This window comes from Hakea prostrata, chromosome 2 (assembly GCF_041222555.1).
Source record: "Hakea prostrata isolate BN-2017 chromosome 2, UWA_Hpros_2, whole genome shotgun sequence".
In the NCBI taxonomy this organism is placed as follows: Eukaryota; Viridiplantae; Streptophyta; class Magnoliopsida; order Proteales; family Proteaceae; genus Hakea; species Hakea prostrata.
In genome coordinates this window covers 12,632,034-12,701,186 of record NC_142601.1, presented here as the reverse complement: position 1 = coordinate 12,701,186, position 69,153 = coordinate 12,632,034, and the positions used below count along the sequence as shown (strand labels likewise).

At 37.4% G+C, this 69,153-nt stretch overlaps 2 protein-coding genes across 3 annotated transcripts; one reads left to right on the top strand and one right to left on the bottom strand.

The window, feature by feature from the left end:
* Window positions 1-3,764: 3,764 nt before the first annotated feature.
* LOC149023801 (putative CoA ligase CCL7) lies at window positions 3,765-7,665 on the bottom strand. The gene is made up of 6 exons (XM_089144290.1): window positions 6,473-7,665; window positions 5,995-6,184; window positions 5,743-5,888; window positions 5,573-5,640; window positions 5,348-5,450; window positions 3,765-4,157 (listed from the first exon to the last, which is right to left on the bottom strand). The coding sequence occupies exons 1-6, from the start codon at window positions 7,490-7,492 to the stop codon at window positions 4,044-4,046; spliced, it is 1,641 nt and encodes a 546-aa protein (XP_089000416.1). The 5' UTR covers window positions 7,493-7,665; the 3' UTR covers window positions 3,765-4,043.
* Window positions 7,666-36,431: 28,766 nt separating this feature from the next.
* On the top strand, window positions 36,432-62,526 carry LOC149023800 (disease resistance protein RPS2-like). 2 transcript variants are annotated; one of them, XM_089144288.1, is made up of 2 exons: window positions 36,432-37,148; window positions 59,560-62,526. In XM_089144288.1, exons 1-2 carry the CDS (start codon window positions 36,643-36,645, stop codon window positions 62,120-62,122), a joined length of 3,069 nt encoding a protein of 1,022 aa, XP_089000414.1. In that variant the 5' UTR covers window positions 36,432-36,642; the 3' UTR covers window positions 62,123-62,526. The 2 variants fall into 2 exon arrangements, with proteins under 2 accessions (XP_089000414.1, XP_089000415.1); XM_089144289.1 differs by having other exon boundaries at window positions 37,057-40,883.
* The last annotated feature ends 6,627 nt before the right edge of the window (window positions 62,527-69,153 follow it).

Here is a 69,153-nt window from a genome sequence, read left to right as displayed (position 1 = left end):
TTTATAATAAATTTTGGCTTTGGTGGGACCACACACTTTGTACAATGGTTAGCATATAGTAGGAGATTTTCAATTTTCAACTTTGAATTACATTTGATATTCCTAATATTTTAGTTTCTATTTTAAGTTTTATGTAATCACATATTTCCTTTATTCGGCGAATTCTTTTTAGAGAAGAAAAATCAAGTATTTTCTTTATTCGGTAGTTTCTTTTTAGAAAAGAAAAATTAATTTAAAGTTAATTTTTTTCCATAGTTAATTAATGATAGTATTATAACTTGCAAAAGAGTAAATAAGTAAAAAGATAATTGTAGGGTTATTTTTGGGTTTTTGAAAAAATAAATAGATGCCACATCATCAATAAACTAACTAAGCTTAACGGAAGGGGGCATTAGTAATTTTCGACAAAGTTAAAGGTTGGATTAGCAATTTTAAAAAGTAGAGGGGATAAAGTAGTAATAAAATCAAAGTATAAGGGGGCAACAGTAATTATCCCTATTATCTAAGTTATGATGGTTCGATCCCATAAGAGTTCATTTTTTAAAGAGTAAAGCCTAAGTTTTAATTTAAAGATCACTTTGTTGATTTGTAGATTGTGGAGTTACTGATGATGATGAAGTAGCAACAGTAGTTGTTATAGTTGAGCTTTGGCATTTGTGTTTGCAAAAGATGAAAGATATGGAGGAAAACCTTTAGCTACTCAACCATGACTCTTGAAAGTCTAAGTCCCACTGCTGTTTTTTGGAATATTTGAGAGTGTTTTCAGCATGGCAGTGGGATCTGAATAAGTAGAATTACTCCTCCAAACTTTTGATCTATCAATTATAAATAAGAAGAATTAGTTACTAAGTTCACCTTCTTTGAATACCTCCAGTTCCTTTTTTTGGCAGCATTTCACAGTGATTCAGAGCATTTCACAACATTTAAGTTCACTTTGATGGTTCCAACTTCCAACTCTGTTGGCAAAGTTCCATTCAAACATGAAAATTATTACAAATGAGAAGTACTCTTTGCTACTAAAGGAAAATTTGTAAAGAAGTAGTTAAACAAAGGTAATAGAACACTAGTGCAACATAAACCCCATAACTGATTCAGTTGGTGGACAACAACTTGAACTACAATCCAGTGAAAACAGATCCAAAGTAGCCAAATCAAAGCTGCAAGCTATGGTATTGGTTTGGTCTTCTTCCTCTTGCATTGTTGCTTCAAAGATTACATCAGTTTTGCATCATGTTCCATCATAGACAACTATATTCAAGGTCCTTTTTTGAATTGTGTACTACATATGCCCATTTAAAAATTTTAATTAGCACCAACTGTTCAGTTGGTTGTTATCATAATGCCTTACATACTTTTATTTTGATGAAAATATTGAATTTTCTTTTGTAAATAGGAAAATTTTGTTGGTCTGGACCATTTAGTTGATCTCACAGTGATGCCTCATCTTGTTGATCTCATTCTCTAGATAATTAATATGAATAAAATTATAAATGGCAGAAGCAAATTAAAGGAGGTAAAACTATAAAATTGGGCCATTTCCTTAGCTGTTAAAAGATTATAGTACTGTCTCAACTCCCAAACTCTTATGCTCTAACGTTTCTTTACCCCCCCTCCATTACTGCAATTCAAGCTCTTCCATACCCTTATTTTACCATATTTACATCTCTACCACCATCTAGAAATGGGATTTTGCCATTGCAATCCCTTGTGATCTTCACAACTCATGTTCGATGACCATTGTGATCTTAACAACTAGCCATTCCTCACTATCTCCTAGATCCTAGCTTAAACAAGATGAATGATGGCACCGTCATCAGAAATTGCAGCCATAGATAGTTTAGTTTTCATGTGCTGAAAAATTAGAACAAAATTTTTATCTACTCAGACCATCACTTGAGTCTAGCTGAACCAAACACCAGCCACAATCTTATCTAGTGTCTCAGTATCCACTTCAATTGACCGGCTACCCTAACAGTGTCTCCCAATTGTGAGGCTATGGTGCTGGCTATCTTGGTCCGAAGCGAACCTAAGTCAACAGGCTTGAAAGCAATGGCTTCATCAACGAAATTGAGTAGCTCATAAGACAATGGCGGAAGACCGTAGCGGAAGTGAAGCTGTTTCATGGAAATCTACAAATGCACGAGGCTCAAATTGGCTATTTGATAATGCTTTTGATCATAAAATCATTTCAACTATCTCGAGATTCAGTAATGTAGGACAAGCTGGTAATGTTTCTTCAGTCTCTCTTTCTCCCAAAATAGTTACAAGTGTAATGCATTACCCTATTATACTCAAATGCTTTCAACCACAGCAAAGACAATGGCTAATCAATCTTGCGAGCAACCATTCAAGGAATTTCAGTTTTGATTCACCCTACTCATTGGATGCCAAAAGCAGAGTATGTCAATCAAAAACAAAGGTGATCAGAGTTTAAATCTTCCCACATACTCCCTTATGTTTATTGGAGTTGGCTTTATTAACAGGCTTGTGTGCAATTGATATTAGCGAATTATTCTAATTGATCACAGAACCTAAGGAAACAGACATGAGCAGGGTATTTTTATCCAAATGTAATGACATGAGTAGGGTTCTCCAAGAAAATGAACAAATAAATAAAAAGAGAACAATAATTTACAAATCCTGGTGGAGTCAAACTAGCATACCCTGGTTTATCTCTAGGTGCTCTTCCATTTTGAGCTAAGGATTTAGTATCAACAATGGGGAAAAAAGAACTCCACAAAATACTATTGTCAATCTTTACATTTGACCCAAGTTGCTTATAAACATTTCATCAAACGCTTCATTAGCATGCAAGCTAGTATTCAAACAATTTTACAAGAATTTCCCCAAATGAAAGATCTTAGGCCATGTAGACACAATCAAATTGAATGCAATTGTAACTCAAAGCTCTTATATTCATTCATCCATGAATTAAAACAAGAGTATAGAAGAAGATGCATCTGTGGAGAGAGATTCTAGAGAAAACTACTTACCGATTTAGGAAATTAGTTTTCTCCATTGTGTCGTCATAATCATTCATTGTTGTCATCTTAGTCACAATCATTTGCCGAGTCTTCATTGACAATGGCGTGTGTGGGCTCAATTAGGACAATAGAGTATAGAAGAAGACACAAAGAACTTAGATAAGTTTGATCGATTCCTCCCTTGAAGATCTTAAGCGGTGTAGACGAATCCAACTCTATAATGCAAGCTCAAGTCTCAAACTAGGTTCGAGATAGAAGAAGATATCAATTTTCAGTTGAGATAAAAGATGATGTAGAGAAGTTTGATTGGATTTAGGTTTTCAATCGATATAGAAGACGATGTTGATTTAGGTTTTTAGAGTTTTTTTTTTTTAAGCCGGTACAAGATAACCTAGTTTGGTTTAACCATGTTGGTTCATTCAAACCGTATTCATCGTTAACGGTTTACAGAGAAATAAGCAAAGAAAGATTGAATGGCTATGATTTAAGGTAGTGACATGTGGGGCCATCCAAAAGCGGCCGTCGGATTTTGCCCCACAGAGGATTTCAATACAAATTATGTATTAACAAAGGACCTTGTTTCAGTCATGCAGTCTTGCGCCCATTGGGTCAGAATCTCGATGCCCCTCGTTGCTTTAAACCAAGAGATGCAACGAGTCAGCCACCAAGATTTTGATCTAACGGCGCACTGGACCACAGAAGCAATTTCAATCAACCAGGGCTACCAAACTACCAAGGGAAAGGGGGGGGGGAAGAAAGGGAAACACATAGGAATGTTTTGCTTTGTATGAGGTGCAAGTAAGTACATCTACTACATTATTAGCTTCTCTTAAAGGTATGCAGAACTCTGATGTATGGGATTTCTTGCATCCTGGATAATTCCTCCATGTGGGTTTGGATTCTACAAGATATATTATTCCCCCCATCATTTTAAATATTATTAATAAAATCATTGGTATGCTTACTTCAAATATTACATGATTAGTATTTCTACCCAAAAAAATAATAATTTGCTGATGGGTATGTATAGACACAAAAATTCTTCTAATTCTTAACACCTTATAGTTTAGATCTGGCTTTCTGGATAAGCTCTCTCCGAAGTATTTTTCCAGAGGCTGATTTTGGAACACTACTTGTGAATGTTACCCTACGCAATCTTTTGAAAGGAGCAACCTGCAAGAAAAGGCATTTGATTAAGACCATGTTTGTTTGATAGAAAAAAAGTAAGATGCTTCAAAAGTAGAGAACAGAGACAAGATATATGAGATTGCTAAGGCTACACTTTTGAATGAAAACTACTTTCTTTATAAATACTAACTAATTTGCATTAAGAGTAGACTTTACATAGGCAAAGCAAAATAATTGGAGATTTTTTATTTGTTAGTGTTAGATTATCTCTATTTATTTATTGGTAATTTTCACATACCCCTAAGGTTTGGTCCAAGTCATGTTTAGTAAAAAAAAATTGACATTTTACATTTACCTCCCGGTGGTAATTCAAAACAATAAAAAAGAAGAAGGATGTAGCGTCATTTTGAAGACCAAAATACCATTATACCTTTTCAATTCCCTTTCTTCAACTAGTAACTTAATGAGCCAGAAAATTAATCCAATATGAAACTACTGGTATCTCATATGTCTGTTTAAATCTGGTAAGTTGAAGAAAGGAAATTGAAAAGACATAAAAACATTTATGTCATGAAAATATAGTATATAACTTTTTTTTTATTAAATACTATAAGAGAGGCAAATACAAAATGTTATTTTTCTTTTTATTGAAAATGACTCAAATCAGTATTTATTTTATTCAATTATATTGATTATTATTATTTTGGTATAAGATAGAGATAAATGGTTAGATTCATGCGTTGAACGGATCTAGGCACACGGTAACCAAGGCAAGGTGGTATGACAATCCGAAGACATGTTAGCATGCGAGCTCCAAGGCATGGTTGCATGCAGTCCCAAGGCATGATAGCATGGTGGCCATTAAAACACACCATGAGAAGAGCCAAAAGATTAAGAAAGGGACGATACACTACAAAAAAATGATCCGTCAACATCTAAGTGGTGCCTTTTTTACCACCACAAAACCCCAATTAACTTTGCTTGGGTCCCGTCAAGCCAAACACCACGGGCTATTTCAGCTTGACATTTCGATCTCGACCGAAATTTTTTCGGATAGATTTTGGATTTGATGGTCCAAAATCTCGGCTTGACATTCATGATCCAAGCAATTTCGCAAAACCCACCTAGACATTTCAATGGTGGTAATTTTTTACTAATGCATTCTACGCTTTACCCCCAAAAAACACAATTTTTTTTACTACAGCGTGTATAACATGCATAAAATTTTCCTCTACCTGCTCTGCAACAAATCTCTGAACATCTTCTTCGCTTAATGAGCTCTTGGGTTTCTGGACCACGTAAGCAACTGGAACCTCACCAGCTTCAGCATCAGGAAGTCTGTAAAAGTGACAAAACATCCACTATCAATAATAACCAAACAACGTACCATAAAAAATAATAAGAACCATACAAAATTATCCTCAGATTTGTTTCCGAATTTATCAATGATTGCGACTCACGGGATAACAACAGCATCTAATATCTCTGGATGTGTAAGAAGAATTCCTTCAAGCTCAGCTGGTGCAACCTAACAGAATCAAAGATATAATCAAGAACAAAAACAAGTATGCATTAGTTTAGAAGTTCTATTGTAATGCCTTTCTAGAGGAAGTACTAGAATTGATCTCACCTGAAACCCTTTACACTTGATGAGTTCTTTTATCCTATCAACAACAAATAACCCGCCTTCTTCATCGAAGTATCCAAGATCTCCAGTATGTAACCAACCTTGATCATCTAATGTTGCCTTGGTGGCCTCAGGATTGTTGAAATAACCTGAAGGTTTTCGTTAAGTTAGCATTGAAAATGAGTGAATTTCTGAAGAAATGAAGCATTAAAATGTACAAGAAGTAAGGATACTCCGTGAGTGAGTTTCAGCTACCTTGCATTATATTTGGTCCTCGAATCCATATTTCCCCTAATTGACTGGGAGGAAGAGGCTTCAGTGTGTCCATGCTAACTATTTTCGCTTCGACTCCTGGAGCAAGATGCCCAGATGAACCAGTGTTGCGAGTTCCTATATTTGGATTCTCTAGTGTTCCAATTCCACACGATTCAGTCAACCCATAACCCTGTTCAAAGATCATTTCAGAAATTCATATCAAAACAGAAATTGGCTTCTAAAATTGGTGGCCGATCATGTTTGGTCTTCAGTTTTTAGGCATTGTTTCCTTCTTCTAGTTGATAAAATAACAGAAAATCAATAACAGATTACTTTGTGATTCAATTTTCTACGACCGCAACCAATTTCAAACCAATTCATATTGAGCAGGATCATATGTTTTTTATTAGAGCAAAACGCAGCAATCCTAAAGAATTTCAAGCTTCAAAAATTGAAGGGGAATTCGCAGATATACTACCTGAGCAACAGTGGCGTGGGGCAAGTTCATGGAACACTCCTCCATTATCTCCTTACTCAGAGGAGCCGCACCAGAACCAATGTTCTTGATAGAAGAGAGATCGTATTTCTTGACCAAATTTTGCTTGGCCAGAGCAATCATGACTGGTGGAACAACAAACATATTGGTCACTCTATACTTCTCCACTGCTCTCAAAACCAACTCCATATCGAATTTCCCGACGGAAACCACCATGTTGCCCCTCTGCAACTGGGCATAAACAATGATGGAGAGCCCAAATACATGAAACATCGGAAGAAAACAAAGACAGATATTATGCATGTCGCCGGCGAAATCCTGGTCTGCTGTCATAATGAGAGAGGTAGAAATGAAGTTCCGGTGAGTAAGAACGACGCCTTTACTCGTCCCAGTAGTGCCGGAAGAGTACAAGAGCGCCGCCGTATCGGTCTGCTTGATCGAAGCTTTGGGTAATTCCAGGTTGGGATTTTCCGCCATGTTGATCAGGTCATAGAAGGTTGAGATGCCAGCGCCGGAGAAAATCGGCGGCGAGGAATTGGGTGGACCCAGCATCACCGTCGGCAGAGCGAAACCTTTGACCTTGTTCCATAGCGGAGGAACAGTGATGACAAGCTTGGGATGAGAGTCTTTGACCTGCTTGGTGAGCTCTGCGGTGGTGTAGAGAGGATTTACAGTGGTGGCAATGGCTCCAATTGCAACAATGCCGAGGAAACAGAGAGGGAATTGGATTGAATTAGGAGCGAAGATGAGAACAACATCGCCTTTTTTGATGCCTAGATGGAGAAGACCATGAGCGACCTTGGCAACCATGGTTTTGAGCTGAGCAAAGGTGAGGGTTTCGCCGGTATCGGCGTCGGCAAGTGCGAGCTTGTCGGAATAAGAATCGGAGTTTCTGAAAAGGAATGGAACCATAGAGAGATTTGGGTCATCGGGAATGAACACCGGAGGACGAAGAGATCTGTATATTCCATCACTTCCATAGCCTGATTTCGATTTCTCCATTGGTCAATGAACGCAGAGAACGACAAAGAGAGAAAGAGCGAATTAGCTTCTCTGCAAATCTGTGTTAACAAGAACAGTTCTTGCATGGAGAAGATTATGATTTTTACCCATAAATAGTGATTTGGGAATCTACTCTCCAATCATGTTGTACCTTCCATTTCCTAGTTACTTTTCCTGTTTTGTCTAAATTTCAGATAAGAAGGATGGAAAAGATGTAATTTTGTTCGGTTCACGCGCGTTAACGTCAAGCGAGATGACTGTCAGATTCAAAATTTCGTTCGAAATTTATTTCGATCGTTGAATTTGAACGATTGCGACCGAAATTTCGATCCAACGTTCCAAAAAATAATGTGCATGCGAAGAAAATAGGACTGGATCAATTAACACGTGGTAAAAACTGGCGATTGGACTAAATCGCAAGTTTTCACGGGCCTTTATTTAGTGTGGGCCCCACATTTATAGTCAGAGACACGATCCAAGACTTGACATTTCTTTCTTAGATATCTTTCATGCATTGTCAGCCTCTCTGACCAGTTTTGGCCTTTCATAATTATTATAGTGTTCTCGTTTTCCTTGTGAAACTTTTTTCTAGAAACATTGTTAGATGACTTGGATCCATCATCGTTAGATCCGACCATGTATTCCGGAGTCTGGATCAGCTCTTCGGTTTCTGACCACACAAAGCAATGGGGCCCACGATAAAAACATTTTTTGGAAAAACAGAAAAAAAATTTTAAATTTTATCCGTGGGCCCCACGTTTTGTGTGGTCAGGAACCCGTCAGGGAGCACTCTGTGCTACCCCAACGGGGTGAGGATCCAGATTCTATATTCCGTTGGTTCCTATGAACTGGTCAATCTTCTGTGATATTAAATATAATTTTTGGTTTTGAGTAGAATTAAATCCCTTTCAAGCCTTGGAAAAATGAAGGAGAATGCTTTTAGATTACAGGGACTATTTGTATTAAAAATAGGTTAATCATCCCCAAAAAAAGAGAAAAAAAGGGTAGACAGGTACATAATACTTCTTATTATTAATATTATTTTTAAAGCTCTGTCTTGCCCAACTTAGGCACATTTTGACTACTTCTTCTTCTAGTTTAGTAAAAGAAGTATTCGAACTTTTGACCTCATATTATAAGGAGAATGCTTATAGATTACACTGACTAATTGTATTAAAAAGGTACATCATCTTAAAAAAAGAATATAAAAAAAAGGATAGATAGATACATAATACTTATTTCTTGTCTTTATTATTTTTGGGAGTATTGTCTTGCCCAACTTAGGCACGTCTTGACTATATTTTCTAGCTTAATAAAAGAGTATTCAGACTCTTAACCTCATATTATAAGGAGAATGCTTCTAGATTACAGTGACTAATTGTATTAAAAATAGGTATATCATCTCAAAATAAAAAGAGAAAAAAAGGATAGATTGATACATAATACTTGCTTATTATCTTTATTATTTTGGGAGTTTTGTCTTGCCCAACTTAGGCACGTCTTGACAATATTTTCTAGCTTAATAAATGGAGTATTCGGACTCTTAACCTCATATTATGAAGAGTTTAGTATTTTATATAAATATTTTAATAACTCATAAAAATTAACTAAAGATAACTCACAAATGTGAGACAAACAAATGGTGCTTTGTTTTGTAAATTCTATTTAAGATTGGGAATTTTTTTAATCCCTAGTTTATCAGATCTTGAATACCTCTCTATGTGTTCAAGTGAAATGAGCAATGAAAAGACTTATGGACCTTGTGAGATGGAGCTTGTTTATGTGGAACTAACATTTTATTTTGGATTTTTCACATGTTGATTAATCACATCGCGTAGTGTTGTCTTCTTTTTAATTCAATCATTCAACAAAGAGTTTGAATCCTCTACCTTACTCTCCTCACATCCATCGACTTCATATTTAGGAATGGACTTATCTTTGGTTCACCTTATCATTATTCAAAAGTAAACTGCCTCTTAAATGTGTGGTAGAAGAGTGTGAAGAGAGGAAAATCTACTGCCCAGCAAGAAATTGCAGCCTTGACCTCTTAATTTTGAAGTACTAAATTAATCATTTCTAAAGTTCAAAATTTTCCAAAAAAGGTCATGGGCCTTTATTTAGTGTGGGCCTGTGTAGGCAGAGAGACGATCCAAGACTTGACATTTCTTTGTTTCTATCTATCTTTCATGCAATGTCACTCTCACTACATTTCGGTATCTTATTATTAGTTTTTTTTCTTCTTTTTGAGAGTCTCGTCTTGGATAACTTATGTGCCTCTTGACTACATCTTCAGATTAATAAAGGAGGATTTGAACTTTTGACCTCATATTACGAATAATTAGTCTTTTATATAAATATTTTTTAATATCTCATAAAAATTGACTAAAGGTAAGTCATAAATGTGAGACATCCAAAGGGCGTTTTGTTTTGTAAATTCTACTTAAAGATTGGGGATATTTTTAATCCCTAGTTTACTAGATCTTGAATACCTCTCTTTGGTGTTCAAGTGGAATGATCAGTTGAAGACTTATGGACCCTATAGGACGGAGCTTGTTTAGGTGGAACCAACCTTTATTTTGGATTTTTCCACGCATTGATTAATCAAGTGGCCTAGTGTTGTCTTTTTTATAATTCAATCATTTAACAATGAGTTCAAAAACTCTATCTTGCTCTCCTCACATCCCTCCATTTCATATTTAATAAGGGATTTATCTTTGGTTCACTTAATCATTATTCAAAAGTCACCTCTTAAATGTGTGGCAAAAGAGTGTGAAGAGAGAAAAATCTTATCCCCTGCAAGAAAATTAAAGTCGTGACCTCTTAATTATAAAGTACTAAATTAATCATTTCTAAGGTTCAAAATTTACCAAAAATTGAACTTTTTTTGGGGTAACTGAAGAAATTTTGAACTTATGACCTTTGAAATGTTATAATGTCAATTTTGTCAAACATCTTGGATTGGATTTTGAACTTATGATCCTAGTTATTTTTTATGTTGAGTTCTATTCAGACCCTTGAGGGTAGGGGAATTAGTTAGTCCTAAATATAATATGTTGTAAATTTGTAGAGTTGGGTTACCAAAAAAAATTTTTAGAGTTGGTATGGTGTCTTAATCCCATCTTAATTTTGCTTGTTTATTCTTCCACTCAAACTTTTAACCTCTTATGAGATGTTAGTCTTTATTAATTATTTTATTCTTTAATATATTGAATTTGTTTGCATCTCATTGGATACAAGGACTTGAGATATCGACATGTCACTTGATGATCTAAAGTATCATCGAATATCTATTTTCGATTTGACCCAAAAAAAATGTCATCGAATATCTTATCAGGGCGGAGCCATGAGGGGCGGAGGGGCCATGGCCCCCGGTTAAATTTACCATATTCCCTAATTCCTTAATTTTTTTGGTTTTCTCCAGGAAAGTCCTTTGGCCCCCATTGGCATTTAAAGTAAATGATGGTAAAATGTCATTCCATAAAAAACTATCTATCATCCTATTTATTCTCCCCTCTTCTCTCCTTTTTTTCCTATTTATTCTCTCTCTATCGTGGTAGAATTTTGAAAAAAATCTTTTGGTTTTAAAATTCAAAATGTTATTTCTAATTAAAACTACTCTCATCCCTTTTTTCTCTCTCCCCTCTCCTCTTTTTTCCTTTTATTCTCTTCCCCTCATGCGTGGCTGAATTTGAAAATCTCTCCCTTGTTTTTTCCCTTCCATTTATTCTTGTTTCTTTTTTCTCTCTTTTCTTTGTTTTCTTTTATTTGTTTTTGTTCTTGTTTTTTTTTCTTTTTGTTTTTGTTTGTTTGTGATGTCTCTTGTGGTACCTCCTTGTTTCTCTCTTCCTTTTTTGGTGCTTCTTTTAGGGTTGGTCTGTGTATAATTTTTTATATTGTCTTTTTTACCTTTTTGTCGAAAATATCTTTTATAATTTTCTTTTTTTCATGTGTGGGCCCCCATTTGTGGTCTTCTTTTTTTTAATTGCGGTGGGCCGGGGTTCCTTCCGCCCCCTGCCCGGTCCCTCTATTATTTTGGTCAATATTATACATAATATTGGTCTCAAATCATGCGGATGATATATGTAATAACTCCCATATTTCTAATCCAGAATTCGTATTGTAGGTCCGAGTACCTGAAGTTCTAGTTGGAAGAAGCTGATGGGTTATCCGGATTGGAGCCCATGATCTAGACTTTGAGCCCATGAATATGGATACTGTCGGAAGAACTTGCCTTACTGAGAACCCGAAGAAGATCCAGTGAAAACCCAAATGGATTTCCAACATGGGGCAATTCGAGTTTGAAGATGTCTGAGATCGAGGTAAGAGCCCTTCACGTGTTAGTTTAATTTAAATTGGTGTTAGGGATCAACCAGGAAAACAAAACACCCAAGTATTGAAAAGTGCTGGAGGGCGGTGGCTTAAGACGATTGATTGACTAACCAACTGTCCCAAGTGATTGGTCGGTTGGGCTGCGGGATTTAAACCTTGTGTTTGCCCCTAGCTCCCTATAAATTGTCATTCAGGACCTAATTTCGCATTATTATATTCGTGGAGGCTGCTATGGACTGAGTAGAGGCTGTGTACATGTGGTTGATGGTGAAGAACCCTCGATTCACGAAGAAAACTTAGATCTTGCTTTGACTTTCAAATCTTTTAGAAGTTAATTAAGCACTCTCTTATTTTACTGGAATTCTATATTGTTAGAGCAGTTCCTCCCTCTAAAATTCTGAAATAATGAGTTGTAGTGATTAGATCATTTTCCATCAATGATCTCGATTGGATCATGCCAGGAGATGGATTTTCATATCCAAATCAAGGGCTGATCTTGTCGAAGAAGATGACGTGGATTCAAATCATTCTCCTTTTGTGATCTGATGTGTGGTCACCTCTCGGGAGTTTTAAGAACAAAGTTCGGACGTGAATCAATCCAAAATCAAATCGAGGATGGGTGATCAAAAGTCTGAATTTCAGAATTGGAAAACTGCTAGAAAAGTGGGTGGTTGCTTAAGGAAGTCGATTGGACCAACCGCCTTAAGCGACCAACCTACTTCCAAAGGCTGTTTTGGTGTTTCTTCTCTCTGATTGGATCTCAAACCTTAATGAAACTTTTTTATCCTAATCTAGGTGATCTCTGAGGTTTGTTGGAGTGATTATCTAAGAGATTTAATACGTTTTTCCATGACATTTCCTCTAAGACAGGTAAGGTTACAATTGCATGTATGATTGACAAAATGTTATGACGATTTGCCTAATTCATGTGAGAAAAGAGGATTGCCAGAATTCATGTGCTCTGACAGTTAATGTCCAATGTGCTTTACAAGATCACTCACAAACATGGAGGCATGGAGTCGAGGAATACAAAGAAAATTCAATAAAGCTAAAAGCATTCAAAGAACAAAATTTTAAAAAAAATAATACCAAATACATATTAATCAAGTCAACTTGTGTACAAATATACAAAAGCTACATGTAGCACTCAACTTGATGTTACATTGTTAATCTAAACGCCAATAAGAGAAGAAGAAGAAGAAAAAAATGACACAAAATTGGCACTTGGACAGGAGAATAATGTCATCAAATAGAGAAAATCTCTGGAGCTGGAGCAGCAGAGATCATCACAGCTGTCTCTTTTAGAATACGGATGTATTGCTTCATTGAATTCACAATCTAGAAAGTAGTGAATCCCTACCAACCATCCTCTTTACTCACTCATGCTTCGTCCTGTACCCTGTGAAACCATCTTATGCCTGGTAAAGTGAATAACAAACCCCCGTCTTTGACCAACTCTGTGGAGACCTCAGGGGCTTGGTTCCAATATCATGTGCCCCACAAAAAAAATGATAAGATCAACCTTAAGGATCTGCAAGAGTGTAACATTTGACTTAAACAGAAAAAAATTCCAACAAGAAGTATATAGTTTCAAAGAATTAGGGGTTCAAACAAGTATATAGTTTCACATTACAGGAATTTTTATCATACTAATCAGTTGCTGTGTCATATACAATGGGAGTTACCAGATTACAAATCCAAAGACAAGAGAATCAAAACCCTTACAATATGCTTCTCTTTCATTTGCAGAGACAGAAGAGTACCAAGAGAACCTTGCTGAGTACCATGTGGATATCCAACCAAGAAGCTCAAACCACCATTGGGTGGAGCAGGGACTTATAGTTAAATATGGTGACAGAGGTCTCAGGGGTAACCAACGTGGGACTATTCACCAAACAACTCAAACTTATGGTTGAGAAGGGTTTCTAAATCCATGCTACGAGAAAGAGCACACAAGCCAGCAGGCCAGTGGCAATTGCTATGAGGTGGTCTACTTTGGGCTTAACTGTCAAGTATTTGAGGATATGGGCTGTGAAGAGAGTTGGCCTGAACATAAATGATCATCTGAGAAATTTTATTGATTGAAGGTGAAGGAGTTGTTTGTTTGTGGGTCAATTATAGTGTAATATCATTTTGTTTTCTATTACAGGATCTATCAACTACCTAATTTCATCCACAATAAAATGGGAGTGTCAACCTGTGTGATTAGATACTCTTAATACTAAATAACAGTCAAGTCAGAAAAGATCAAGCCAAGAAGATGATTAAAAAGGGGCGTACCCAGTGCCGAAGGTCCCACACTGTGGGGTCTGGGGAAGGGACTTTCTAGGTAGCCTTACCCCTGCTTTTTGCAAAGAGGCTGATTTGAACCCGCAACCTCCAGCGCACAATGGAGAGACTCCACCATTGTCCATAAATTTTCAAATGTAAATGTGATCATCTCAGATATTTAGTAAAACTGACATCTACCGTACATTTTTGGAGAAAACAAAACCAGCTCAGACATACAACTTTCCAATTTTTGAATGTATTACTCAAGCATACCATCAGACTTGAATAAAGAGTATTTGCATGTCGAAGTTAAAACATAGAAATGCTTCATCCCCATTTCATTTGGACTAATTGTATTCAATCATTAAGAAGGATCTAATGGTTTTACACAACCAATTAAATGTATTTTGTTTTACAAGCCAAGATTCAGACCATCACATTCACTTCAAATTTCTAGCATAGCATGCTCTCATTTGGGACTACAATCAATCCAAGTTTGAGAGCCATCTGCTGGTCACCTTGTGTTACAGACCAAAGTTTCATACTGAATTAAGTTTCTATTTGGGTGACTGAAGCCATAGCTCTCAATCCAACCGCCGGAATAATATTTGAAACTTCAAACAGTTGCTCACTACAACACAGGCTTCACTTAAACCTAGACCGGCCATACTTCTGAGTATTGATTTGGTTCAGATCCTAGACTGATAATATCTGTCCTAAATTCTATATCATTGTTTTTGGGATTTTAGGAGCTAAGTCATCCTAGATCTTAACCTTACATTACAACCTTTATAGCCTTTTTCTTTAGCTGCTTCACTGTGGATATACAAGTTTGGGGTCTCTTCATTGAACAATATAACTGATGAGACTTCAAATAAGGAAACCGAGAAGAAGAAAGAACAAGAAAAAGCCTCAACCTGCCATAGCAATGGTATAACATGCAACTGCACAGGTCTGAATGACTGTTATTTCAAGGTTTTCTATTTTTTTATTTTTTTTATTTCAATGATATTATTTTGGGTAGATTCTGCTTTTCATGGATCTATTGTAAGCACAGTTTTTAGCCATGTATTTCCTTCCCATCCTTCAACAGATCTTCAATATTTCAGGATTATAAATCAACAACTAAACCTCATTCAGAGATTTTTTTTTTAACATTATCATGAAATTATCAATGCTTCTTGAATAATTCATTACAAGAGCAAAAGAAAATGGTAAAACCAAATCAAACCCCAAAAGAAAAAAATTAATCATTTAAAGAAATAATTGGCTCAACTTACCTGATGATTGGACCTCCATATCCAAAACTATGCCTGGCAACCAAACTGAGACCATAATTCTCAAAATCAGTGGAATTGTAAACTGAATCTTCCCCCAACATAAAAAATTCTAGATTCAATTATTTAGTAAAATTCAATGGACCAGACTAAAAGTTAGAAACAGAGAGAAGGGTCCATCCAGAGAACCAGTAAACGAAAGGATGGGTAATTTTCCATTGAACTATCAGATTCAATCAGAGGATTCACTTTCGTCCATGCAGCCAAGCAAAAGAAGACAGAAAAAGTAATCATAATCTGCTAATCTGCTAATCTGCAAATCTGAATCAAGGAGAGAAGATTTAAAAAGACTGGGCATGGCATTTCTTAGTTGGAGTTATTGAGGTACAGCAAGTACAGCAGGGCAAACAACTAAACCTCTCTAGCATAATTACTAAACCTCTTTGATTTCCCACAGAGGCAGGGAAGTGTGTGAGAGATAGGAGCTGCAATAAAGATCAAGTTTCCCACAGGGGCAGGGATATAATGATTGGTTTACTAAACCTCTCAAAAAGCATACATTAATATAATGAGTCCTCAAAATAAAAGGGTCTCAATCCCAAATTCATCAATATTTTCTGTATGCCTTCGCAAGACCAAAACAAAAGAATATAATGATTTACATTAATCCAAATATATATAATGATTTATACCCCTACTATTTTCCAATATAGGTTCTTCATATGCCTAATGAAGAATCTTGATGATTTCTGCTGCTGGCTTAGTCTGCAACATATTGTAACCTGTTCTGTTTGCTACCTTACATTGTTTAAAGAGAGATTTGCTAGAATTTGACTTGAAAGCAAACCTAAAGATCAGTTTTTACAAGTATACATGTCTTGTTGAACTAACAGCAGTAGGAGCTACTATCTGAAATGAGTTTCCACCATCTACAAGTTGCAGCTGTTCTGACTCCTTATACTCCTTATCCATTATACTTAAACCTAGTTAAGAGTTCTCATTTGATGTGAAATTGGCCTCCGTAGACACACTGTATCCAAGTTTGGTTACCTTGATTCATATAAAGCCATTGATATTACTGTTTTCAGGTCTTATCTTTAGTAATTGTAATTCTGGAAATGTAATTACTTATCAAGGAGATTACTGGTTTCAAAACATAACTCAAACCATGTTTTGTAACTTGTATCATGGCCATCTAAACAGATTTTTCATTTTCTTTATGAATAAACCTGCAGTTACCAAGCCAAATGCATAGAAATTTGAGGGGTTTTGTGAAATCGAAAGAAAAGGACTTATACCATTTGTTTGGCTGTAAACTTGAATTGAAGAGTTATGCGACGAATGCAGCAAATACGTAGCCAAAATAAGTCCTTAAATTTTTTATCAAAAAACATTAGAATGTTAAACCGATAATTGTTAGAACTAGAAGACCAGAGGCACAGTATAGACAGACCAATAATAGAATCAAGGAGAAACGAATATATCAAATATATCTTATGTCAGAATCACTTACCCGAATGTAGTAGAATGAGCGAAAGGAAAACCAGCACGAACTTTCACAGGGTGAGTTGAGGTGTATGAACCGTACTTTTCCTTAAGGTATTTGAACCCCATTTATGCTGCTGGGTTTGACCTTGACGTTCTTACCTCCAAGATACAACAACTCCTAAATCGGAAGGCAGCACTCTGCTGCTGGGTTTGACCTTGATGTTCTTACCTCCAAGATACAACAACTCCTAGATCCGAAGGCAGCACTCCAACATAGTCTACTTGCAAAGGAGATCCGAAGGTAATACACAGCACAAAATGAAGAAAACAAAAAATGGAATTTTCTAACACTAGATTTTCGAATTTCTGTTTTTCACCAAAAACGGAATAGATCATTTGTTCAGAGCTTAACCTCTATTTAGAGGCTCGTATGGACCCCTTTAGAGAGCTATCCCCAAGTCACCTTTAGAGAGCTATCCCCAAGTCCATAAATAATATTATAGTGCCCCATGGCTTGGTTAGACTAGGGTCTACGGATCACTACCGCAACCATGCCCGACTCGGTTCAGCTCGTTGCATGCGCGTGATCCACCCGTAGCTCTCTACCAGCATACACCCCACTTAGGAGCTATATGTGTATATATAATCATATAATCATTAGCTCCATCCGATGTGGGACTAAACACATATGGTAATCTAAATCACCTAATATACATCTAGAAGAGTCCTGTAGAGTAAGACTAAACAAGAGTCCTAAAACAAAACTAGGGAGATAGAGTTTTAATGATTTTGAAACTTATCTAAATAGTATATTATATTATATTATTATTTTCTTTTAAAAACAAAATCCAACAATAATACTAAATAGAGCTCACCTAGATGTTGCAGAAGTAGAAGCTCGACAACGGTAGACTCACCTAGATGTTGCAGAAGAAGAAGCTCGACACTGAACTTGCAATTCACCTTAACGATGGAGCTCAAGGATGAGGTTCGCGTGACAAATGTTGATTTTGAAGAAAAGCTTGCAAGTGAACTTGTGATACGGTAGTAGGAGCTCAACAATGGAGCTGAACCAAAACTTCCCCAAAACAGAGGCAACCAAAACTTCATTTTGTAGAAATGGGAAGAAAATAACACTAAATGGAAGCCAAATCGTAGCTCAAGAAGGCGATGGAGCTCAATGAGCCCAACAATGGAGCTCGGCGACGGAACGGAAGAGGAGTCTGCGAGACAAGCTGAACCATTGAGATAAAATTTCACGATAATGGTTGATTCCGTAGAATCACCCATATTTATATTGGGTTTGATTTGGGGAGTCTCTTTGGAAACCACCTATTGAGGTGGTTTTCAATGGATTCGGTTTTTTAGTGTAAAATGTGGATTCAGGTGATTCTAAGAATCACCTTGATTCCGACTCAACATGTGAACCAAATGGTTTGTTTTTATTGGAATCATGATTCCCTGGAATTTGATTCTAGGAAAATGCGGAACCAAATGCCACCTAAAGCACTGACACCCCACTTTATGTTTAAAAATAACAAAGACTCCAAAATTGGATTTTTATTGGTTATATTTATCAAATTTATCACTAAAAATCTTTCAGACACTGTTTTATCATAGGGATGTTTTTAAAAATAAACAGTGATTTTATTAACAACTTTTATGATTAATTTGACAAATATATCCAATAAAAATTCAATTTTGGGGTCTCTGTGCTTTTTAAACATAAAGTGGGGTGTTAGTGTTTTGAGGCTTCCATTTTGGGGGGTGATAATGCAATTTGCTCAAGAATTTATGAAAAATATTAAATGTAAATTTTATTTTATTATTTTTTATAAAATTTTATTTATTTTATATGATTTTGAAAAAACAGAAATACAAAGTTAGCATACCACTTTAACAAATAAGTTTCCTTAATTTAAATAAACTTGTTTTTCAAATTTTTCATTCCAATAAACCAAAGAAACTACACATTAAATTTTATAAAAAAAAATTTTTTTAAATTTTTTCATTTCTTGTTTCCTCACTTATCTTTATTTTAGCAAACAAACACTACCTTATTGATATGACACCTTTTATCTATTTTGATATAAAAAAAATAAAAAATAAAAAAAAATTTATGTGTAAGTCTCTTTGGTGGACCATAAACTAATGCTGAGTCTCATTAGTAATAATATATTATGTGTGAGTCTCAGCCAAACTAACACCGTTAGCTGTCATTAAGTATTTTTAAATATCACTTACCTCCCCCTCTTAGTTGGACAAATAGCACTTACACCCCCTCTTAGTTGGATAATATTACTTACCTCCCCTCTTACCTAACAAATATATCAAACACCTCCCCTCTGTTAAATTTCTTGGTTAAATTTATCTTTTACCGTTAAATATTTTTCTAAAACCCCAAACTATTATTGGCTAAAATTTTTTTTTAAACCTAAATTGCCATAATCACCCCCAATAGTTGAAATTATAAATTACCCTCAATTAAAATAATTGTTAAAAACCAAAACACCATAGTTAAAACCCAAATTACTTTAATTATTAAAATCCAATATACCCTCTCTTTTTTTACTTTTATAAAACAATTAAAAAAAACACGCACTACTATCAGGTAAAATTAAAAATGCAATTAAAAAAAGAAGGTATGTTGATAAAATTAAACACGTATTACTATTTTGGGTTTTTTTAATTGTTTGATAATTTATTTTTTTTAAAATTGGGCTTTTAATAATTAAAGTAATTTAGATTTTAACTATGGTGTTTTGGTTTTTAACATATTATTTTAATTGAGGGTAATTTAGTATTTTAACTTTTAAAGTGATTACGGTAATTTAGGGTTTAAAATAAAAAAATATTTTTAGCCAAATGTAGTTTGGGGTTTTAGAAAAATATTTAACGGTAAAAGTTAAATTTAACCGATAAAGTTAACAAAGGGGAGGTGTTTGATATATTTGATAGGTAAGAGGGGAGGTAAGTGATATTATCCAACTAAGATGAGGTATAACTGCTATTTGTCCACTTAAGAGGGGAAATAAGTGATATTTACCCTTTAATATATTATATTATTGTATATATATATTAACATAATATATTATGATGGCACTTTAGTTCCTTCACATTTAAAATTTGAATGTATTTTATGGCAACTAACAATGTTTATGGTCTACTAAAAGCACTTATACGTTCCCAAGAACCCAGGGACCCCAGCTTCTTCAAGGAAGAGGAGTAATCTGAACATTGCTGACCCATCTAGGGTGGTATCCAAGAGTAGAAGAGGCAGGCCAAAAAAGAAAAATGTGGAAATCAATGAAGCTTCATTACATCAACTGGAGGAATGTAAGCATTTTTTAGAGGTGGGACCCATGGAGACTGGGTTTATCAGTCCCACGGGCCCATATGAGAATTCTCAACTGGAATTGCCAGGGTTTGGGGAGCTCCAGGGCAATTCGCGCTCTCAAAAATCTCTCTAAAGCTGAGTTTCCGGATATCTTGTTTCTAGCTGAAACTAAGAGTCAAAACAACAGGATGTTGAGTATTAAGAGGAAGCTTGGTTTTGATGATTGTGTATGTGTTAATTCAATGGGCTCTACTGGTGGGCTCACTGTTTTGTGGAAATATGGTACTCAGGTGATGTTATTAGATGCTAATGAGCACATTATGGATATGGAAGTGATTGTTGAAGGTAAAAAAAAAAAAAAATCTTTCATGTGTCTATGGAAATCCAATCAAGCATATGAGACAAAAAGTGTGGGATCATATTATAAAGATTGGCAGCCAAAGATCAGGGGTGTGGGTTTGCCTGGGGGACTTCAACAACTACTTAAATTGGTATGAAAAATCAGGGGGTAATAGCAAAGGGGGTAGGGATACCAATCGGTTTCAAGATATGGTCTCCCATTGCGGATTAATGGATTTGGGTTCAAATGGGCCTTGTTTCACCTGAAATAATAGACGGAGAGGAAATGCTAACATTCGGATTAAGCTGGATCATGTATTGGCCAATGTGAGTTGGAATGCAATGTTTGAAGATGCGGCTGTAATCATCAAACCGGCCTTTTGCTTTGATCACAACCCGGTCTTATTGGACTTGGAAGGGGGTAAATCAAGGGGAATTCGCCCTTTTCGATTTGAGGCTATGTGGATGAGGCACTCAAGATGCAAGGATGTGGTTGAGAAGGGATGGAAACTCAATAGGGGCAGCAGCAATATGCATCCTCTATTCCAAAAATTTGAAAATTGCAAGAAGGAATTTAAGAGATGGAATAGAGAGGAATTCGGCATTGTTCAATAGAAAATTAAGGAATTGAAACTTCAGATTGAAATGATTCAAGAAAAGATGGATTATGTAGAGTTTATGGGTGAAGAAGAAAGGCTGAAGGACCTTCTTGATGAGGAATTAGCAAGGGAGGAGATGTTATGGCATCAAAAGTCTAGAACTGATTGGATTAAATTGGGTGACAAAAATTCTGGTTTCTTTCATGCTACAACTATCCAACGAAGAAAGAAGAATAGAATTACTAAACTCAAAAAGATTAATGGATCTTGGACTTCTAATGAGAACCAATTGGAAGAATTATTGTTGAACCACTTTAGAGATGCAGTTTCTTCTGAAGGCATTTCTCCAACAGCTCTTGATCAAGCTTTGAATGGAGTCCATCCCGTGGTGGATGAAGCCTTGAATGAATTGTTGTGTAAAATTCCGAGTGAAGAGGAAATTCATGCTTCTTTGAAATCTACGGGTCTTTTAAAGTCCCTTGGCCCAGATGGATTTCCCCCTATCTTTTATCAAAAATTTTTGTTTGTTAACAAAGAAGAAGTCTGTAGTTGCGTGAAGGAGTTCTTTACTTTGGGTATTATGCCAAAAGAGTTGAACAGAACTTTTGTGTGCCTCATTCCTAAATGTCCCAATCCGGAGGCTCCTGATCAGTTTAGACCAATCAGTCTCTGTGGTGTGGTGGTCAAACTCATCTCGAAGATATTTGCAGATAGGCTCAAGGGATCTCTTACATGTATTATATCCCCATCTCAATCGGCATTTATTCCTAATAGACTCATATCTAACAATATTTTTATGGCTCATGAAATTTTCCATTGTGTGAAACATCGAAAAAAAGGGAAAAATAAAATTTTGGCCATGAAGTTGGATATGAGGAAAACATATGACAGATTAGAATGGGCGTTCATCAGAGCTTCTCTTCTCAAATTGGGCTTTTCTCTATGAATATGGTTATGGAATGCACCACCTCAGTCTCTTATACCCTCTTGGTCAATGGAGTGGAGAAAGGATCTTTTTGCCCTTCTCGAGGTATCCGCCAAGGTGACCCCCTGTCCCCTTTTATTTTTATCCTGGGATTGCAGATTCTCAGCTCTATCATGAATATGGCGGAAAAATCAGGGTTTGATCAAGGGTATCAGTGTTAAGAATAGGGCTCCCAGTATCTCTCATCTCCTATTTGCTGACGATTGTTTAATGTTTTATCTAAGTGAACCTTTAGCAGGTTAATCATCTTAAAGCATGTATGGATCTCTTTTGCCAAGTGAGCGGCCAAGCAATCAATGAAAGCAAGTCATCTCTTACTTTCAACCCTAATACTCCAGCCGCTTTCGAAGATGGTTTTCTAGAGTCCTCAAGATCAAATATGGCGAAGGTCCTTCAAAATATTTGGGTCTACCATCTGACTTTGGGGTTAAGAAGTCATCTATCTTTAAAGATGTAGGGGAGAAAATCAGCAAAAGAACTCTTGGTTGGAAGGCAAAATTACTTTCTCGAGCAGGTCGGGAAACCCATTATTAAATCTATGGCCTCTACTATTTCATCATATGTAGGATCTCATTTTCTTCTGCCGGTGGAGCTCCATAATGACATCAGGAAATCTATTACAAACTTTTATTGGGGTCAAAAGGAAGAGGAACATAGAGTTCACTGGATGTCATGGTCTAGACTATGTAGATCTAAGGCTAAGGGCGGCCTAGGCTTTTGGGACCCGATATTGCACAATCGGGCTTTACTTTCAAAGGTGGCATGGAGATTGTAGGCCCATTCTGAATCTATGTGGGCAAAATTCATTAAAGCGGTGTATTATCCAAATTGTAGTTTCCTGGAGGCACGGAAAGGCGCAAGTCCCTCATGGGCCTGGCAAAGTATTATTAAAGGTAGGGAAGCCCTACAGTTGGGGCTCCTCAATTTGATTGGCAATGGGTGCAATACATCAATTTGGGATTCATGCTGGGTTCCAGGTCTACCTAGATTGAGAATTTCTTCAACCAAGCCTAGCGGGTGTTCATATCAATGGGTCTCCGATCTTATTGAACCCATTACAAGAACATGGAAAAGAAATTTATTATAGCAATTGTTCACAAATCAGGAAGTGAAAGAGATTGTGAAAATTCAGCTTGGCCGATTACCTTCTGAGGACTCTATATGCTGGGGAGGAGCTTCAAATGGTATTTTTACAATCAAGAGTGCCTACTACCTTTTGTGCAATCAGAGGGACACCCAAGCTTTGCTCTCTCCTTTGTCTTCTCATCCCCACTTATGGGAAGAAGTTTCACCTAAAGCTTGGAAGTCGATCTGGAAAGCTCACTGTTACCCAAAAATTCAGTCTTTTCTTTGGAAAGCTGTGAATCAAGCTACAGCTACAGGTGAAAATTTATTAAAGAGACAGATCAAAATTGATCCTACTTGTAGAAGATGTGGCTCAGAAGTGGAGTCAATTGATCATCTCCTTTTCAACTGCGCTTTGTCTTGGGTAGTCTGGTTTGGCGTAGGTCTCTCTGGAATGGTGGATTCTTCAGATAAAAAATCCTTAATTGATATAATCAATAATTGGAGTAAATTTCGGTTTCCTATGCAAAGGCAAGTCTGGAGGCATTCAGCCTGTTTGCTTTCACGTGCTGTCCTCTTGGTTGGCAAGAAACGAGTTATACTTCAAAGGATTGAAGTGGAGCCCTGATCAAATTGTAAATAGATCTTGGAAGGCTTACCAAGAATTTTGGAGCAAATCGAATTTGGTGGACGATCCTTCTAAAGATGCGGTTAGAGCTTGGGTTCCTCTACTTGCCGTGAAGATTAACTTAGATTTTGCCCAATCTGAAGATGGAGATCTCTCCGGAATAGGGTTTGTCGTGAGAGATTTCAGAGGTTCCTGCCGATTTGCTGTTTCTATCCCAGCTGATTCGTCTTCTATTCTCACGGGAGAGGCCCTGGCTCTCAGAGAAGCTTTACTTTGGGCGAAGCAGGAAGGCTTAGTTAATGTCTTATTTGAGTCTGATTCGAAGACCCTGGTTCACTACTTTGAAGATCCTTTTTGTTCTGTTCAACTGGATTCCCATCATGTGGTGGATGATATCCTTCAGTTGTTAGGCTTTGAACCGTCTTGGTCTGTTCATTTTGTTTCTAGATGGGCTAACTCTGTAGCCGACATTCTAGCTAGGAAGGCCCAGTCCATGGCAAGTAGGACTGTCTAACCTAATTCCATTCCTTGGCTTCTTGAAGCTTGTAATCGGGACGTCTTGGGTTTTTCTTGCCCTTCAGTTAATTAAATGTTTGTTTACCAAAAAAAAAAAATATTTATACGATAAAAATTCTCATTTTTTCCAACTAGTTTTAAATTTTCCTGTACTATTTTTTTATTTTTATGCTAAATAACCTTTATATTATATTATTATATTAGTTAAGCCAGCCATTACAAAGTTTTACTGTATCTATTACAACCTAGTTCTAATCATAGTCCAGAGTAGATTCATCTGCTATATTATATGATTAAACCATTGTTAGAGCATTGGGGAAGTGCAACCACTCACTCTATTTTAAAAATGTTTCCTCTTGCTTCTCCTTAGCTGTTTTCCATTCTTTGCCAAACATTTTTCGTCCTTTCTCACAGAATTCTTAGCTGTAAATGCAATGTATTATTAATACGATAGTTTTCTTGTCTTTTGATAAAGCCTCTTTAGTACAGCCTGTTTAAAAGTTACCACGAGGACACCTGCTCTTGCTTTTCCTTAGCTGCTTTCAATTCTTTTCTTTTTATTTTATTTTATTTTATTTTTTTATTATACATTTTCTGTTTGTTTTCGTTTAAGTCTTTCTTGACTTTGTTTTCAAAAGAAAACAAAATTAGAAGAAGAAGATAAACAAATACATTACACTATTCTAGGTAATTTATTATATTATAAAATTGTAGCTGGTCGATACACTGTATGAGAAAGCACAAGCAATGCCTAAAAAATAAAATAATATAACGTGTGCCAATGATGGGTTAGTAAAACAGTTAAACGCTTAATCTCCCTAGGAGAGATCGTGGGTTAGCGTCCATTTGACTGCATTGATTGTATAAAAGCTCCCTTGAAGATGTAATTGTGTGCGCCCAAACTGGCCCGGATGAACTTCATATCCAAAAAAATAATAATACAATGTGTATTATCAACCTTATGTAAAATCAGTAATAAATATTAATTTAAAATAAAATAACATTCTAATCTCCGGCTAAGAGTATCAGATGTCCTTTGAGATCCTCTTCCTCAGTTTTCAAGGCAGAACAAATGACTGGTTTGGATTAGTTTTCTTCTTCTCGGTCTTTGAGTTAATTCCAATATCACATATCAATCGAATTGGGTTTGATATTTCAACGGATTTTGTAATGCATCACTAAGCTACTACGGTTTGGAAATTGAATCTCGACCACCCATTTTGAATTGATTTTTTTTAATAATTACGTAAAAGCAAAATCTTGAATTTTTATTTATAACAGTGGTTGGCTGTTGTTGCCAATGGTTTAAATTTGGCTACATAGTTAAAATTAAGGGTAATTTTCATATGGACCCCCTGAGGTGGTCTATGTCATTTTTAGTCAAAAAAAATTGAGACTTTGCATACACCTCCTTTGTGTTATAGAAAAAGTCATTTTTAGTCCAAAAAATCAGAGACTTTGCATTTGCCTCTCCTGTACTATAGAAAATGTCAATTTAAAGACAAATTATAACTTTTATAATCAATTTGTCCTTATTATTTTTTTAATTTAATTTTTTACATATACATCTTATCTACCATGAAACTCGTGACTCTCTTTTTAGTTCAAAAATATGGCTTAAGCTAAGGGGTACTTGAGTGATTTTAATATATAAAGCTATTTTGGTCATATTTTAAAATTTATTTGAATTTTAATACTTTTCTATAATTTTTAGATTAAAAGGGGAGTCACGAGTTTCATAGCAGGTAAGATGTATATGTAAAAATTTTAAATTAAAAAAAAAAAAGAATAAGGGAAAATTGGTCATAATTAAAAGTGGTAATTTGTCTTTAAATTGACATTTTCTATAGTACAAGGGAGTCAAATATAAAGTCTCAGCTTTTTTGGACTAAAAATGACATAAACCAAGCCTTACGGGGTCCAAATGAAATTTGTCTTAAAAAAAAGAAGGGAAATTGGTCATAAAATTGATAATTTGTCTTAAAATTGACATTTTCTATAGTACAAAGGAGGCAAATGTAAAGCCTCAGTTTTTTTGGACTAAAAATGACATAGACCAAACCTCAGGGGGTCCAAATGAAATTTGTCTAAAAAAAAAATAAGGAGCAAATTGATCATAAAAACGATAATTTATCCTTAAATTGATTTTTTCGATAGCACAAAGGAGGTGTATGCAAAGTCTTAGTTTTTTTGGACTAAAAATTACATAGACCAAACCTCGAGGGTCCATATGAAAATTACCCTAAAATTATATCAAACGATTCAAAAAGAAAAAGTGGGGTATATATGTAAATACACAATTTATTTTTTTATCTATAAATTTAAAAGTTTTAGAATTTACAAAATTAAGTCCCTACTCTACTGACCCAATCCCCAAATTCCCAACACCTTTGTGCCCTTCCGCTCCATTCCACCACTACCAAAGAACATGGGATTCATGAGCATGTTCGGTGATGAATCTAGGCTTCTTCAACCTTTAGGTGGCGTTTGGTTCCGCAATTCCCTGGAATCCGCTTCTGTAGGGAATCATGAGTCTGTGGAGCGGAATCATATTCGTAAAAAAAAAACTGTTTGGTTACCCTGATTCTGGAAAGTGAATCTGTCTGAAAAACCATTTGGTTACCTTGATTCTGAAAGTGAATCTGTGTGAAAAACTGTTTGGTTACCCTGATTCTGAAAGTGAATATGTTTGAAAAACTGTTTGGTTACCCTGATTCTGTGAGTAGATTCAACCTGAATCACTTTGAACAACCATTTATTACTGGGTTGAGGGCTAATGATATGACAATTTTTTTCTTTAATTTGGATACATTTTTTTCCCTGTTAAGTATAATATATAATTTTATATAAGTGTAACTACATAATATAAAACATGGCAAGACCAAAACTTTATGAGAGTACCAACCACCACCACCAACAACCTTCAAGTCTGGATCCAATGTTGCATGATATTGCACTTCTAAAATGTTTATAGTTGGTGAGAATATAAATATGGCTAAGAAGATTCGTAAAAAATGTTTGTAGAGAAAAAGTGATTCAACCAAATTGAAGAATGTCCACGAAAGAAAGCCATCAATGGAGATCTCTTGGAAGATCCAATTAATAGTGATGGATGTAAATCTTTGGCAAATCTTGAGTTTTGATATATCACACCAGTTTTCTTTTATGGAGACCTCACAAATGCTTTGGAAAAAAAAAAAACCCTCTTGACGTTCTATAGATTTTGACTGAATTACATTCCAATACTTAACCTTTTAAGTGGGTAAATGAATATTTTCTTTACTCATCTTTTCTTCTTAGAAGTTAGACCTTGCTTGAAACTGCTCACCCACCACTGGAAACTTGCTCTGTTAGTGATTACCGCTCTTATCTTTCTCTCTCTTATCCTTCTCTCGCCATAAATCACCCACCCAAAACCCTTCAAAGTTATAAAAAATAAAAACGTGCATGCAATCTTTGATATTGCACTAAATAGATATTATTGATGTGATTATCATAGAGCGCTAAGTTGGTCTCATTTAGAGCTCAATATAATCTTATACAAAGACTTGTTATGGTAATCTCATCTTCTCTGAAATTTGAATGCCCTATACAATTTTTGTAGGGCATCGGAAACACCAATAGCAACATTTATCACAACAACAAGCAACAACAACAACCGGCAACCGAGAAATATTAATGTACCCTTACAATACATGTTGAAAAGACAAATGTTTTTACCTATTTGTTGCAAACAAAAATACATAACAAGAAAGTAAAAAACCCACACACATAAGAACAAGAATCCATGATACAACATTGTGATTCGATTTGACATAATTTCAATGTGCATGATATCGTAGGGGCTCGGCACGCAACACCCAAATTCTTCTTGTTGATGTCATACGATGCTGAGCTATAGAACCCTCATCCATTGTATGAATCTCAGACATATTATCTAGCCAAATAAAAGAATTTGGATGGTTACTACCACTTGGGTACCTATAAAATCTTCGACCTGGATTTTTCCTAGTTCTTGAAGTCATTAGGATCATCCTTCCTTGCCTACAATAGCACAATGGAGGCTGTTGTTCCATTCCGTTGAAGTTTGATCTTCACAATAGTAACCACCCATCACTTCACCTGTAAAACAAATTCAGTTGGTATATATCAAATAAAAAATATTTTAAATGGAGAATCTCTAGGTCGTAGCTGAAAATATATTAAATAAAGTTTTTGATGTTCTATTTTCTTAATAAACTAGGTGATCCCCGCCACTAGCATGACATAAAACACGGAGAAAGAAAATGTTTTTGGTCTCCGGTTTGGTTCTTCTGGTGGGGATGCCATATATAGAATCGAGGCCTTAATGGGGCTGGCTAGTTAAAATTTCAAAGCAAATTGATGGTTAGATTGGGAAAACCAAGCAAGGACAGAACGGAAACTATACACCCGAATTAGAAACTTGAGAGAAAAATAACTAGAATTCGCAGTCGCAAGTGGCTGGTTGGGTGAGCACCAGTCTTGAACTGAATCCAGATTGGAAGGAGTGCAACAACATACTAATAATTGTAGATTATTTGGCCATAGGTTAGAGATAAATGCATGTCTGCTCTGTGGGACACAATGGATGGAATACGAATCATATGCAAGTAATATAAAGCCTGTTGAATATCAGTGAGGAACAAAACAGAGATAGATATAATGGTGAGTAGAGATCAAAGTCGCCCAAACTAGATCTACGTTGGATGAGGAAGCTTGTTAGGAAACTTTTGGGGGGGTGACTACATGGTAAAGGAACAAAGAGAAAAGAAGAAGATGTGAAGATGGAAATCAATAATGTCCAAAGGTCCATCTATGGGTATAGCAAAAGCTTCACCAGTTAGGAGCAGCTGATTCACCACAGCAGTCCACACTCATGTATGGCATAGATTCTCAAATATCCAATTTGTGGACAAGTGAGCCCTTTCTCTTAATCTATTGTTAATATGTACATGGTACATCGTTCTTAGTAGCTTCACAATAAGGGGGAATGTCTGTTGTACTATGAGTTACTAGCTAAGTCTTAGAATTCCCTAATAATCTGTTTGCTCTCCTATAAATTGAACAAAGCGTCACCGCAATAGACAAGTTGAATCTTTTGTGGTTCAGAATATCTCCTTCTCCAGTGTTTTCTGTTCTCTTCTCTGTCTTCCACTCGCAAGTGATGGTGTCTCGATCCCGATTAATTACAGGGGTATCATAACCAATCCTTGATAGTCGTTTCCGAGAGTTGTCCAACGTTTCGGTTTTTAGTGTAAATCCTCCAACTATGTTTTGACTTCGCATTTCGAAACTCTATTTGATTGAACAAGAACAAATAGCTTGTCGAAGATTGATTTGTATGAAAATTATAACTGCTCTCTGCTGAAGTGAAAATAAAACATGTAAGCTTGGTCTTCATATCGTAAAGAATTCGAGTGGAGACTAAATCAAGGATCAATGAGGATCAATGAGGATATATCACCAATACCTAACCCCTCACACTGATAACAAACAGCATACCTTAGCTTTAACAACAACAGACACCATCTCTTTAAAGTAAAATACTTATGTGGCCCTTCCAACTTCGCATGTAACAAGAGAGGTTCACATGATGTTTGTAATTCTCATTCCCTTCAAGATAACTTCGCATTCAGGGATGTTCACATGATATTTGTAATTCTCATGCTCTTCCTCAAAAAGAATACATCCAGCGAGTTAAGGCATGAGAACTGAAATCTAGGAGCAACCAATCTATATGATCTTTTACGTAACACGTGGGTATGCAAGCTCATCGTAAAACCCTACTACGTAAACGGCTAAAAATAAGAACCGCCACAAGAAAATGTTTTATCCGGAAAACCAGGAACATGAGTTTAGATCTCGATAGATACCCTTAACCCCGGCAAATTCTTCCGTCTCATTAAAGAATGGGAAGAAATTACATGTTTAAATGACTAATTCACCCATTCACCCATTCACCAATACCTAACCCCACACCGATAACAAACAACATACCTTAGTACACACATAAATCACTCAACAACCATTACAATTTTCACATGAGGATATATCTTAAGCTCCACTTTGCAAAGAATGTATTCGTGAGGCAATAGATACCAACAAAGGAATAGAGTTTATGATTCTAACTTACCGACACCACCTTGTTGTTATGGCAAGACATGAAAAAACTAACAAGATAGCATAACCAAAGTCATAGCTATTTCTCTTTGACGAAAGATCTCAGACTTCATCAATATCAATTGGTCTTCATTTAAATAAACACCTAAATAAAACCCAACTACCACCGCCATGAAGGAAAAAGGTAACTCAGTTGTCATAACAAGTAATTAAATATCCACATAGTTTTGTACCCGAAATGAAAAAATATCCACATAGTTGAGCTGACCCAACTAAGTAAAATGTTAATACCCTAAATTAAAGCTTAAAGTCATGTTATCAAAACATCATGATTGTTGGGGTGATTCAATAGCACTAAACATCAGCCATATTTATCTAAGAAGTACTTGATGACGCTTGGCCTAGCCTCCTCTTTCTCTCGAAAGTAGTGCATTCCTAAATGTGATTTCCGAAGAGGTCTTTGCACCAGCCGAGTCTCAAGTCAAGATCTCTGCATTAATGGCATTTTGTAGAAGTTCATCCTTGTCTTCACCTTCTCAGCTTTCTCCCTCCTCTCTCTGGAAAGTTTCACCATGTCTATGAAAGCGCAGAGATATTCTCCAAGGAGCCATGCTTTATCAACAGTTTCTTCTTCTTCTTGTGGGAATCATGAGACCGCTCATCACCTCTTGGCCTACCTCGAGAACACTACTCTCATGTGGTGTAGATTGGGTACATGACATGTCAGTGTAGTAGTCCGAGGCTGAAACTAGAGTTGCCAATGTCATTGTCATCCAATTGGATGTTGAACTCATAGGCTTCATGTGAATTTAGGTGGGAGTCATTGAAGTAGTCCTAGCTGTTCCAGCCTTCGTGCCGCTTGCCATCTCATTACCTAGGGCTGCAGCAACCTCTAGTGAATGGGACGCACCGAATGGTCCTTCCAATTTTTGCTCCTTCTTCTACAAATACAAATTATACATTTTCAACTTTGAATCAACTATATTAAAACTTCACATTCACTCACTTTTTCTTCTAATGTCATAGCACGGAAAGTGTTTTAATCTATAAAAATTGATGTTTGTCAATTAGTTGTTACCTTAACTTCAGCCAATGTCCTTCAACCTCTTCTCACTTGGATTCCATCCAAGTCCACTTTTTTCAAGTCCGATAATCTCGCAACCTAGTTTTCAAATCCTATGGTTCCTTGCTCCCAATCATAATTCGAGCCATGCTTTTCAGATATTTGTCTACTAATTCCCAACCAATGCTCTTTTCCAGTCCATTGTCTCCCTACCACCTAATTTTAGGAAAAACTCTAGTAATGAAAGAGACACTCTATAGGCCAGAGGTTGTCTCTTCTTTGAATTTGATGTATTTTGAACCCACCGAAATCTTTGAGGGAAAAGTAAATACATATGATGCATTGCTAGTTATGATCATCAAATACATATGGTACAAACATAATTGCAGAATCATATGATGACACTAGTATTCATGATCGTTGCAATTTAACATTTGAAGCTAACATTTGAAGCAATAAACGGAGACATGAAATAATACCACAAAGTTTGAGACAAAGTAAAACAAAATAAGGTACAATCCAAAGTCAAACTCAAACGTTGGAGTCATACAAATTGAAGTACATTAAAAATTTAATCATTTCATTCGACTCGCTCGATCCCATGTCTTCATCATCCTTTGTTGTTGCTATGCATTCCACATCTGATTCCAAGTCATTCGAATGCTTCCATCATGACTCGCATGATTCTCTTCATCTTCTCGAATCACTACTTTCCTCATCTTCCTAACCGGCTTTGGCGCCTCTACTGACAAGCCATTCTTTTCTTTGGTTGTTTTGTGTTGTCCCGCTATCACAACTTACTTGTTCAGGAAACCCCGGTTTTTGCCTCTTCAACAAACTAAAAGCACCTTAACTTCCTTCTCCTCGTTAAACAACTCCTTTTCATTTTGGTCTTGTTTCCTCTTCATTCTTTCTTTCTCAAAAACCTCTTTGGTTGGACGTCAGATAGATTTACCATTTGGAACAACTAATCTTCCATCTCCTTCTATGGAGAGCATCATCCAATCGTCCTCCCTTCCAACTCGATTTTTTCTTCTCCTTTTGTGTAATAAGACCCTTCCTATCTCAAACCTCTATGTTCACTCCCAGTTGAGATCCAAATGCTCCAACACTTTGAAGAATGGGTGAGCCGTGGTTCCTATCTTGATGTGTACTGGGGTTTTAAAAGCAACGGGTGCGCTTTCATCATTGCATTTAACACTTTATTAAAGTGTCGACTCACTGCCTCCCCGAATGCCCAAAACGGCTCTTTAAAGTTGAATTTTTAATGTGGTGTCCAAGACAATGTAGAAACATCGTTACTTGTTCCTCAACTAACACCACTTTGTTGTCCTCTAAGTGCCCCGTCGACGCAATAAATTCACCAAGTGGTAAAAGGATCTTTGGCTCATTCTTGTTTCTGAACGACATGTATTCTCGGTGCCACCAATAAAACGTTGGGTTTCAAGAAACCCACGTCTGGCATCTACTCGATATGGTTGCCTCTCACCATATGTTATTCTAATATATTCAATGATTGTGAGAACTCTGTTGCCACCATAAGAAGTATCAAGTCATCGTCATTCATGTTGATCTAGGTGAGGGTGCCTTATCTAAATTTATGCCCTAAATAGATGACCCACCAACAAGATTGAATACCTTATTAATAGCAAAACATACAGATTAATAACCATTCAATCAAAATCAACCAATCCACCAATGATAAACTCATATAGTCCCCAAGATTGACAATAAAACCATCCATCCATTCCCCCCATCAATAAATAAGAACTAAACTGCATATCCCAATTAAAATAAAAGAACACAAGTCATTCGCTTGATTCCTGAATTTCAAATTAGATATAAAACTCAACTGCCAACACATAGCTCCGACAAGTCAAGTAACATGGCTAATGAATTGATACAAAACCACAAGTAAAACAAGCAAAACAGATGCATAGTGTTTTGTTGAAAGTATGAAAATATGTATACATGGTCTTCTAATTTCTTGGCTACGTACGTAAGACTCTAGAGCAAGCTACTGATCAGATAACAGAGACTGCTTAATTATACACAGATCTATACCTGCAAAACCCACTTTAATTTATATGCTCAATGATTTTATTATGTACGGTGCTGGTACGCGAGCATCCACTTACTTTGTTCTCCAACATCTGTATTAGAAAGCAGCAGCAGCTAGGAATATATATGTTATTAATAGAATTTATGTATGTTAATTAAGGTAAAGGACACATATTAATCATGGGTTTCTTTTCCGGATTACGTAAGATGACCCATGTGTGTTTTCAAATCTTATCCCAAAACCCACCTTGTAATTCAAGTTTCTAGTGATGTATGGTTTAAACCAATTGTCTATATATAGAGAGTCTCTCCTTGTTTGGAAAACTCATTAATTCATCTCTGCTTTGATAGCTAGCTAGCTACGGTTACAAGTTCCAATTACATATTTTAAGTGTGAGGAGCCAAAAAATATGGAGAGTACCCCAGCGAAAGGTTTCATGGGAGGTAAGCTTCTCATCAAGTCTTTGTTCAACAAAACAGATGCATAGCCAAGGGATATTATTGTTTAGAAATAAGTCAAAAACCCTTCATTAAGAAACAAAAGAGTGGCCATTCTTCATTTTCATGTATAAGAAGGAAGATTAGTTCCACATCTAATCAAGTCTCGTGAACCATAATGAGCCAACAGAGTCAACAGAACTCATTAAATTGGATTTCTTAAACTTATGCAAGTAGGGGAATAAATTATCAGAGCCAAAGTAAGTGTCCTAAAGACCATGTCGTAAATGATGCAGACATTAAAAGGAAGAAGCGAGGGTTCAAATCCGTGTACATCCTTTCAATGAACACAAACATTAAACACTTCTCTTTATGTATAATCTCTTATAAGTAAATAAATTTCCACTAAAGCAAATAGAGCCTCAGTGATCGAAAGCACGTTAACACCTATCATATTTGACAATGGTGACCAAACAAAAGCAATAACCCCTTTGTTAATATTTATACTTGATAAATCAAGTCTTATTACCATAGAACTCTAATAAGAACGTTAATGAATCTCTGTTGCTGTTGTGTATGTGATACTAAAAGAATTTATAGCGAATGCAGCATCCATATTGAGAAAAAATAGCTCGCCAATATACGCGAGATTGTCAACCCGTCCCGCACTAATCAAGTACACCATATAATCAAATACAGCCAAGATTGAATCAGATAACAAATCTTCTTGCAAACAGAGAATTAATGATCGACATCAATCACCTAATACCTAAGTGAGCTCATTATTCAAGGCTTACAGATAAATGATTCACCAAACCCATTGATCTCACATCACTTAAGCTTGTTCCATTCCCATTTTCGAGGGAAAGGAGGGGAAGATATGAAGCAAATATTTCAGTCGAGCAAATTTCCATCATAAATCATGTTATCACCTATCAATACAAAATGAAATAAGATGCAACCCAACCAAACCAACTGGATCGGATAACACTTGAGCTTACAGAATAAATCATAGATTGCTACCTATAAGTGTTACCTTTTTGTAGAAATGGGTGTGAATGAAGCTTAGAAGAAAAAACCAATGGAGCTCACGAAAGACCGTGCTCCCAAACGCCGGTGGGTGTTGAACAACCGAGCCCTCAGCCGAGATCACAGCTCCCGATGCATCCAGCCCTAGCGCAGGGTGTTGATCTTTGTTGTACAATGACTCAATAACATGAACCTCTTACCTATAAGACTCACAAACCTTACAACCATGCAGAGAAGCTGAATCTTCACTACAGAAATCACCAAAACACACAAAAGAAAAAAAACCCTAGAAACAACCTAAACCCTTCCGTTTTTTCCCCAACAAGAAAGCGAAATTTGATCCAAACAACGTACTTACTCTCTTCAATCATAACTTAAAAGAGCCCAATGATGATCCCGTTCTCCTGTCACCACCCTACGACCTACATCACCAGCCCTACGACCTCGTCCTACCACGGGTGTTGATCTTGACTCCGTCCCCCTGTGTGACCGCCCTAGCAGAGGTTTGGATCCTTCACGCAGTGATTCGTGGTCTTTATTTATACCCCAACATTCTTGGCCACCAGAGGTTTTTTCTTTTTAGGCAAAACTGATCCCTTCTCCTTAGAATCACTCATTTTTAAAATTTTTGTTGGACCAGTTCCCCGGAATTAGATTCCAGGACCCCCCCCCCCACCACCCCCCCACACACACCCAACACCCCCCCTCCCCCCCCCCCCCCCCTTTTTTTTTCCTTTTTCTTCCCCCCCCCATTAATTATTTATAAACAAATATGGGGGGGGAATTTTTCGGCAGAAAAAAATAAAAAAAATTGAGGGGGGGGAGAACACCCTGGGGTGGGGGGGTTGCAAAAAAAAATGGAATTTCCCATAAAATTCCCACAAGATTTTGGTTTTTGGGATTTTTTTTTTTGGGTGGGGGGTCTAGCAACCCGCGCTTTTTTCCCCCCCCAAGATTTTGAGGGCCCAGATCTCCTCTCCGTCAGGGAGCACAGAGTGCTTCTCCGGGCTTCTTGACCACAAAAATTAGTGGAGTCCATGGTGAAAAATACATTTTGAAAAAAATAAAATTTTTTTTCATTTGTGGGCCCCACTTGTTTTTGTGGTTAGGAAGCCATGGGAACGGGGAGATGATCTGAATTCAAAATTTAGTTGGCGAATTTCAGAGCCGCCACCACCACCACTTAGTAGAACAATCTATTTACGAAAAGCAGCCTTGAAAATCATCACTTGAGTGTGAGCAGAGATATTGGAAACCAATATGTTTCTGATCCGTGCTGATTCTACTAGACGAAGAAGTGAAGCGGAGGAGCACAACGGGTTTGGGAATTGAGGATGATTGAGTGGAGTGGCCCCAAATTGTGTAAATTCTAGAACTTTTAAGCCTCGTGATAAAAAATAAAATTATATATATGTACTCAACCGTTTTGATTGAATTTTAACTATCTGGCCAAATCTGAGCCATTGGCAGCCGCTGCCGCAAGTAAGAATCCCAAAACCCTATTTCAACGCCAATTCCCTTGAGAACTGCGTTCACTCACATTTCTGGGTAAGAAGCACTTCTGCAACTTCGCTCGAGTTCGATATGGCCGCTCATACTTCAATCCAGTCCTCTTCCACCTCTGCATGGAGTTATGATGTAATATTGAGCTACAACGAAGAAGAAGAAACAGAAAACAAATTTGCAGGTAACCTCAAAGCTTCCTTGGGGAAGGCCAACATCAAAACATTCGATGATGATAATGAGAATCCGAGAAGAGAAGGGGAAATGATCTCGGATGCGTTCATGAGAGGAATCAAGGAATCACGATCCGCCATTATCATGTTCTCGAGGAATTTTGCTTCTTCAAGACGATGCCTTGAAAAGCTTGCCTTGATAATGGATGGTAGGGAAAAGCATGGCCAGAAGGTATTACCTATTTTCCTCATGGGTGTAGAAGGATCCGACGTACGGCGTCAAAAGGGGAGCTTTTACGAGCCTTTTCGCTTGCACGAAGAGTGCTGCGACCACCAGACGGTGGCAAGGTGGAGGTCAGCTATGCGTGTTGCAGGTGAACTCTGTGGGTGGAATTTCAAAGATATTCCAAACGGGTAATCCCTTCATACTTTGTGCTCATATTTCGTCGCTTTTTTTTGGGTTTTTCTTAGCATCTCTCTCTCACGCATACACACTCACATACATAGAATCCAGAGTTGTTCGAGATGGGGATATCAATTAGCTTCCGTGATAATGCATGGAAGAGCTTAGTGGGAAATAGTTAAGTTGAAATCGCTAGAGAGTCAATATATACTGTTTATAAAGAATGACACCGGAGAGGGTAACGAATGAAAACAGAAAGCACTTTAAGAAAAAGTATTAACGATTCAGACCTGATGAACCTCGGAAGTTATTTACCTAAAAAGAAAACCCTTTAAGGTCCTTGTTTCCTTGAGAAAACATAATGGAATTTGCAAGCGTGCCAAGGCCTAAGAACGACCTAAGGACTCTGAGTCAGGCCACTACAGAGTTCTCTCTGTCTCGGCATATCAAAGACTTTGATATTTCTTGGGAGACAGCAACAAAAACTCGAGGAGTTTTTTAATGATGAACTTGTACCATTTTCTACACTATAGGTTATGACTAAGAAAGAAAAAGAAAGGATAAAAGTGTTGAGTTGTCATTGATTGTAGTTGTTCCAAGTAAAATCCACCAGGTATTCATAGAATAGAAGAGTAATTGCCTATCAAGAACTGCATATAGCTAATTTAGATAAACTCCAGACAATTTAGAAAAGAGAAATTGCAAAAAAGAATAAGACAACCCTCACTAAGCAAGCATGATAACATGGATTAGAACATGAATCAAACACTTGAATAAATAAGATTGTATTCCTCACTTGTTAATGATGTTAGCATTCCCCAAAGAGGCAATGACGTATTCAATTAGGAGGCCAAACAATCACCCAAATCTTAGCAATTACAAGTGAAACATTATAATAAGGGTTTGGAATCAAATCAGACGAGCAATGGAAAATTCACATTACAATACATGAGATGCGCCGGTCGACTACCCCTAGGTTGCAAAAATACCTAGGTCTCTTCTTTGCTCAATTTGAACTCCAAGCTTTGAGGGCCTTGGGGCTCATCTAGAACAACAAATACACCCCAACAACACCTCTAATAACCCCCTTGCAGTCTATCCCCAATTTCCCAATGTTATTAGAGATAGGGTTTCTCTGAGATAGTCTCCAATGGAATATATGGACCGAAATGGGAAGATTGGCACACTCTAATACACGGGTTGGGATTTATAGAGAAAAACATCAAGACACATTGTTGCATCCAACTGCCACAACTACCATCAATCAATTCATTAAACCCAACAATAAATGCAAAAAAGTTGTTGGAAAAGGAAGAAAGATGCTTGTCTTTTCTCAGTACACCTTTAACCAAGTGATTTGAGCTTTGACGCACCCAAATCTTCAAGAATCTCACCAACTCCAAGTCTCTCCACCCTTCTGGAGCTCTTAGCCTTCAAGAAACATAAACAATTCATTTGAGAGGCATGAGGAATAAAGTAAGGTTTCCCAAATCAAAATTCCATTTTTGTGCTTTTTTGGGTAGGTGGTAGTCTATCCAACAGACCAACTGCCCCTTGGAGACCGCCCTCTCAAAATGTACATCAAGATGGGGTTTCCGGTGAGGTTTGTCCAAGAGAGTTACCTAACCTTGCTTAGCTTGATGGTAACTTTTACTTGGTTTTGGGGACATTCCATCTTTGATTTTCATGCATGTTAAATCCACATCTTCAAAGTCCGGTTTGGATTTAGATCTCCTCCCAAAGTCACTTAAAGTGACTGGGACATCTCCTTCATCATCTGTGTCCATGGGCTTAACTCCTGATTCCATGGTCTCAACTTGGATGGCCCACAAACAACTACCTCCTACTGGCACTCCAGGTTCTTGGACCTACAAAATGGGCTTTTGGTCTAGGATTTAGGGGATTTCGCATGCATCCATGGGTATTTTCCTATTTGGAGTAGGACTCCCTTAAGGCTATGTGGTGTCCCCTAAGTTGCTTTCCTTCTTTGATCAAATTTTTAAATAGGAAGGTAGAGAAGAGGGGAAACTTGTGCATCCCTTGCTTCCTAAGTAATCTCCCATGACCAAAACTCTTTCATTTGTCCAAAATGTCCCTGCAAAATTCGTTTGGTAAGATTTCTCCACTAATTTCCCTTCCATAACCAACTTTGTTACAACTCTTTTGGATTTAAACTACTTTAGATTAGAATCACTGTTGTTAAAGGAGCCCAACTTCTACTTTAGGCATGGCTCTTCAGTTTTGCTTCTTGCGATTTGCTGTAGATGAGTCCATGTGGGACTTGTTTAGGCTCTCTAACAAGCACAAACAATTAATCCAAATTAAAATTGGCTAGGAAATATATAAAATTACCAAAATTATAGAAATTTAGAGAGAGAGGCATGAAAATGCATAGAAATCTAGTATTCCTTTGCATGCAATATCGGGGTAAAATGGCAATAAAACAATGGGGTGATGCATGAAAATGTAGCCGATAATTATTCCAAATAATAGTCATAAAATGAAGCTATCAGTATGTTGCTTTTGTGACACCTATATCTACTTCTGCTATTCCTATTTCTTATTCTAAATTACGTGGAATGCTTCTAATGCAAGAAAGAAGGTTGAAAGATGAATTTTCTTGTGTTGAAAACTTTCCCTGTGCTAACATGGCTAGTAGATCTGGAAGTAACTCTAGTCGCAACTTGGGACCTCCATTCCAGCCAATTTGGCAATGAAAGTAATAACTGTGCTCACCCTTTTGGCAATTGTAATATCAGTCAACTAATAATATGGCTTAAAAAAACTCTGGGTCTCAACCAAATTCTTTTGATATTTGTCAACTTTGCAATTGAAGAGGCCATAGGGCACCGGACAGTCATCGACGTCTTAATCGTGCTTTATACACTGGATCGCACCCCTCCTCAGTTGTGGAATATCCTAAGCTATGCCCCCCTTCCATTGCATATTCAGCTTGGTAATCTGATTCGGGTGCCATCCATCACATGACTTTAGATTTTGATTCTATGCAAGCAATACAACCATATAGCGGCACTGACCAAGTTCAAATCAGCAATGGATCTACTTTTCCAATAAGTCACATTAGTAATCCCTCTCTACACCCTACTAGTTCTTTGGTTCTGAAGAATGTTCTGCTTATGCCTATTATAACCAATAATCTTTTGTTCTCATCTCTCAATTCACAAGAGATAATAATGCTATGAATTTCATCCTAACATTAGCAAACGAGGAAATGTCTTCTATAGAGTAGAAATAATAATGGACTTTACTAGTTTAATCTCATCAACAAGTCTACACAACTGAGTCATACAACAACTTTGATTGGAGAAAGGAAAAGTCTTAACTGAATGGCATTCCAGGATGGGACACCCTGTCGATCAGGAAGTTCTTGATTAAGTTTCCAATTTTGATTTATGTATTTCAAAAGAAAATATTTTCCTAGTTCTAGTGCTTGCCAACAAGGGAAATAGCATAAACTTCACTTAGGACTTTCAAATTTGGTGGGTTGCACACATCCTTTAGATTTGATTTATTCTCATATTTGGGGACCTCACCTACTGTCACACCCCACCTGAAATGGTTAGAGTATTTACTGCTACGAATCACTATTTCCGTCAAGCGAATCTGATTGTAGACTTTCTCGCGAAATTTGCAGCAAAGGATCAGACTTCTACCCCAATAAGGTAGTGGGTTGACCATATCTAGAGGGAGTTGCAATAAGATGCCATGCAACTTCTAAGGTGCAGGTATAGTTAACGATGGATCATATTGATTCTTTTTCATGCTTTATCTCAGATAAAGGAATCAGTGAGGTTGGTTGTAATTGGGGCAATTGTTGTTGCAGGCTTGAGTGTGAGGTTTCTGAGTGTATAATTTTTCTTTCTAAATTATTAATAAAGTCTGATCTTTTTGTTGAACAAAATATCAAATCAATACAAACATGCAAAGAAACAATTTAATAAAACATAATCTAAGAACACATTCATGCACAAAAATCAAATTAGTAAACTTAAAGAAAATATCAACCACTAATAAATCATGTTAATAAGTGTGGGGTTGCACTTACAATTGTGAAGTCACAAAATGAACAATAATTCACCCTTAGATAGAGAGGCATGATCACTCTCTAACTTCATTGATCCCTTGCCTCTTCTTTTCTATTCCTTGCACTCTCTTGTCTCTCTTTCTCACTAATTGAAAACAAATCCCTTTATAAGCCCTTTATCTAAATCTTTTTACTTCCTTAGGGATGTGTGATTCCTTTCGTGTTTCAATTAGGAAATTATCTCCCTTCTTAGTACTAGTCCTTATTTTTCTTATTACCTTTTTGTATTGCTCTCTTCCTTAATTTTTTTTGGATCTCAATTTCTCCCCCTCTTAATTATTTTGTTTAGATATCAATTTCTCTCTCCTCATCACACGTGGATGCCTTCCCCTTTTATATGGATTGCTTTCCCCTTTTATTCCTTCATTTGAATTCCTTCTCTGTTACCTTAATTGCCTCTTCTAAGCATTTACCTCTCTATTTCCTAATTTGAATTCCTTTTGATTCCATCTTCACATCAGCTTCCTTACTCTCTGTTTCCCTTCTTGTCCTAGTCCTATCAATCTCCACCCACATCATCACGAACTTTCTTTCTTGTCTCCTCACATCTCACTATGTGTGGACTTGTCTCAGTTTGATTTCCTTCCATTTTTGTTGTTTGGTATGGATTCCAAATTAAGTGTGGGGTGTGGAGTCTTAAAATGGTATAAAAAACATGTATGTAATTTTATGCATCTACGGGGCATCAAACCTCAGTTCTCTTCCTTAATGAGGGTGAAGGTTAACCATCTAGTTACTCATCAACTTATAAATAAACTTAATAAACTTGACAAATTAATTCTAATAAATTTACTAATCCTATATTAATGTACACCTAGAGAATAATTGAGTCAATATCAATGTAAAAGGTCCAAAATTCCCTTACACTTTGATCATGGGTGTTATAAACTAGAATAACTTGGACTCAAATACTTCTAAACTTGTCAATATCAGAGACCATGTAAGTTAGTAACTTATGTCTCCATAATACTAAAACATATAAGGATCCTTCTATAAGAAGGGGTGCAACACACAAGATTCATGGTGAAAATCCCTAACTACAATACAATGTATTACTATTACGTGTGTCTATTTGTGTGCATGTTCATTGTATTCTAAGAGAATGATGTGACCCAAGTTCTTTCTGTGGAACCATTGATAGAAGAAGTGGGATGTAGATTAGACGACTTATTATTGACAAATATCTATGATAAAGTGAAATGAAATATTGAAGAAATTCAAGCTACATCAAATTGAAGAATCTTTTGAGATATTTAAAGACATATGACCCCATTTCATTTCTAGATTTGCAGTATAATGTTCAAAAATAGACTTAAATGAACAATTTGAAAGATACACGGTTTAATTGTGATTTAATTTTCCACAAATTTCCTTGAGTTGGTGATAGTTATCCATACTTAGGTGAAGATAAGGGTTTTCCAAGATAGATCATCCCATTAGAGAAATCCCAAATCCAATTATCATCATTACTATGACTTCAAAGTGTCAGTGTTTGAGATCTAAAAACATAATTGCTTAAAGCATTACACAAGGAGTATTTAGTTTGAATACCCAGACTGCTACTTCTAGCTAAAGTTTACGGCTAAGGGAATCTTCGATACGGAACATTACACAATTAGATTGTCATAACCATTCTATTGACCTTAATTAGAATATAAGTTGGGTATAACTCAATACCTCAACAATGTCCTCCTATGTTACACATATCCCTCCAGTAATGATCCAAGTCCAATGTTCAAACTAAATAAAGAAGTACTCATAACTTCTTGAAGATAATAGTATTCAATTCAATCCAAAGAAAAACCTCAAAAACAAAGCATGAGTTTTAGGACATATCTATACCTAAGCCTCCATTTTCACCATTGACTATAAGTTTGTCAAATACGAATTCCAAAAGAACATGAATCATTTGCATAATATATACAAGTATGTAGTTTTGCAAAAGAACTTAATACAATGCCCATGTTAGCTGAAAAACATTTGCATTATCATCAAGTTTCTATACAAAAACAAGATCTTAGTAATTTCTTTTACAAGGAACCATTCCATATTTCCATTTGCAGTATCATAGTTATCATATCATCATAATGTTTGGAAGAAACACCTATGAAGACATATCATCATATGTGGAATGATATAAAGCAACATTGTTGAAACATTGTTGAAACATATCAACAATCATACAATATTGTTCTAACATCAATGGGGAATGATTTCCCAAATTTCTATATTCCACGATCATACTAAATTATTTGAAATATGTAAATTGTGACGAATGGTAACTATGGCTAGATGAAACTTGAATAATTCAAAATAACATAAAGTTTGCTCAAGACCTATCTATGTCTTTAACCTCATTTCCATCATTGTTTTCAATTTTTTAAAATATTTTTTCAGTACCTTCGGTAAGGGAATTTTGTCATGTTCTCCTTTAATCCCACATCAACAGTTGTCATTCCTTGCTCTAAGATAATTTGACATGGCCTATCTTAGCCTAATTTGTCTCCGCTTACCTTTAAAGAGTGAGTTATTAACTATAGTTGTCGTTGTTTGATTATCACAGAATAAACTTAAATAGGTTATCTTTAGGTTAGCCAAAGGAATATCCCAGGTCAAATCTCTTATTCACTTCACCCAATCTCCTATTGAGGCTAGAGCATATATTTAAGTCTATAGAGCTCAGAGCAATGCTACTCTATCTATTGAATTTGCATATAATAGTTGTTCTAACTAGTATAAAAATGTAACCAATAAGAGATTTGTTGTTTCTTATATCTAAGCACTAAGATGCTTCAAAATATCCTTTTGAATTTGAGGATGTCCATTGTTGCAAAGGATATAGTTTGAGATACCCCTAAGGGTATCTCATTAGCCTTGTAAGGGCAACCAAGTGCTATTTACTTGGATTACTAGTGAATGGACTCAGCATGCTTATTACATAGGCTATCTGGCCTTATGCGACTCATGCATACATAAGACTGCCAATTAGTGTAGAACAGTCCAAGGGAGGAAGGAGGGCTTGGTCTAAGAAGGCTTAGGGATGTGAATCTTGTGTGTCTATCCAGGTTAGCTTGGAAAATCAAGCATGATGACTCCTTGATGGGTTCTATCTTAAGAGCTCGGTTGATGTCAAAGGATGGTTCGTTAAAGCAGGGTGATGTCCGATCGTTAGTATTGCCAAGACTTAGAAAGGTTTGGAGGATAATTCGAGCGCAAGAGCAGTGGGCAATTAGGAATGGAGCGTTTGTTAATTTCTGGAATGACTGCTGGTTGGGGTCTTTTATGTTGGCGGAGTGCACTTAGTTGGGGGGCAACAACGTTTTAGAACCTTCGCCATACAATGGCTGATTGTATACATGAGAGTGTATGGAATTTTCCTGTAGTCTGGTCGCCTTCTCTGGACTTTATTGTTGAGGCAGCAAAGGCAATTGTTTTGGTGGACTGTCACTCTTCAGATCAATGCCATTGGAAGCTTGAAATGGATGGTCAACTCACTATGAAATCAACATGGAATTATATTAGAAGAAAGCATGTGTGAGTGGAATGGGCTAAGGCAATCTGGGACATTCAGTTGAGAAAGCCGATTGTGGTAGAATGGCTTATTGATCAATGTGGTCTCAAAGCTCTCTATATATAAATAAGTGGAAAGTACACTATTATATAAATACCCTTACTTGGGAAACAACAAAAGAAATTTACATGAATAAAAACTCTAATAGAGTTGAACTCTTAGTAGAACTCAACCAACACTCCCCCTCAAGTTGAGGCATGGATATTAGTCATGCCCAACTTGCCTACAATAGGAAGGAAATCTCCTTCTTTCAAACCCTTAGTGAAAACATCTGCCACTTGGTCTCCAGACCTCACAAAAGGCATGTAGATAAGCCATTGTTCTAGCTTTTCTTTGACAAAAAACCTGTCAATTTCAATGTGCTTAGTTCGATCGTGTTGTACAGGATTATTAGCAATACTAATAGTAGCCTTGTTGTCACAATATAGCATCATAGGATTTGGAACTTGGACTTCAATATCTTGTGGCAAGCCTTTCAACCATAGTAGCTAACAAACTCCACGAACCATAGCTCTATTTTCAGCTTCGGTACTGGATAAAACTACACATTCTGTTTTTTACTTCTCCAAGTAACTAGATTACCTCCAACAATGGTACAGTAACCTGAAATTGACTTTCTGTCTGGAGATTCTGCCCAGTTTGCATTAGTGTATGCTTTTACGCTTTTAGATTATTAGTGGGTGACAAAAGTATTCCTTTTCTAGGAGTTCCCTTCAAATATTGTAGTATTCTGGTAACAACCTTCATATGAGTTAAATATGGATCATGCACTAATTGGCTGACTATCCCCACGGCTTAAAGATTAGAGTTCAACTTTCATTTTTCATATGTGTATTCCATTCTCAAGGCTCCATTCAAGTATTATAGGCTACCTACATGACTACATCAATGCCTTTGTAAGCTTCCCTACCAGCCTTTGGTATCTTCCTTTGTCCACTGGTTCTCCGTCTTTTTCTTTAAGTTTTGCTCCAGCTTCAATAGGGGTATCAATTGCTTTACACCTCAACATTCCCACTTCTGATAATAAGTCTAGGACATACTTGATTTGGGATAGGAATATACCCTTCTTTGATTGAGCCACCTTAATCCCTAAGAAGCACTGTAACTTCCCTAGATCTTTAATCTCAAACTCTCTTCCAAGAAAGTTCTTCAACTTTTGAATTTTTTCTCCATCATTTCCTATGATGACAATATCGTCCACATAAACAATGAGAAGTGTGATGTTAGTACCTAATTTTTTAACAAATAATGTATGATCAGCATTGCTTTGCTTGTACCCAATAGAAGTCATTGCCTTTGGGAAGGATCCAAACCAACATCTAATAGACTGTTTTAACCCAAAAATTGACCTCTTCAACCGCCAAACTTTCCCTGTAGTATTGTCATTGGAGTAACCATGTGGGATTTTCATATAGACTTCTTCCTCTAACTTCCCATGTAAGAAGGCATTCTTTACGTCTAGTTGGTGCAAATTTCAGTTTTTGTTTACAGCTACAGACAACAGAACTCGACAAGTGTTCAGTTTCAATAGGGGTAAAAGTCTCTTGATAATCAATTCCTTAGGTTTGGGTAAACCCCTTTGCAACTAGTTTAGCCTTCAACTTGTTGATTGATCCATCCATTTTTTGTTTAACCACAAACACCCATTTGCAGCCCACTGGTTTTTTTCTTAGAGGAAGTGTAATCAACTCCCAAGTATCATTTTTCTTCATTGCTTGCATTTCTCTACCATAGCTGTCTTCCATATCTTATTAGCATAGGCCTCCTGCCAACTTTTAGGAACAGATATAGATGATAGAGAGGATATAAAAGCACGGTAAGAGTCAGACAGAGTCATAAAAGACATATTTAGCTATGGGATGCAGAGTACAAGATCGGGCTCCTTTTCTAACAGCAATAGGAAGATCAAGAAGATACCTCAAGGGGAACAGTAGAATCTAATTCTGGAGCAGGAGACTGAAGTGGTAACGTGCCACCTTTCTCCACCTGCTTTAGCCGGTTGTAATTCTTCCTCTAATAAGTCTGCACTTCCTTATTCTGGTCAATCTTGTTTTGAAAGACCTCAATAGTGTGCCTTACAGAGTGGTCTCCCCCCGACCCGGGTTCTTCACATGGTTCAGAAAACGGAGGGGGAGAATTAGAGTCTTTAGGTGTACTGGTTGAAGCCTCCCCTTGGTCAGGAAACACTTTTTGAACTCCTAAGTTGTGTTGTAGTGTTGTGATAAAAAGGTCTAGAGTTGGAAATAGCACCTTTCCTCTAGGACTCTCTCCCTGGAGAGGTGTATAGTAAGGACAAGACTCATTAAAAATGGCATCCATGGATACAATGGTTTTCCTAAAAGGAGGATGATAACATTTGTACCTTTTTTGAGTAGCAGAATACCCCAGAAATATGCAGCATAGGCCGCAGGGAGCCAGATACTACTCTGGTGGGCTGTGATTTTGGCATAACACACATCCAAAAATCTTTGGTGGAATAATAAAAAAGGAGGCTCCCTGGAGAATCTCATTAGTACATTTAAAACCAAGTATCCTACTGGGCATCCTATTCATAAGGTAAGAAGCAGTGAGTATAGCATCACTCTAGTATTGGTCAGGTACATTCATAGCAATCATAATTGAACGGGATATCTCTAAAAGATGTCGATTCTTCCTTTTGGCAACCCCATTTTGGGCAGCCGTATCAACACAACTTGTCTGGTGTATTATGCCAAAGTCAGAGAGATATCTTTGAAATTCACCATCAATATATTTTGTGCCATTGTCACTGCGAAGATCTTCACAGTGGCATTGAACTGAGTTTTAATCATATTATGAAAATCATGAAAACATTGGAAAACCTCATTTTTTCGTTTTAAAAGATTAATCCATGTAGAACGGGAGTGACAATCAATAAAAATAACAAAGTACCTATGACCAATAATAGACACGTTAGCAGGGGCCCCACACATCAGTATGAATTAGTACAAAATGAATATATTTTCTATTATGAAGAGAAGGTAAATTAGTAGAACGAGTCTGCTTCACAAAAAAAATCATCATTGTTACAAGAAGAAACTAAATCAGGAAATATTTTCTTAAGAGTAACTAGAGGGGGTGACCTAGCCTACGGTGCCACTGACGAAGGTTTGATATTACCGAATGGACCTGATTAGAAGATGTAGTCAGAGCAAAAGTAGATCCTCCAATTGGCTCTAGCAAATAAAGTCCATCATCTGGTTTTCCACGTCCAATCTCCTTCCCCATGACCAGATCCTGGAAAACACAGTAAGATGGGAAAAAAAATCACTTTACAATTCAAGTCATGTGTAAGACTACTGATAGAGAGCAAGTTAGTAGAGAAAGAGAGAACATGTAAAAATTTAGACAAAGAAAGTGATGGAGAATGCTGAATGGTCCCTTTTCTAGCAATGGAAGAATATGAGCCATCAACAATTTGAGTTTTATCCTTTCCAAAAGTTGGAGAATATTGTAAGAAAAAGGAGGATAAATCTGTCATATGATCTGTGGCTCCTGTATCAATGATCCAAGGAGCAGAAACTGAAGAAACTTGGAAGCCTGTAAAAGTTTTATTTGAAGTAGCAAGGTAGGAGTTGGTATGGGTAGTAGAGGAAGCAGTGGTAAAGGTTGTACTGGCAGTAGAAGATTGGAATACATCACAGAGTAGCTAACTCCTCTTGTGAAAAACCAATGTCTGCAGAGTGTGTTGTTGAAACTGTCTCAGAAAGATTGGCTTTCGGTTTTCCCCTTCTTTGTGCATTTTTTTGCTCAAAATCAGCGGGCTTCCCATGAAGCTTCCAACAATTTGCCTTGGTATGATATGGTTTGTGATAGTGCTCACACTTGACAATCTCCTTAGTCGAATAAGATTTAGTGCAAACAGACTGTAAGGTTGATTTCTCCATAATAGGAGTATGAAACATGGCTAATCGACGACTTTCCTCTCATTGAACTAGGGCATAAGACTGTTCTAGTGTAGGAAAAGGAGAATGACTTAATGCTTGCACTCTGATCTGATCATACTCCACATTCAAACCTGCAAAGAAGTTGTATACCTGAATCTTATCAACGTGCTTCCTATAAGTAGTCACATCATCTGGATTAGTAGGGTGATAATCCCTATAATGATCCAACTCTTGCCAAAGAGATTGTAACTCAGCATAATATTGGGCCATAGTTAGTTCCTTTTGCGTAGTCTCATGAAGCTTCTTTCGTAGCTTATAAACCTGTGCATCATTCCTCAACTGTCCATATGTTTCAATAGTAGCCCTTCTAGATTTGGGTTGCAGTATCAAGTAATAGATATCCACAGGCAATATTTGGATTCATGGAATTCAAAATGAATGACATAATAAGAGAGTCAGTCGAGATCCATTTAACCTGTGAAACACATGTGGTAGTAGGTTTGATAGTGGTGCATGTAATGTGTCCAACAAGTCCTCTTCCGGCAATAATTAGGTAAGCAGATCGAGATCAGATCAAATAATTTGTTCATCAAATCTTATAGAAAGAGGATGAAGAGTGGGGGTAATGTTCGGAGCAAGTGGAGCAATAATACCATCGGTAGTCTCCATGTTGAAAAACATTGTCTGCAGTTGTTCAGTTTTTACCCTTTCAAAAATAACTAAAATGTCGCAAAATGCAATAGCCAAACCATGATTCAAAAAGTGCACATAAGGAACACCATGTTTCTCTCTTCTCTTCTTTTCTCTTTTTTTGGGAAATTACAAATAAGTCCCTGGAAAAGCTGACATTACAAATAGTCCCTGAAACTATGCAAATTTACAAATAGGTCCCTGAAACTATGTAAATCTACACATAGGTCCCTGAAACTATTTGACTTTACAAATAAGTCCCTGTAACTATGCAAATTTACTAATAAGTCCTTGGAAAAATGCAAATTTACCAAAGAAACCCTTGAAACATGGTATTTTTTTTCTTTCTGTTTTTTTTGGACTAATAGAAACGTAGTAAGGAGGAAAAAAACCTAAATATGGTTTTGAATCAGAGGAAGAGATTCAGACGAAAAAAATCAGAGGAAACTCACTGTTTGAGAAGAGGACCGATGGCGGTAATCTGAGATTCAGAATGAACCATGTGATACCATGCGATTCTATTTGTCTTATCTTCTAATCACAAGAAGCAGCAGGAATGGATGCGATTCTGTTCGTCTACTTTTCTAATCACAATAAGCAGCAGGAAGCACTCTTCTAATTACAAGAATAGGAAACAGCGGTAATTTTGCGATTGCGATTCTGTTCGTCTTCTCTTAATCACAAGAAGCAGCAGGAAACACTCTTCTAATTACAAGAACAGGAAGCAGCGGTATGTTTTGCGATTGCAGTTCTGTTCATCTCTTGAAGCAGAAGGAAGCAGCGGTAAGTAGCAGCGACAAGTGGTTCTCTTCCTCCCTTTCTTCTCTTCTTCTTTTCGTCTGTTTTTGTGCTTCCCTAATCGTCTCGAGGCTCTGATACCATGTTGAGAAAGCCAATTGTGGGAGAATGGCTTATTGATTAATGTGATCTCAAAGCCCTATATTTATAATTAAGTGAAAAGTACACTATTACATAAATATCCTTGCTTGGGTAACAAGAAATAGAAATTTACATGAATAAAAACGCTAATAGAGTCGAACTCCTAGTAGAACTCAACCAACACATGCAACTGCTGCCGAGACAAAGTATTTTTGGGTGGAAATTGCTGTTGGGCAGTCCCCTATTGACTCTCTTGTGAAAAGATGTGGCATTCATATTGCTTCAAAGTGTGATCTATGTGGGCTGGCAGACATCTGTTTGCTCAATGTGGTTTTGCGGATGAGCCATGGAGGAGATTTTGCAATGTGTTTGCTGTCTGCTGGGTTCCTAAGGCTTCATTGGTGGAGGTTTGGGAATGGTGGAGAAGAAAGGGGAGACTCACAGCTTTGGTTGATGTCCTGATGAGGGTTTTGTTCTCATTCCTTATTTTATCTGGCTGAAAAAAATAATAGAAGGCATGACGGTATTGATCAAGGTGTTGAGTGGGTCTTTAGGGCTGTACTTAATGAACTGCAGAGAGGGGTCTTGTACTGTTGAAGAGCCCTTTAGTAGGGTGGGTTCAGTGGTGGTGGGTCGACCAAACTTTTGGGTCAAACCACAACGACGCTTATATCCTAAAGAGTTGGTATGGTTGTGTCCTCAGGAGGGCTGGTGTAAGCTCAATGTGGATGGGTTGTCATTCGGAAGTCTAGGTCATATGGGTGTGGTGAGTTTGGGTGTATTTATGGCAACTTTTGTTGCAGGGTTAAGTGTTTTTGGTTCCTTAGTATGTAGTTTCTTTTCTTAAAACTCAATAATAGGACTGATTCACAGCTTCAATGCTGTTAAATGTGAGCTTTTTGTTACAATGATATGGTGTCTCAGCCAATGTATATTCACTGCATCCCTATCTAGAGAGTAGTTTCTCAATATAGTACCATTTTATAGATAGTTTCAGAACTTAATTTACATAATAAATGAGACATGTATACATATCATGTTTGATTTCATTTCGCAGCTATGCTCGTGTAAGGGCTGCTATTGTTTCAGAACTTAATTTACATAATAAATGAAACATGTATACATATCATGTTTGATTTCATTTCGCAGCTATGCTCTTGTGTAGGGGCTGCTGTATGTGATATCTACCATCGTATGGAGTATCGATTATTTTCTGTGTGTGGTCAATATTCGATAAGCTTGATGTTAGTTAGTTGAGAATTGGTACATAACCCACTTGAGTTTATGAAAGCATAATCATGGGTTTAGCAAATTCAAAGCTTGCAACAATAGCTATCTAGTTTAAGTTAGAGGTTAATCATCATTATCCACTTCCAGATTATGTTTGTTTGCTGGTTCAAAATGCACTAGATTGTGCCAACTTGAGCCAATTAAGGAGAGATGAGGTCATTCTCACAAGGATACTTGGGGTGAGCCTACCAAGCTCACTTGTATGACAAACATGCAAGAGAAGGAGCCATCTAAGCTACTCGAAGTTTTGGAGCTCTCCCTCTTTCTTTTGCATTTCGCCTAGACACTCTCTTGAAGGATTTTTCTGATTTTTGCTTTGTTTGATTAAAGAGGCTGAAGTTTGGATTGGATAATCCTGTTGCACCAAGAGGACTTCAATGGGTCTTTTTCTTGTGTAGTTCATAGTGAAAGAACCATAGTGTAGCTGAATAAAGTTTGATGTTCTTTGGGTTTGCATATTCCAGCAACATCCTTTTGACTTTATGTCTTTAATTGGTTATGTGTAGTGATAATCTTGGGTTGCAAAAGAGAACCTGAATCAATCTCTTTCTGCTGTTCGTTTAGGTTTGGGACTGACGAAGTTAAATTATTTGGTTGATATTCATGTGGGAGACCACACAAATATTCTATGAAGCATGTGGTAGTAGTTTTAATTTATATTCAAGTGGGGCTTGCTAATTTCCACATAGTGTGATCTAAACAAAATGAACCTTAAAGATACGAGGATTGACAATGGCCAGCTTAGTCACGAAGGCTAAATTGTGATGGATTCCAATGGAGCTGAAGTTGTGTCTGCGATTCATAAATTAGGTGCACAGTTTTGTACTCAAAGCTGAAGTTTTATTGTTGTAATTAATTATTCATATTCTCGCGTATGGTGGATGTTGAAAATATGGGAGAGGGGGGGAGAGAGAGGTCTTCCAAGACAAAGTGGATTTCAATCTCATGTTATGTGCGAGCATGAAACACAGGAATGGCAATTAGATAGGTATCACTGACATTGTCACACCAAACTATAGGTGCATGAGGAAGGTAACACTTAATTCATGCAACATGGATCGCATCCAAGTTAACTCGGGCTGCTGCATTTACCAATGATCGGTATTCAAACAGAGTGCTAGAGTGGACCATAGTGGCTTGTTTGCAGGAGCTCCAAGAAATTTAATTTTGTGGCGTAAAATATAGCATTGCAACTTGTAGATTTCCATTCAACAAGGAAGACAGCCATCTATGCATCGATATAGGCCAAGAGGTGGAGTGAGTTGTCTTTATGAAAATGAAGACCATATGAAAGCGTACCCTTTAGGTAACATAAAATGTGTTCAAGAACTACTAGTGCTCTTTGAGAAGTTGTGCAGGAACTAACACACTTTGTAGACAGCGTATTGGATATCAGAACGAAAGTGAGTTGCATATGGGTGGGCACCAACAATGCTCTGATATTGAGTAGGGTTCTATAAGCCACCAAATTTACTCAACTGGGCTGATGTAGACACAGGAGGTGACAAATCTTGCAATCAGCCATGCGGCTTGGTGGAGAAGATCAACAGTCAACTGTTGATGGCACAAGTGCAAGCCGGTTGGTGTGTAAATGGAAGACATGCCAACGAAATAATGAAGAGACCCCATATCTTTAACTGCAAAGGTGTTACTGAGCTGTGTCAAAAACTGTGATAATATCTCAATTGTGCTCCTAGTGAAGATGATGTCATCCACATAAATAAAAATAAGAACAATTCTATTGGTCATTGTGTACATAAACAAAGACATGTTAGTCTTAGAGCCTTTGAAACCAAATTCCTAGAGAAAGGAAGTTAGACGCCAAAACCAAGATCTACAAGCTTGTTAGGCCCATTGAGGGATCAAATTCAACAGTATATTGCGAAGAATCATTATCATTAGGTGGTTTTGCACGATTTAATAGGGGATAGGACAATCTATGTTAATCTATGATAATACTAAGTGGAAAGGAACATAATCATTCACCCAAAATGATATACAGCATATATGGTTGATTACTTTCAGTACAGATTTGACCATCATCAAGAAGAATAAAATTGAGTTAAGAACAATTGAATTCTAATAGTGTTGTCAAAGTGTCCGCCTAGGCGGAAAAGCAGTTTTTCAACCACTTTGTTTTGAACTGCTTAATTAACGCGCTGTTTTTTTGTTGCTTTTTCGCCATAGTGCTACCGCTTTGTCATCTTATGTGCCTTATTGCCACTTAGACGCTAAAGCAGCTGCTTTTTTGACATTTTAAACATAATATTTTTTCCGTAATTTTTTTTAACTCAAAATTTATTCTACAAAACCATATATAAATTTAATAGCTTAGTCATTTTGGAATCGAGTCCAAATTGCAATGGAATTCCGAGGCCCAAAGTGACATAGGACCTTTACAAGCTCCAGGGGCGCTGTTCCCACACCATAGTTTTCATGGCGACGAGGCGATGCGAGGCGGTTTTAGCTAGTTGGGGCGATGAGGCGCCCTTCGAGGCGCTTTTGAGGCGGTCGAGGCGTTTTAAGTGAATTTTTTAGTGTACATCTCATACACTCTAATTCTCTAATTCATTATAAATGTATCATCTTTTATAATCAGTAGACTATAAGCTAATAAACTGGTCTCGGTTAGTCGGTTATACTTAATAAGTTACAAGTTACAACATGGCTAAAACATAGAAAATAAAGGAAAAAAAAGGAATGCCAGCGACATACCGTCGCCTGAGAAGATGGTGAACAAAATCACCAGAGTTTACTGTTGTTAGGGTTAACAAAATCTGTTAACAGAGAATAAAAAGAAAAGCAGAAGAAAGAAGAAAAACAATATCGCGAAATTGAAGTTTCCAACCTTTGCCTGAGACGCTGCGATGCAAGAACTGCCGGAGTGCTGCTGCCAGTGCAACTTCAGATTTGAGGGTCGCTGCAACTGCAAAAGCATTTGTACCAGACTTTTTAGGAAAAGAAAAAAAAAAGCAGAAGAAAGAAGAAGAAAGTAAGAAACAACAGCGGAACCTTCGCCTGAGATGCTGCTGCCGCTGCAACTTTGTACCAGACTTTTTAGGAAAAGGAAAAAAAAAGCAGAAGAAAGTAAGAAACAACAGTGGAACCTTTGCCTGAGATGCTGCTGCCGGAGTGCTGCTCCTGTCGCCTGAGATGCTGCTGCCGCTGCAACTTTGTACCAGACTATTTAGGAAGGAAAAAAAGAGAGGAAAGAAAACAGCAGAAGAAGTCGCTGGAGACCAAAGGGAAAGGTATCTGCAACAAATCGTTGTCGTCGTCCCCGTCGCTGTTGTCGCCATCGTCAATCGAGAGGAAGAGGAGGCCAAGAGATTTAGGGCTTTAGTGATTTACGGTGGAAGTTTTGGTTTTAACTCGAGCAGCTCGAGTTTAATTTCCAACTTTTTGCATTTTTTTCTTTTTTTTTTGGTTGTTAATGTAACAATGATCCCATGTTACACTAACCATGATCCCATGTAACACCTTAAGTATTCAACCATTAGTTGATTCTCAATCGGAATCTAATTTTCAATTCCTTTTCTACCTTAGATTTGGAATCATAAATATTGTTATTTTTTAAATACACAAAGGCGGTCGCCTAGGGGTCTAAGGCGTCCGAGGCGCCTGAGGCGACCGCCTTATGGGTTACAAGTGAGGCAACACTCGCCTCAGGGGCTCCACAAGCGCCCGGACGCCTTGCCTTGACAACTATGCCCCACACCCCTGCCAGGGCGGCCTCCCTGAATCCCTTGCCCGTCAACAACATAATGTGAACCATGAGCCATACTCAACATCAAGAACCAATGAATCATTTAATGGACAATGACTTGGAAATCGGAATAATGAGATCTATTAATTTATCGTGTTCGCCCTGTTAGTACATAGTCATTGTTATGATGCTTGATGAGATGAACTTGTGCTTGTGTTCTTTTTTTTTCGGATAATTTTTCATAATTATGTTCTTGAATGCTTTCTTTTTTGGATGAATGTGACTATTGAATGTTTTTTTAACTTATTATAGAAAGTAGTTGTATTGAAAATTTTTGACCCAACCGCTTTGGTTGCCTTATTGCCGCTTAGGCGATGCTTTGTCGCCTAATCGCCTAGGTCACTTTGGCCACCTTGCCAACCTTTATTCTATAGATTTCAGTCATAGTGCAGATTTCAGCATAACACTCGATAGAAAACTACTTTAACATGATAGAAGAGAAATGAACTCCCCTAGCTGAATGCATATATAATATAAAATTGAGTTCAAAACAATATAGATTTACAGCATATTACCTAAAGTCTGAAAAAACAAAGCCAACTAAAACAAAAGAACAGAGAACAATCAATTGCACCATAATATGACTGCCATCTTTTCACAATCAAGAGTTCGAAAGAGAGTGAAAGAGAGTCCAAAGATCGACATACCTCTCTATGGATGGAGCTCTGTCCCTCAAAGAAAGAGGTTTCAACTCTCTTCCTTCGCAGTTCTCACGTTGAAGCTCCCTCGCTCAAAGAGACTATAACGTCAACCGGAAATATGATTAGGTCCCACAAAAGAAATTAAAAGAGGAGCAACGATACAATGAGGACTTACCTGAATTTGATACAAATGGAGGAGAGGAAATCAATAGTAAGTGAATTCCAGATTGAGCTGTGGAGAACAGACCTTTGGACCCTATTTCAGACCTGAACTTAATGGAGATTAGGGAAACTTGCTCAAACTCCAGATCGAGCTTGGATCCTATTTCAGTCCTTAACTTAAACAAGTATCAACAACGACAAAAAATCAGAAGTATTAAAAAGTGTATCAAAAGAAAGGTATTATAACCACAATTATGACTACTACTACTTGATTTAAACACACCACAATTCATCAGACCATACAGAGAAATCGAATGGTTGTCACATAGGTACCATTGATTGGATAAAACTTTGGGTTTACTGGTGGGCAGAGAGCCAGAAATTACTATAATCATATCATCTAAGCATCATATGCAATCACAAATTAGAACAATACAATAAAGGGTGACAATATAGATCAACAATTGGGCTTACATGAGAGCAGACACAGCCAGAAATTACTATAATTATTGAGCATCATAGGCAATCAAGAATCACAACAATGGAGACCTAAAAATTGACAATCAAAATAAGATTTCAACATGGTATAACTTGTACGATTAGTAACTTTAACTGCTATTTTAATAAAACCTACTAAAAATTCTGCAAGAATTAAATTGAAATGTTAACAATTTGAGAAAATCTTCACTTCTATTTCTATACACATCCCTTGTATTTCTAATCTCCTTCAATGATATAAAATCTCTAAAATCATAAAAGTTTCTACTGGAAAAGAGAAATTGTAGAGACAAACAGAAAAAGTACCTTGAGCTCGTCAGAGAAATCTATATCAGATATGTGATCCACTCAGCTCAGCTTGCTGAACCAGCATTCTTGCCATCGAAGCTACTTTAAACTGTCAGAAGAGAGACTGTGTCGTCGAAGGTTTCTTGTGCAAAGAATTCGTCAATCGTACAGTTCGCCCCAATAATAAGTCAAAACTTGTGATCGCAGGGGTGGTTGATTCGATCAAGATTTTACCAAAGCAAGCAAATAATAGACACAAAGAATGATTACGGAGTTCGGTCCGAGGACCTACTCTCCAGGACTCAGGTGCGAGTCCAATCAACTATGGGAAATTGTATGAAATACTTAACAGATATAGAGAAATCAAAGCTCAAAGAGGTAATCAATAGAAGTAGATAGCTCCTCCACAAGCCATCGAAAGCACACCTCAATACCAGCAACAATCTTCAATTTTGAGAAAACCGAAACTAGAGAAGAACGAAATAGAGAAATACAAGAGTAATCAAACCCTGATCAACTGCTCTTCCATCTACCGTCGAGAACTCTCCATTGTCACCTACAGCAGCATCAATCATCTTTCCAAGAACAAGACTGAAACCGAAGCTCTGAAGGGAATCGCTAGAGGCTCTCAAGCACAAGAAACCCCAAATCTGATTTCGTGAATCTGACTTCTCCTAACCCAGTTGAACCCAAACCAGAAAGTTTATAATACAAACAGCCTGAACCAAAACTGGTTCACAACTTAACTCAACTCAAACCAAACCCGATTCATACAGATTACCCCAACAAAACTGAAAGCAAAAAACCTGCAAATCAGATTTGGAATCACAAATGAAATTGAAAGAGGAGCAACGATACAATGAGGACTTACCTGAATTTGATACAAAAGGAGAAGGAAATTCATGGTAAATGAAATCCAGATTAGGGAAACTTGCTCAAACTCCAAATCGAGCTTGGATCCTATTTCAGTCTTGAACTTAATGGAAATTAGGGAAACTCACGACGAAGTCTGGAGAGAGAAGTGAGAGACTGAGAGTTGGGATTGTGAGAAAAGTGATTTCAGGGTTGATAGAGAACAACTTGTACAACGGAAATAGATCTCAGTTGTAAAAAGAACTATATACCATGATAACAACCGTAGCAAGTAGTAAACTATGCGCCACGGAATTAGGACACCGTAGCGATAAAGCTGTGTTAGCAGGACCTGCCAAAACTTATACTATGGAAATAATCAACCATAGTATATAAGAAAGCTTGGTAGAGTTGGAGGAACTTATGCTACGGAAATAACAAACCGTAGTATGAGAACTAAGAGGGTGGAGTTGTTGTACATGGGCCTATTTGTGACGGTAATACGATACTGTGGCATATGGTATCAGAAAGAAAATAAGTGATGGACCTACTGGCATCAATGGGCCTAATTGCTACAGAATAGGGCGTTCGTAGCATATAGTCTAGTTAAAAACACCACTTAGGGCCGGTGAGCCTCGAATTGAGAGGCCTATTTGCTACGAAACTTGGTTTTTGTAGCATATATGGCACCTAATATTACGGAAGCTAGAGACCGTGGGATTAAGATCTCTATTTGCCATGGAAACTGGATTCTATAGCATATAGTTTATTTAATATGAAGGAAGTCAGGGACCGTAAGATTAAGTCAAAATATACACATCGGGTTTGGACTATTTGCTACGGAAATAAAGAACTGTAGCATGTAGTATACTTAATATTACTGAGTTCAGTTACTGTAAGATCAAGTACAATATTTGCTACGGAATTTTGTTCTCATTGCATCTAGTCAGCCTAAACTATTACCACAGCCAGGTGGACTGCAGGCCTATTCGCTACAGAACCTGGTTTATGTAGCATACATGGTGCTTAATATTTATTTGCGATGGTAGTATTTTTCTGTCACATATAGTCCTGTTAAAACAATGGAAACTTATTACTGTGATATGCTTTGACTATTTACCACGGTTTCCAGTGTTCGTGGCAAAAGTTTTGTCGCAATTACCCATTTTTCTTGTGGTTTGCTGTAGTTAGGGTATATCACTATGAATCAAAGTTGTTTGTCACATTCTTTCTTATAGAAGGACCCATATGTATTTCAATATTCTTGTAGACCTGAGTTACTAAGTTATGTGGTCTCATAAGGTTTACAAGTATTTGACCAAGCCATTCCAGTCTTGAGTCGTTATCGCATGTGAGGAGAATCCTTGAACACAGCTTGTTATCACATGTCACAGCTTGAATGTGGGGTCTCCTTGAACACAGCTTTTTATTACATGTAACGGCTTGAGTGTGTTAGGATTTGGACTCTTAGCGTGTGGTGAGGAGAGTCCAATAGGGTTAGAACTCTGACTTGTGCGAGTAAATTAACCCTAGTGAAATTATCTTGAGCAGTAGAAACGCTTTTGGTGCTTGCTTTTTTCTTTCTTTCTTGTGATTTCTGTTTGTTTTGTTTTTATTTTATTTTATTTATTTATTTTTAATTTACTTCAGCTATATGGTTCACAAATCCCCCAAATTTTGAAATCTTTGATTAAGTTTAGTTTGTATTACCATATTATCAGGTATGTAACTTTGGCTAATTTTATCTAATATTTTCGATTGGGTTCTTATTGCAGCGATGAAGAGAAGATGATCAGAAAGATGGTCAAAGATGTCTCCAACCTGCTCTATGAGATCCCGGCTTCGGCTGTGATGGAGATCCCTACTGAACCAATTATTGAGATCTTCACATCAACCCAACACATGCTGTGGCTGATACTTGATGCCATAAGTGATCCTGATCCACGTCATGGCATTATTGGAGTATGTGGTATGGGAGGAGTGGGTAAAACCACTCTGGCCAAAGAAGTAAACAATCACTTTGTAAAAGAGTTATCTAGAGGTATAAGAATACCTTTCGATTTTGTGATAATGGTCACAGTTTCAGCAACTCCCAACTTACGAAGTATTCAAGAATTTATTGGTCGACGCCTCAAATTACCCAGTAGTAGTGGGGCTGGCGAATTGACTGAAGCATTACAGAAGAAAAAATTTCTTCTGATTTTGGATGATTTGTGGCAAAAATTAAAGCTCGAGGATGTTGGAATCCCTTACCAACGAAGCAACACAGGATGCAAGATTCTTGTAATCAGTCGAAATCAAGGCACCTGCACTGATATGGGTGCCAATAAAACTATAAAAGTGGAGCCATTACCTGAAGACGAATCATGGGATCTCTTTGTTAAAGTAGCTGGGGAACATGTTGCTGCAAATGATATAAAGCATCTTGCAGCTAGAATTGTTGGAAGGTGTAAGGGTCTTCCGCTTGCAATTGTCACGGTTGCTCGGGCAATGGCAAATAAGCGAAGAGTGGGGGCATGGGAGAATGCCCTAAGGGAAATGAAACAATCAGCAAAAGATCTTCGAGGTATGGTAGATGAAGTATTTGCTCCTCTGAAATTTAGTTTTGACAGTTTGGAGAACGATATGCTTAGGAGTGTATTTCTCTATTGTGCGTGTTTCCCCGAAGACCATGACATTGGGACTTATGACGAGATGTTAAATTATTGTGTTGGAGAGGGATTTCTAGATGGATTAGGAAGCTTGAAAGCTGCAAGAGGTAAAGTTGAGGATTTGATTAAGAGCTTGAGAATTGCCAGCATGTTGGAAAATGGAGAGATGTTTAAAGATAGTGTGAGGATGCATGATACGCTACGAGACCTAGCAATGTGGATTTGTTCAGAGAACTGTGGTAGTAGTCCCAGGTTCTTGATGAGGTCTGGTGAATCAGTTAAAGAGGCACCTCAGGCCAATGAATGGATAGATGCAACAAAGATTTCTCTGATGGCTACCAAAATTAAGAAGTTGCCAACATTGGGAGAGACATGCCAAAAACTAACCACTTTGTTATTGAGGCACAGTAGCATACTCACAGAGATTCCCTCCACGAATTTCTTCGAACACATGAATCATCTTAGAGTACTTGATATTTCCTGCTCACAGAAATTGGAGTATCTCCCAGATTCCTTGTCATGTTTGGTGAATCTTCGTGTGCTTAGGTCATACGATTGTAAGCAGTTGAAAAGGATACCTCCATTGGGAAAGCTCCATCAGCTCCAAGTTTTAGATTTGGGTTGGTGTCCCCAATTGAATCAGCAGATCCTCGGAGAACCTGAATGCGAGGAAGTTACAACTAATTTAACATACTTGGACGTGAAGTTCTCTTCAGTTTCTATTCCAGCGGGTGTGATTTCTCGTATGCACAAGTTGGAGGAGTTGAGAGTTTATGCATCTAACATAAAATGGAGCTTGAGTTCTGAAGATGAGGAAGAGGAGAGAGGAAATGAGTATGTTAGTGACGGCTCCATCAGTATCATTGATGCTCGGGAGGTGCTTCAGTTGACAAATTTAACATCTCTTTCCATTTGTTTCAGAGATATCATTATTTCTGATTGGTTCAAACCTTTGGCCAAGAAGATTGTTGCTTTGGAGCTGGATCACTGCAGAGTCATCAAACAAGAGGCTCTACAAGCTCTCAATGTCGATGAATCCCAGTCTATATTTCAGTTAGTAATCAACGATTGCCCAGGTGTGACTTGTGCGCGGATCAGTACACAGTTGACTGTTTTAACGAACTGTGAAGACTTGGAGGTTGTGATGGATCGTGTGGAGGTAAACCATGACATGTATTACCTTCACGAGCTTATCCTAACAAATTTGCCGAAACTGAATGGGATGACAAGTGATTGTCTTGCACCACACAGTTGCTTCGGTCAATTAAGTGCTATAGTGATAGACCAATGCAATAGCTTGACCGTGATCATCACTAAGGAAATGCCACGCTTGTTCAATAACTTGACTTCCATTAAAGTTAGCAACTGTGAAAGGATAGAAACATTAATTGAACGAGGGGAAGAGCAAGTACTTGGTCAGGGGTTGGAGTTGGAAAGGAGCAGTGATGGAAATTTCAGTGGTGGACTCGTGATCTCACCCTTCCCAAGATTGACAACCTTACATCTAACAGACCTACCAGCACTAGCTGATCTGTGCAGCAGTCACATCTTGCAATGCCCCCGTATAGAGAATGTGAAGGTGAGCAACTGTCCGATGTTAGAGAATGATCCTCTACCCATAAGAAACACCGAAGGGTTTCTTGTCGCCGAGGATGGACAGTGGACAAAAGGTGGTCCAGTCAGGTAAGAAGATATAAATCTTTTCTATAAGCATCAAGTGGAAGATGAGTCTGGGTCTTCCACCTTGACAGATAAAGGATTGTGCTTCTCTCGTACTTCTCCACCATTCACTTAAGAGAGGCTCACCTCCAAGCACCGACAAGGTGGATCAGACATGGCCCCCCAACTTAAACATGTGATGGAAGTATGAAAGAAGTACAGTCCCTTAACTGCCAGGAGAGAGAATCTTTACTTAAAACACCAGTTCTCATTGAATGCATCTTTGTGTCGTTGTAATCATTTTATATTTGTTGATTGCCTTTGTTTGTTGTATTTGCCTTTGTAGTACAGATTTTCAGCACAAGTGTTAAATTTATACGTGAGGGTGGTAGTGTTGAGGCTGAAAACCTTAAAGCACAGATTTTCAGCACAAGTGTTCCTTTATAAGTGATGGATGCACCAATAAGAAAGAGGTGATTAAATTGAGTTTGACAGAGAAAAGATATATTTATTGTAGGACACAAACGTGCAAGTATAACCGTTGTGTGGGCCTATTTGTAGGGTTATTCTTAAGATGCTTCGTTTACTTCTACCATATTCTTTATTGTCATTGTTGCTCTCCTACTCTTTTTATTTTTTTATTTTTCATATTTCACTTACCTAGACTTTCAGCTCCCGTTAGCTCCGAAGGCTCCTGTCGGTCTCTAACCCCGTTTAGTTCCGATAAGGTTATGATTACTGGCAAGGGTCAACAGCAGTCCCTTTAAATACCACTGTAGGCCTATCCAAGAACTTTCCTAAACGCCGCACAAATGTCGCCAAATCTACGATGAGCGGCGGAACCCCATTGTTCTCATTTTTTTTTTTTGGGTATGAAACTAAAAAACTTCATTCAATGAACTGAAAAGAAAATACAGACACAACAAAGAAAAGAAAGAAATATAAAAGATAAATGCATGAAAACACAAGGTTCGATTCGAACTAGGGAAAGGAAAGTGACCATATGTCATACATGCAACAGATAAGGTCATCCAGGCTAAGGAATGGGTCGAATCCAATCTCTTAGAAAAGTGGTTGTAACAACCACAACAACAATTAAGTATAAGGAATATGACACACGGGGGAAATGATCCAATGCTGTGCTCTATAAAGGTGTTTTTTCGTGTGGAGCGTGGACCCTCTGAGAAATGTCCAGAAATGAGGCGAAACGCATTCAACAAGGACGGAGTTAGATCACACGCGCACCTAAGGGCGGAGAGTGACCCATAAATCCTTTTTCTCTATTTAATTTGTTGTCTTATAATACTTCAATACCCTTCACGTGAGCTCTGAAAAGTGGTGTCATTCTTAGAACATTTTTCGGTATCTTATAAACTTCATTATTGGAGTTAAAATGTGTCATTCTTATGCATGCATTTTCCAAAAATGCCGTTATTATGCCAGTGTTTCCTACCAAACACCGTGGTAGGTGTTTTTTTCACCGTTTTTAACCTAATAATAGCTGCTTGTTTATCGATTAATATAACCTATATGGTTGTATATCATTTGTCATGTAATCTGTTGAATTGAAAGAAAAGAAAAACATCCTCTTCAAGTTTGAAATCCAACATTCATCCATATTTTTTCATATACGAAATTAGCATTTGTAATGCAAAGCTTGGAAATAAACAGATTCATGAGTTCACCAAACACATAATATTTGTTTATATATATATTTTTGGGTTAAAGGTCATTTGTACTAAAAGCTAAAAATGATACAACATAAACTTCAGATCATGCCATACAAAGGAACCAAGCAACTCTCAACCTGCAACAATAGTTGCACCTTTTACACAATCCTCATTGGTTCCTCACAATAGAAAACAAAAACTAGGGTGAAGAAACCACCACCAGCCAAGCATGTACTACAGAGGGAAAAAAATTACTCAAAACAAGATCTCGGTGTACCAATGCATCCCAGTCTAGTTAGGTTTTTTTTTGGTAAATAACATTCTATTCAACGGAGGAAAAATGCGAGGCCGAGCAGAGCTCTAATAACCACGTAGAGGATATAGGCCAATCTCTACCCTCCCTCAAGGTGAGCGCCATCCTTGCTAGATGATCTGCCACATGGTTAGATTTCCTAGAGATATATACTGCCTTGAAATTTAAACACTTAGATGCTAAATATAGAATATCTTGAATACTAAAAATAGTTGATTAGGTAGCAAAGGGGAGCATGGAATGTCCACCTTTGAAGTCTCCAATCTTGCTGATAAGCAAGCTAAGTGATCTATAGCCTGGTTGGTTTCTCTATAACAATGTGTAATCTTCCAATCGATGCTACCCATGTACCCAATTGAGACCCCTCCACTGCTATAACATTCACAATGGGAGGATTTTTGTTGGATGAGCACCACTACTGTAGTAGAGTCTTTTTCAATCCACAATAACTCAATATCTGTTGAGATTTGTTGTTATTTGTTTTGGTGGAGATTAGAGTGAGATTTGGTTTGTAATCATCCATGTTGGCCTCTGCAATGAGGTCCTTAATGTATCTGGCTTGATTGAGATAGAGGCCATCAGAGAATCCATTGGCAGACATCCCTAAAAAGTAGTGCAATTGCCCCATCTCCTTGACCAAGTACCCGAATTCCTTTGGACAACATATGTCTAGAGAAAAACAAATTATTCTCAAGTGGGATGACACCTCAAAGGAAACATAAGATTGTAGAGGTGTTGCATATGGTTGCTATCCATTCCCTACAAAATATGTGGGTGGAGTTGTTCAAAGGGAGGGTAACTTGCACAAGGTTGTTGCTTACTTTGGATAAAATAAAAAATCATCTGCAAGGGTGGAAAGACAAGTTGCTCTCCCATGCAGGAAGGGTTGAGCTGGTTAAATCAATGATTTATAGCATACCCATTCATAGCTTTGTGGTCTATTGGTGGCCAAGTTTGATTATAAAACTGGTAGAAGTGTGGATGAAAATTGCATACGGACTAGTTGTAACAACCCCTGTAATTCTAACTCGGGATCCGTATTGCAGGTTTGATAACCTAAAGGTCCAGCCGGAATAAGTTGTGGAGTATCCGGATTGAAGTCCATGATCCATACCTTGAGTCCATGGATCTGGATTTTGTTGATGAAGAACTTGCCTGGCTGAGAATCCAAAGAACTTGTAGAAACCCTGATGGATTGGGAAAGTGGATCACCAGTTGGAATCAAGGTGTGATCGAAGATGTCCGGAATCAAGGTAAGATCACCCCCACATGTTGTATAGGGTTAGGTTTGAGTTGGGGATCAACCCCTTGAGCAAAGCACCCAAGTACTGAAAAGTACTAGGGGCAATTGCTTAAAGCGGTTGATTGGCCAATCAACCGCCAGGTCTGCTTTGGGGGTTTTAATCCTAATTTGCCCCCAATCTCATATATATAGCAAATTTTGATCTTTTTACTCATTATTCTATTCGGGATTGCTGTTGTGTATGGTTAGGAGGTAGAAAACACTTGTTGGAAGGTGAGAAAAGTATGATTGGTGAAGAAGATCCAATCCTTCATTAGTTTGGCGCATCAATTGGAGGTAGGTGGATCTCACACTCTCTATATTCTTTCCTCATCTCTTTGAATAGTGTAGATTCATCATTTTTAGATTGGTTGTGAGTTTTTATGTGATGATTCTATTCCCCATCAGTGATCTTGATTAGATCATGTTCGAAAAAGGATCCTCACATCCGAATAAAGGACATATTTGATTGAAGGACATGATGAGAATATTAATTCATTAGAATTCTTGGGTCTAGGTTTGTTTTTGTGTTGTAGGCTCCTTAAGGACAAAATTGGAATTTAAATCATCCCAAAATCGGATTAAAATTGGGAGATCAAAAGTCGGAATTTCGGACTTAGAAGTAGTCTGGAATAGGGGTGGTCGCTTGGCCCAACCAACCGCCCCAAGCGACCGGCTGGTCACAGGTAGTCCTGTGGTTGACTCATGTCTTCAATTTATTTTTGCAACTCTATATTTAGGTAATCATTGAGGTTCTCTAAAACTTTTGTGGGTGAGGTTTTCTTGCATTTTTAGTAAGCTTTTTACATATTTATTGGTAAGGATGCACTCTTATATATATACGATGATATGCTCTATGATGAACTGTTTGATTTCTTATATATATATATCATTGCTCTTATAACTTGTTGGAGTTGTTTAATTCAATGATTAGTAGTCGAATGTACGCTTGTAAATGATGTTTATATGTATACTTTGTGATATAGAATGAATGGTTATTCTACCAAAAAAAAGAATGAATGGTTATGGTTGGTGATTTGATGTAATTTTGATGGAAGGGTATCCATTTGGGTATCCATTGCTTGGGATATCAGAAGGCGGTGATATGAGACATTGCTTACTGATGCCCCCAATACTATCATGATTGCTGGATGACATACCTAGGGAGTCTAGATTGCATGGCTAGGTATCCATACATGCTACTACCCTTTCGGTAGGAAAATTGAAGCCGAATGACCTTTGATAATAGTGATGTGACCTTGTTTCATCCTACAGCGATAACCAATCCGTGCGGAGATTCAGTGGTCCATTGTTGATCATGCATTGGTAGGGTTGCATATGTTAGGGTTTGGGATCATGGACATCCAATGAGTGGCCGGGAGTCATGAAGGGTCATGAGAGCATCCACCCCAACAATATGTGGATGACCATAGGGTTAGGGAATGGAGTGTGAAATCCAGCCCAACCCTAACCTGGACACCCTGTCTGTTTTGGGTGAAGAAGGGCTTGTTTGATGTTTGACCTTGAAGATGGACCTTGAGTGCAATGTTGTTATCTTTGGAAGGTCCTAGGAAGTCAAGTCAGACTTCTCCTTTAGTATAGATCCAAAGACCCAAAGTGAAGGAAGAAGTCTTTATGGGCCATCTCAATTGAAGACATGATGTTTGACCCAAAATCCATGGAGATTGATGATGGAGTTACCCATTTGAAACCTGTTCTGTGTTGGAGAAGAAATTGCACATTGATGAAGAAGAACTTGGTTGATGGGCCTATGGCCTAGTTGGACCTGGTTTGAAGACATCCCTCCATGCTAGGTAAGTGAATAGATGTGTTGAAAGAAGCCCATCCAAAGTTATTGAGGTTTGGACCATTAAATCCTTATTTTGGAGTTGCTGACATGGTTGGTCGACCAATCGACCAACCAATCGACCAACATGGTCTAGCGAACCGTATTTTGGCTTTTGCTAGGGGGGGGGGGCCGTCCCACGTCTGCTGGGCGGGGGCCGCCCTCCTCCGCCGGTGATCCCCAAGCATCCGTTCAAGTTTTTTTGTCGATTCTTCTTCTAAAAGGTTAGTAATCGATTTGTTTCTTCTTTGATTTATTCTTTCTTCTATACTTCTGATTTCTTGATTATGAGGGGTGTTACACTACTATAAAGACCTCTTCTTTGATTCTCTTAGCCATAGAGTGAATCCCCCATTCACTCTATATTCTTGAAACCATATGGTGATGTTTTATGTCTATGATCTTACCTGAGATCTTGATGACTCTTTCCATGATTTTCCTACTTATCTTTATGATTGTGGGGAAGGTCTCATACCATTACCATGACCTTCCCTTGTGTCCCCATGATTGGTTGGGTGAATCTCTTTTCTTTCCTACCATGAGAAACCAAAAGTAGGGTGATTTTGGGAGGTAGTCCTTGGGTAACCCTCATGAGATCGAGGGTAACTAAATTGGGAATCCAAATCCCCTTTTAATTTATTGGGTCCTCCCCAACACCTTTCTTGATTATAAATTCTTTGCCCTAGGGTGAATCTTTATTCTCCCTAGTCTTCCGTGGGATACATGGATTCTAGTTGGTAAAACCCTAAATGTATGATTAGAATTTGTTTCCTTTGACTTTATGTGAAACCTTGTTTTTCTCATTGTTAGACCCTACCCAATACCTTTCTTGATTTTGAAATACTATTCTTTATTTCTTAGAGTGAATTCTCCAATTCACTCTATGTTCTTGAAGTTCTTGAAACCATATGGTGATGTTCCTGTTTCTTGATGTTCTTGTTTCTTGATTTTACCTGAGTTCTTGATTACTCCTTTGTTATTGTTTTTCCTACTAAAGTTGGTGATTGTGGGGAAGGTGTCAGACCATTACCATGACCTTCCCTTGTGTTCCCATGATTGTGGGGTGGATCCCTATCTTTCCCTTTTCTCTTTTGTGAGCTACCCTATGCTTGTTGTTAAAGAAATTTTGGGTTATCTTCAAGAAAGGTTACCCAATTGGGAACCCTATTATTTCTGTTAATTTAGTGGATCCTCCCCAATGCCATTCTTGATTTTGAATTACTAAACCTATGTTTCCCTTACCCTCTGTGAACCTACCTTGGGTTATTTTGAGAGCCAATCTAGGGGAACCTTCAGGAGAGGATATCCAACTGAGAACCCTAATTTTCTTTTATTTGTTGGAACATCCCCAAAGCTTTTCTTGATTGTGATTTCTTATTGTTTATTCCCTAGGGTGAATCTTTATTCTCCTTAGCCTTTCCATGAGAGCCATGGACTATATATGATGAAACCCTTATTTTTATGGCTCAATCAAGATCCTATCTTTTGACCATGATTTGATGCTTTGACCTTCTTAGATAGTTTTAATATGTTCTAGGAAGCTCCCCTTTGAATTTCGGACCAATCGGACTTCAAACGAAGAAGTTATGAACAATTTAGGGTTTACAACCTCGTAGTGTTCCATTGGTTGACTGGGCCAAGCTGCCAACCAATCGACCAACTGAGTCAGTGACCTCAGTTTTGCTCAGTTTTGCTTCCGTTTCATCTCCGATCATTAGGGTTTGTTCCTTATGTTCAATGCATATTTGTTTAGGGTTATTTTGGTGATCTTGGACTTGCTCATTGATCTCTTTCCCAAAGTTTATGAAGTCGAATACGAGGTGGGTATTCCACTCACAATATGCATATTTACATACCTTGTTATGATATGATTCGAATGCATGATTTAGCTACTGTTGATTTACTTTCTTTATATTATGTTACCTTTGCAATTACGATAGGTTATTCA

What these genes read in the sequence shown, in the direction of transcription:
- LOC149023800 (XM_089144288.1), top strand. Translation starts at nt 36,643, where the DNA reads ATGGCCGCTCATACTTCAATCCAGTCCTCTTCCACCTCTGCATGGAGT. An exon ending in TTCAAAGATATTCCAAACGG is followed by an intron (nt 37,149 to 59,559) that starts GTAATCCCTTCA and finishes TTCTTATTGCAG; the next exon opens with CGATGAAGAGAAGATGATCA.
- LOC149023801 (XM_089144290.1), bottom strand. Translation starts at nt 7,492, where the DNA reads ATGGAGAAATCGAAATCAGGCTATGGAAGTGATGGAATATACAGATCT. An exon ending in AGGACCAAATATAATGCAAG is followed by an intron (nt 5,889 to 5,994) that starts GTAGCTGAAACT and finishes GAAAACCTTCAG; the next exon opens with GTTATTTCAACAATCCTGAG. An exon ending in AGAGATTTGTTGCAGAGCAG is followed by an intron (nt 4,158 to 5,347) that starts GTAGAGGAAAAT and finishes CTTTTCTTGCAG; the next exon opens with GTTGCTCCTTTCAAAAGATT.